Source organism: Patella vulgata, chromosome 7 (assembly GCF_932274485.2).
Source record: "Patella vulgata chromosome 7, xgPatVulg1.2, whole genome shotgun sequence".
In the NCBI taxonomy this organism is placed as follows: domain Eukaryota; kingdom Metazoa; phylum Mollusca; class Gastropoda; family Patellidae; genus Patella; species Patella vulgata.
Window position 1 is genome coordinate 62,176,713 of NC_065885.2, and position 72,089 is coordinate 62,248,801.

The 72,089-nt window shown below is 32.8% G+C and overlaps 1 protein-coding gene and 1 long non-coding RNA gene across 2 annotated transcripts; both read right to left on the reverse strand.

Moving 5' to 3' along the window:
- Positions 1–5,566: 5,566 nt before the first annotated feature.
- On the reverse strand, positions 5,567–15,788 carry LOC126827878 (zinc finger protein 239-like). Its single transcript, XM_056102338.1, has 5 exons — positions 15,700–15,788; positions 14,300–14,469; positions 13,210–13,216; positions 12,999–13,082; positions 5,567–5,592 (listed from the first exon to the last, which is right to left on the reverse strand). The coding sequence occupies exons 1-5, from the start codon at positions 15,713–15,715 to the stop codon at positions 5,567–5,569; spliced, it is 303 nt and encodes a 100-aa protein (XP_055958313.1). The 5' UTR covers positions 15,716–15,788.
- Positions 15,789–25,494: 9,706 nt separating this feature from the next.
- Positions 25,495–27,628, reverse strand: LOC130013518 (uncharacterized). Its single transcript, XR_008788685.1, has 3 exons — positions 27,579–27,628; positions 26,119–26,288; positions 25,495–25,631 (listed from the first exon to the last, which is right to left on the reverse strand). It is a non-coding gene; the product is annotated as an uncharacterized LOC130013518 (long non-coding RNA).
- Between the last annotated feature and the right edge of the window lie 44,461 nt (positions 27,629–72,089).

Genomic DNA, 72,089 nt, shown 5'->3' on the forward strand with positions numbered 1-72,089 from the left:
CGAATCTGGTGGAGGCGCGGGGGCTGCCCCGGCCCGTACGCCTATGACTGGAACCACTGGTGGTAAAAAAAAACCCCACTATAATAGTTGCAGTTTATCACTTCCTTTAGGAAGTAATAAGATTCCCGCGATTAAATACAGTAGCATGACGTCATACGATTATGTGATATCCTTGATTAAATACAATAAGCAAGGAAATATAAGAAGATGTAAGATATCCACAAAATATGATAAGAAACTAAGTATTGTCTAGTAGTAAAACCACAGATTAATAACCTGACGTCATCAAACCACGTGTGTTTCTAGATAACAACATGGCTGACATGAAGTTATTAGATTGAGGTGAAGGTGACATGGTAGAAAATGAAGTCTGACTGTTAACAGGGGTACTACAATACACAGGATAGGGTGCATGGCTGCCATTATAAAAATTATTACATTCCAATCTCTGTCTTTTAAAACTTCTCTCTGTTATTTTACTAATACTGAAATCTGATGGTGATCGAAGTGACGTAAAACCTGACGGAGACTGTGACGTTACATCTGATGAAAATTGTGATGACGTAAAACTTGATGGAGATTGTGACGTTTTGCTGCTGGTAAAATATGAACCTGTGTGACCGTGATCTGATGATAATCTGACGTCACTACGACATTTTAAACAGAATCCATCAGAGGTAGCGGCCATCTTGTTACATCTAGTACAGACTGGAGAGGAATCTTCTGAAATGAAATAAAACAAAAGATTTAAATTAGACAAATATAGAGAGATACGAAAAGATAAATTAAACGTCATTTCGCACACACGTTAATTATGTTTGAAACTATCGTATGGTATTTGCCATTTTTTATACTGGGCAGAGGGTGATACTAAAGGTAAAGAATCCAACAAATTCTTCTCGAACCCGGAAATTGTGGTTGAGAGTGTGTCCGTGCCGCTCGACTCAAGATGGTCATTCTCGGTCTATGCTCCCAAACAATGCGTTCAGAATTCAGACCGATGCCTTTTGTAAGAAATATACATACCTTCGTGAATTTTCATGTGGGTTTTGAGATTACATGCCAGAGAGAAACTCTTATTACAGGTCAAACATTGATGTGGTCTGTCACCTAAAAATAGATATATTTTAATATAGCGACAGGGAAACATGGATCAAATATTAAACAAATAATACAGTCTTTAGTAAAATCAATGAATAGAATTGGAAACGACATGGAATCTTGTCACCTCCCCCACCGCTGTTCTACAATAAATTCGCAATCTTGATTTTATATTTTAATAAATTCGGCAAGGGAAATGTAAAATATTTTCCAATCCTATAGGAATGAAAAACAAGCTAATCGGCTGGATCGGTCATATACTAACATACATTTATGATCACGTACATAATTGAAGACAGGCGGCTTTTTTCCAAGGCAGCATCATGGAAAGGCCGGTAGAAAAACAAAATTCTAGTCCTAAATACATTGGTTTGTATTGATATAAAGTACACATATTATAAATACACTAGGTTTGTATTGATATAAAGTACACATATTATAAATACACTAGGTTTGTATTGATATAAAGTACACATATTATACATTCGGTTTGTATTGATATAAAGTACACATATTATACATTCGGTTTGTTTGGATATTAAATATTATAAACACATTATAATCATACCTTAATGAAGAACGAGATAAACTAAATATATTATAAACATACCTGAATGAAGAACGAGGTGATTTTTCAAATTGGTTTGTTTACTGAAACCTCGATTACAAATCTGACATTTGAAAGGCCAGGATCCATTATGAACATACATGTGACTTTTTAAATCTCCAGGAGTAGGGAAGGATTTAGAACACTCCGTACATTTATGTGGCTTATCCTGGAAAAGGTGTAAAATTAAGCACATGTGTAAATGAGCTTAGAATAATCGACAGACTGATTTAAATTTTCAGTTTAAAAATCTAAAAAAAAAACCAACTAATCGACGAATTTCAAGATTTTTAAACATAACATATCTTGAACATTTTCTTTGTATAGAGAAAACACATAAAATTTGAATTACAAATTTACAAAAGCTTTGACTTTTCGAACAATATTATATTCGTAGAACTTTACGAAACACAATAAACTAGGTAGTTGTTAACATGTAGTTGGTATAGATAAAATACATATAAAATTTTAATTTCGAATTTCCAAAATTATGGAATGTAAGAAGCTTTAACATTCAAAATAATATTAATGTGGTAAAACTTTACGAAAAACCTAATTATTAATAAAAGAGAACATTATTGTATTTACCTTGTTGTGTGTCATACCTAATTATTAATAAAGTAATTATTAAAAAAACGAGAAGAGTATTTATTTACCTTGTTGTGTGTCATACGATGATAATACAGATTAGAACTAGCTGTAAACTTTTTACCACAAATATTACAAATATGTGGTTTTTCTCCAGAATGGATACGACGATGAGTGTTGAGTGAACTGGATGTCGAGAATGCTTTATTACATGTTTCACAAACATGTGGTTTTTCTCCTGGAAACAGAAAAAAATCACAAATGTCAATTAAAATATGGTAAATTACAAAATTCGCCTCGTTTTATAATTCTATCTGTATCTGAAGAAATAAATCAGAAACGTAAATTAATACCGCTGTAGTAAAAACTTCAAACAACCCAATCTGATTAAAACAGAGATCCTATTTCGTTTCGTTTTTTATAGTTTAAAATTTCGTTTTACTTGTCTTTACTACACTAGAATCTGGAAGAGTTGCTATATAACCGACGTTCTGGTTGCAGTGAGGGATTAGCCAATGAAACGGTCTTTTACGGTGAGTTCTTGGCGTGCGATGCACGGAACTGTGGGTAAACCACTAGAAACGTCAACGCTGATTGATTAACAAATGTCTGACGTCATAGGGTCAAAAGCCGCAGGTGCTACCCCTGACACGACCTTCCATTACAACCGATCAGATCTTCATGTAGGGTAGGCCGTCGAAATTATAAAAAACGAAAAGAAGCGAAATATAGATCTGTATTTTGGTCAGATTGCTCGCAAGCCTTCCTTTGTATACCTCACATGATGTAATTGGTGGTGTTTGTATCGCACAAATTATATCACAAAATGTCATTAAATAAAATGGAGGAATATTCATGGAAAAGAAACGATGCACTTTATGGAGGCAAGGCGTTAGTCAGAAAATAAAATAATCCGATAACGCTAGGGAAATAAACGACTACTCATAGAAAAGAATAGAAGTAGGAAGCCAGTCTAACAATAACTAAAGGCATGGATGAAGTCTGACAATAAAACTATGGACCGTATATAAATATACACGGTCCATGATAAAACTAAAGTGTAACCTGATCACACTGATTGTTACTAATCTGAGTTAATCTGGTTTAATTTATCACCTGTTGATTATAAAACAAGAGATGGATTGTTGAAGACCAGATTGCAATTAGCTTGAGGTAAAACTAATTAATTCTTTTACAAATTGATTCTGTTAATTTTAACACGACTTGCTATTATACAGATTAACGGAATTAATAACGACTACTGATTTGTTTTGATGAGAGAAGTCCAAGATGTAAAAATCAGAGATTTGATCAAAGACAGGTGAGATATTACACAGTTACAGTGGACAGGTAAAACTGCTGCTTTAGGGGGAAGACTATTATATCAGACGAAAGTATATATATGAATTTAAAGAAACGGTGTACAGAGCTTCTAAGTAATTTTTAATCTTTAAAACATTAGGATACGTCACGAAAGCTAGATGACAAAGCTTTCAAACGTTGTTTAGAACTTATTGGGAATTTGTAATCTCCCCAAAGTTTTTAAACATTTGTGACTCTGTGAAATTGTTATCATCTAGATGCCTAGTATTTTTTCATCGTTACCCGTTACGACTATTTATAGTATATTTTATTACCTGTATGAGTTCTCATATGACGTTTTAATAAAGATGGACGATCAAACTTCTTCTTACATACGTCACATGGCAACCATGTTCTCTCTCGTGATCTTTTGGCGGGAATAGTTTTATATTCTGTTATTGGAGAAGGTTCCCTGGTTGATGGAGAATCCTGAATTTAAATCAAATATTAAATTACAACAATTGTATTTAGTGGCGAATATCATGTAGGCCTACCATCATATAGGACGATCAAATACGAAATCTCTCAATACAAATACGTAATACGTTGTCTTCAATTTTCTTCATATTCAACATATGTTTTGTGTGAACATTCTATGGTGATTTTTAACAAATCGAAGCTGGATTCGAATAATCCAAAATTCTTAATGCTCAATTGCACAATAAAATGAATCGGAAACCTAAAATATTATAGTTGCTAATCATACTCACAGAAAAATTCCCAGAATCATCAGAACCGGAAGTGATACCATTCCGAGATATACTGGTTGCTATGGGTAATATGGGAGATGGATAATCTGTGCTTGTAGAAACCAGTTCTGAAGGAGAAATCAAAAATACAAATAAACGTGCAAATAAATACAAAGAATTAGATATGAATATGGATAAGTGAATTTATTAAAGTATTAATTCTTGTTATTAGCTCTATACTGACTTCGTTAACCCGGTTGGTGTAGAGAAGTAGGACGTTAAACCCCAGTTCATTCATTTATAAGCTATAAAATCTTACCCGGTGTTTTTCTCTCCTTTTCTAAAACATGCTGATGAACTTTTTCCTCTTCAACCAGACGTTCATCTTTTAATGTTTGAAAATACACAACAATTTCTTCATTTGGTTGAACATCTTTTATCAACTGGAAAACTATCTGTCCCTTTAATTTGATACCAATAACATTAACCTCTTCCAGTTTACTCGATGATTTTATAAACCGGATCCAGTTACAATGACGTACTTCACGATTATCTACTGTCAATATTTCATCATAACAACCAAACTGATGACGTATCTGTAATTGATGGAAAGAAAGTGAACATTACTATTTATGCTTAGTAGTAGGTTTTATTACATGAGCGCGGGAATTTATCAGGACAGCCAGACTCAAGGATTCATCATAAATACATCCTGTCATGCAGACATTTTAATATTAATATATAAATCAAGTCAGCACGTGGGAGGAGTTGTTACATAATTGATTGTGATCATGATCGACACGTGCACGTAATGAAATTGATCGTTATATATTGATTATCATAGGCACGTGCCATCACTTAGGTGCACCATTCCATAAAAAAACGGCTGTAACAGAATTTAGTATATAAAGTTTATTTCCCATCGCTTATTTTGTCTACTAGGTCTACTCGGCCAGAATAGTTTACTTGTTGTAACTTATTTGATGTTTATATTGTGAACACATTTTCAAATATGTTTAACTAAAATATATTCTATGTTACCAAATTATTTGTGTTTTAATACTGTGAAGATTTTTAATTAATGTATACATAATTATCCAATATAAAATGATATAAGTCATTTGATGTGAATCAACCTTTTCATAGGAAAATTCATCTAGATTTGGTCTCAAAGGTTTTCCTAATACACTTTTATCGTTGGACGATTACCGACGTTTCCCTATTTAATCACAAGATCTACATTTTCTTGATTAAATCAAAAGATGTATTAGAATAATTGATTTGACTGTAGACATGTTCCCAGGATAGACGACTGTTTCTCCTGTTAAAGATGTGTTAAAATTATATAAACAGATTAAAGATTAAGATTAAGGTGAAGAAGATGTCTTCAGGCTAATCTTAGTATCAAGTGATGGTGTCATATAATTTCTATACAAGTGTTAAAGAGATTTTGTTTTTGATTTTGTAAGCTCGTAATGACAAGAGGTTTCAGGGTCATGCTGTGTGCCAATTGTAAAAGAGATATCATGATTTAAAAGGGAATTGTCTCTTGGTCTATATCCGGTATTATACTTGGTAATCCCATGATTAACAGGGATTATAACTGAGAAACCCCCATCTGAATCAGGATAATCCGCTCCTTTACTGTAACAGATATTGACATGTCACTATCTAGACTTTTGTACCGAATGTGTACAGAATTTGTATCACTTAGTAAGTTTAATTTTATGAGTTTAGTAGGTGTAATTGCATATGTATATGCATGTATCAAATATAACAAGTTTAATTGCATGAGTATATATTAAATATAACACGTTTAACTGCATGGGTATATATATCAAATATAACACGTTTAATTGCCTGGGTATATTATATCAAATATAACACGTTTAACTGCATGGGTATATATCAAATATAACACGTTTAATTGCATGGGTATATTATATCAAATATAACACGTTTAATTACATGGGTATATTATATCAAATATAATTGTCCAGTTTTATTACTTTTAAACTGTAAACAATGTTTTCCATTCAATTGTCTTTATATATTATGTATATTTTAAAACGAAATGTCAAATTCGAATCTAAAATTAGATGTTGACAGCATCAACAAATAAAATGACCTGTAACAAAATTTGAAATCTTACTCTGGCGTAACGCAAGGTTGTACATTGAAGCCAATTCTCTTTTAAATTTTTCAAAACAATATTGCAGAATTATGTATCCGATGATTTAGAGTCTATTCCAGTATGAATTTTCATGTTTATATTTCTAATATATAACATATTTTGTTGTGTTTTTAATAGTCTCCTTTTTGTCTATAAATAATTAATACTTTCCCAAGATATATTTTCATTTTCGATATGCATCTTCGATGTTATAATTTTTATTTAACTTTGTAAATAATGTTGGATACTTACATTGTCAGATTTTAACATGGAGAATATTTCTAATTTTTCATATTTAATTTCACCTTCATCAGGATGTAAAGTTGTTCCAGTTGGTAAATTACAATTACTCCAAACAGCTACACACATTTCTAGAAGATTAGTTGGATCAGGATGAAGAGTTAAAACAAGACTCAACTGTTTTGGTATTAAAATACAGCTATCCATAATATTGATATAAAGATATAGGTTATTATAATAATCATAAAGTCGATCAGTTGACAGAAACAACAACTACAGATCTTCTTGCTAGACAGTGAAATCATACAACACTGGTTTTTATTGACCTTCATTCCATATTTTATATCATTCTACACAATTTGTCATCTGTGTGTGAAATCTGTGATCTATGTTACGTAACCATCTATATCTAAATACGACAGTTTGATTGGTTTGGAGAGCAACATAATCCCGCCCACAGCACGTGTATATTTGTAACAAGGGGTTTTATTGGTCAGTGTAATAAACTGACAAGTTAAAAAAGCTTGTTGTCTGCGATATCACCTCGGTGGAAGCGGACGTAAAATACAACTAACACTAACTAACTAACTCTGATTTACGATTGTCTGCGATATCACCTCGGTGGAAGCGGACGTAAAATACAACTAACCCATCATCTGATTTACGAGATGTTTTATGATGTCTATATTGTTTTATCTTTTATCAATTGAAGAACTCTGGGAACAGTTTGAAATGAATACCAAGATGCATTATGTAAGACCTAAGTCTGTCTATTGTAGATCTTTCTTTTGGCATCAAATGTTATATAAATTATTTATTTAAACACGATGGCCATCTAAATAATTCCGTTTAAAATGCATAATCGAGACTTTGTTTATTTTCGTAATAAAATTATCGTAGCTATGATAATCGAGACTACGCTATTCTTCAAACAGTTACAACTTCGCTCAGAATAAAATATTTTGACTTAGAATGTCACTAAATCCATTTTTTATCATTTATTTCTTAGCTATTATAGCTAAGGATAAAGTAATTTGACTGAAACTTTCAATACACCAATTTTTCATCATTTATTTCTTAGCTATTATAGCTGAATATAAAGTAATTTGACTGAAAATTTCAATACACCAATTTTTCATTATATATTTTATTGTCATCTCGTTATCTAAATCTTTCATAATGCATCTTTAACTATATATGATACGATATTTACCTGTTATTAATCGTGTTAATTAGTACAGGTATGATAATTATCACTGATATAATTACTACCTGATTTAAAGAAAGGAACTATTGTTACCTGTAAAGACAGGTAAATATTCCCACCTGATTACATTATACCTGTAAGTGAACTATAGAATACAATATTTTACCACCAACACCGCATAATCAGTGTCACTTGATGTCCCATAGCGCACGATAATATTAATCAAATACATTCACCTTTTCAGAATTCAACAAGCAATACACCGCCTCCCACTGACAGACACATATAGTTTCCTATAGAGCTTGATAAGATTAAATATATGAACTCACCCAACAGCATTCAACAAGCAGTACCCCACCTCACACCCATATTTAAATATTCCAGCTAAGTGACATGGTTTCCCTTCCTGAATAATGATGTCAATTAAATTAAATAAACCACCACACCCATCTCAGTAGGCATTATATCAATTAATGTAAACCCCATACTGTGTTCTGTTATGTAGAAAGACAATAATGACCCCTTGTGAAGGACATATATTAGTGGGATATACTATTGATATTTGTACTGTTGGACCCACCTTAGGATCCAAATATGAAAAAACTTAAGGACACAACGAATCACAACCAATTTCTAGTTTAGTGAAATGATTATATAAAATAATAAGGAACGACCGTATTATTAAACAGAAGCGCACCTCCTGTTTATTTCAGCAGAATGTTTTATTGGACAATTGCCTTAAAGGGCTGTGATATATCTGGAATTAGTTAAAACACTATGATTTATCTTTGCAGGGACAGAGACATGAAATGGAGTTTAACGTTCTACTGTTCTGCTCCGACTGGGCTAATGAAGACGGGAGGGATAGAGACACAATGTCATTCATATAAATAACGATGTTTCAGATGAGAAATCGTCAATTGTAATTTGTAAGAATTTAAGCAATTACAATTTGGAAAAAAAAACCCACAACATTTTCAAACAAAAACTCCCGAAAAGTATAGCCACGTCAACTTTTAAAATTTGAGACTGGTATATCATAATATCTCCTTGATCTAAGTCTGGTCGTCATTTTACCAGATTGGGTTACGTAGAAACACAGATAACATGGTAGCCATATTGTTAACCTGTGTTCAAACTGTTATCAAAACGAAACATTAAAAATGAGATAATTATAAATAAAAAGTCCCGAGGGTAATATGGTGCCTTTCGATCGCCATTTTAGTCCAGATTGAGTTATTTGTAAAGATATAATTATTATCACTTTGTAAGACAGATAGTGATAACAAGGTAGCCATATTGTTAACCTGTGTTCAAACTGTTAAAAACTCGTAACATCAAAGATTTTATGATAATACATATAGGTATATACTTTAAAATGTGTTAGACGCGAAACATCAAAGATTTTATAATTATTGGTAAAAAGTCCCGAGAGTGCTGTGGTGCCTTTTGATATAATTGGACACGTGTATTATACAATGTGTTACACCGTGTTCACACAATATATCACACATATAGAGTTAACTAGGTAGCCATTTTATACCACGTGTTTTCTATTATATCTTGTATTGTCTCGTCTACAATATTATATACAATATTACACACCCTGTATTATACCACGTGTTTTATATACAATATTATACCCCATGTAGTAGTGTTTTATATACAATATTATACACCATGTAATAGTGTTTTTATACAATATTATACCCCATGTAGTAGTGTTTTATATACAATATTATACACCATGTAATAGTGTTTTTATACAATATTATACCCCATGTAGTAGTGTTTATATACAATATTATTCCTCGTGTAGCAGTGTATTATATACAATATTATACCCCATGTAGTAGTATATTATATACAATATTATACCCCATGTAGTAGTGTTTTATATACAATATTATACACCATGTAATAGTGTTTTATACAATATTATACCCCATGTAGTAGTGTTTATATACAATATTATACCCCATGTAGTAGTGTTTATATACAATATTATACCTCATGTAGTAGTGTTTATATACAATATTATACCTCATGTAGTAGTCTTTATATACAATATTATTCCTCATGTAGTAGTGTATTATATACAATATTATACCCCATGTAGTAGCGTTTATATACAATATTATACACAATGTAGTAGCGTTTATATACAATAGTATACACCATGTAATGATATACAATATTATACCTCATGTACTATAGCTATACAATATTACACACCATGTTGTATTATTTTATATATTGTTTTATATGGAAAATTGTGTTCTGTAGAACAGGTTTGTCTATAGTCCAGTTTTTCCAGACATGCTTAGTTACAATATAACTACCATTATGCTGATTTTTCTAACATTATGGGGATCACGGTGGCTAAGTGGGTAAGACGCTGGCTCGCTAGTCTGAAGGTCATGTGTTCGATCGCTGCATTGGCCGAGAAAGTTCATCCAGATTATCCGGCGTGCTACCCCCTTGTCAGAGATGCAGGATGGAGGGCCTGGCAAGAACAGCGGTCTAGTCGTTCGAATGGGACGAAAGACAGAGTTCCCGTGTACACATTGGTGTGCACGTAAAAGATCCCTTGACAGTTGGAATCCGATATAAGAGTAGGCCGTATTGCCGCTGTCCGGGCAAAATTTCCCTCATAGCACACTGTATGGCGTATGCCCGTCTTCATTAGCCCAGTTCGGAGCAGAACAATAGGACGTTAAACCCCATTTCATTTCATTTCATTTTCTAACATTATGTTGATACATGTATTTCTAACCTTTTAACGGAATCTTTAATATTTATTTTTGTAATATTTGAAGGTTCATGTAATGTTAATATTTTACATGTATCTAGGTAATAATGGCACAGTTGCAATTGGAAAATATTTTACAATTTTCAAATGATACATTTTAGTATAAATTTAGATGCTGAAGTTCAATACGAGATTTTATGGTACAAAAATAAAATATTGTCCACAGGAAGATTGCGATATTTCTATATTTCTATAATATAAATCTGACTGCTGTTTACCAGATATAACACATGGTAACACAGATAGTGTTAATACGATAGTTGTATTGAAAACTTGTGATAAAAACGTTAAAAAACCCCGCAACATCAAGATTTCATAATTATAGCTAAAAATTCCCAAAAGGGTTGTTGTGCCTTTCGGTCGCCTTTTTTCAGATTGAGCTATTTGTAAAGATTTGATAATTAGCACAATGTAAAACAGTTCGTGTTAGCAAGGTAGCCATGTTGTAAACTTGTGGGCATGCTGTTATAAACGCAAAACATCAAAGATAATTATAGGTAAATTGTGGGTTGTTTTCATGCATTGCCACAGATAGTGCTAATTAGCCATATTGTTTTTATATGGTCTGGCTGTAACGACGGATTCACGGGGGTTTAGAATTTTTTGTTCACAGGTTCGTTCCCGGTATTGGGTGAGGAAGTTTCTTAGGATTTCTAAGAGTAGCCCCCATTTTCAGTTGTGCAGGACGGGGTGGGAGTGGGGTAAAGAAAGTTTCTAATCGAATATTTAGGTCCCACTTTTGCATTTGCTGTCCAGGAAACATTAGTGGACTAATAGTTTTAAAGGTCTCTAAATACGTATAAACCCTATGTTGAAGAAGCCTGACGTAATCTGGTGTCTGGATACAAAGACGAAAATACAACAATTATTATAAAAGTTTATTATAAAATATATTCTCTTATATGTAACAATATAATTTAAAAACCACACAAATTCCACACAATCAAATATATATATAGTTACGCTATCATATTAAAGCCTGAAGAGGTTCCGATGGAACTGAAAGCGCTAGCTTGAAATATGTAGATGTAGTTTGTTTTCTTTTCCAACATCTTATTTATTTATATATCACCTGAGAGCTGTTTCCAGCTATTTTCTTGTTAAGATTTGATTTCTTTGATAATATTATGGTCTCACTCTCTGATGTCTGTGCCCGAAAAACGGAAATACATTGGCCGAAAAAATGGACGGTTCACCGAATCTGGTGGAGGCGCGGGGGCTGCCCCGGTCCGTACGCCTATGACTGGAACCACTGGTGGCAAAAAAAACCCCACTATAATAGTTGCAGTTTATCACTTCCTTTAGGAAGTAATAAGATTCCCGCGATTAAACACAGTAGGATGACGTCATACGATTATGTGATATCCTTGATTAAATACAATAAGCAAGGAAATATAAGAAGATGTAAGATGTCCACAAAATATGATAAGAAACTAAGTATTGTCTAGTAGTAAAACCACAGATTAATAACCTGACGTCATCAAACCACGTGTGTTTCTAGATAACAACATGGCTGACATGAAGTTATTAGATTGAGGTGAAGGTGACATGGTAGAAAATGTAGTCTGACTGTTAACAGGCGTACTACAATACACAGGATAGGGTGAATGGCTGCCATTATAAAAATTATTACATTCCAATCTCTGTCTTTTAAAACTTCTCTCTGTTATTTTACTAATACTGAAATCTGATGGTGATCGAAGTGACGTAAAACCTGACGGAGACTGTGACGTTACATCTGATGAAAATTGTGATGACGTAAAACTTGATGGAGATTGTGACGTTTTGCTGCTGGTAAAATATGAACCTGTGTGACCGTGATCTGATGATAATCTGACGTCACTACGACATTTTAAACAGAATCCATCAGAGGTAGCGGCCATCTTGTTACATCTAGTACAGACTTGAGAGGAATCTTCTGAAATGAAATAAAACAAAAGATTTAAATTAGACAAATATAGAGAGATACGAAAAGATAAATTAAACGTCATTTCGCACACACGTTAATTATGTTTGAAACTATCGTATGGTATTTGCCATTTTTATACTGGGCAGAGGGTGATACTAAAGGTAAAGAATCCAACAAATTCTTCTCGAACCCGGAAATTGTGGTTGAGAGTGTGTCCGTGCCGCTCGACTCAAGATGGTCATTCTCGGTCTATGCTCCCAAACAATGCGTTCAGAATTCAGACCGAAGCTTTTGTAAGAAATATACATACCTTCGTGAATTTTCATGTGAGTTTTGAGATTACATGCCAGAGAGAAACTCTTATTACAGGTCAAACATTGATGTGGTCTGTCACCTTAAAATAGATATATTTTAATATAGCGACAGGGAAACATGGATCAAATATTAAACAAATAATACAGTCATTAGTAAAATCAATGAATAGAATTGGAAACGACATAGAATCTTATCACCTCCCTCACCGCTGTTCTACAATAAATTCGCAATCTTTATTTTATATTTTAATAAATTCGGCAAGGGAAATGTAAAATATTTTCCAATCCTATAGGAATGAAAAACAAGCTAATCGGCTGGATCGGTCATATACTAACATACATTTATGATCACGTACATAATTGAAGACAGGCGGCTTTTTCCAAGGCAGCATCATGGAAAGGCCGGTAGTATTGATATAAAGTACACATATTATAAATACACTAGGTTTGTATTGATATAAAGTACACATATTATAAATACACTAGGTTTGTATTGATATAAAGTACACATATTATACATTCGGTTTGTATTGATATATATACACATATTATACATTCGGTTTGTTTGGATATTAAATATTATAAACACATTATAATCATACCTTAATGAAGAACGAGATAAACTAAATATATTATAAACATACCTGAATGAAGAACGAGGTGATTTTTCAAATTGGTTTGTTTACTGAAACCTCGATTACAAATCTGACATTTGAAAGGCCAGGATCCATTATGAACATACATGTGACTTTTTAAATCTCCAGGAGTAGGGAAAGATTTAGAACACTCCGTACATTTATGTGGCTTATCCTGGAAAAGGTGTAAAATTAAGCACATGTGTAAATGAGCTTAGAATAATCGACAGACTGATTTAAATTTTCATTTTAAAAATCTAAAAAAAACCCCAACTAATCGACGAATTTCAAGATTTTTAAACATAACATATCTTGAACATTTTCTTTGTATAGAGAAAACACATAAAATTTGAATTACAAATTTACAAAAGCTTTGACTTTTCGAACAATATTATATTCGTAGAACTTTACGAAACACAATAAACTAGGTAGTTGTTAACATGTACTTGGTATAGATAAAATACATATAAAATTTTAATTTCGAATTTCCAAAATGATGGAATGTAAGAAGCTTTAACATTCCAAACAATATTAATGTGGTAAAACTTTACGAAAAACCTAATTATTAATAAAAGAGAACATTATTGTATTTACCTTGTTGTGTGTCATACCTAATTATTAATAAAGTAATTATTAAAAAAACGAGAAGAGTATTCATTTACCTTGTTGTGTGTCATACGATGATAATACAGATTAGAACTAGCTGTAAACTTTTTACCACAAATATTACAAATATGTGGTTTTTCTCCAGAATGGATACGACGATGAGTGTTGAGTGAACTGGATGTCGAGAATGCTTTATTACATGTTTCACAAACATGTGGTTTTTCTCCTGGAAACAGAAACAAAATCACAAATGTCAATTAAAATATGGTAAATTACAAAATTCGCCGCGTTTTATAATTCTATCTGTATCTGAAGAAATAAATCAGAAACGTAAATTAATACCGCTGTAGTAAAAACTTCAAACAACCCAATCTAATTAAAACAGAGATCCTATTTCGTTTCGTTTTTTATAGTTTAAAATTTCGTTTTACTTGTCTTTACTACACTAGAATCTGGAAGAGTTGCTATATAACCGACGTTCTGGTTGCAGTGAGGGATTAGCCAATGAAACGGTCTTTTACGGTGAGTTCTTGGCGTGCGATGCACGGAACTGTGGGTAAACCACTAGAAACGTCAACGCTGATTGATTAACCAATGTCTGACGTCATAGGGTCAAAAGCCGCAGGTGCTACCCCTGACACGACCTTCCATTACAACCGATCAGATCTTCATGTAGGGTAGGCCATCGAAATTATAAAAAACGAAAAGAAGCGAAATATAGATCTGTATTTTGGTCAGATAGCTCACAAGCCTTCCTTTGTATACCTCCAACATGATGTAATTGGTGGTGTTTGTATCGCACGAATTATATCACAAAATGTCATTAATTAAAATGGAGGAATATTCATGGAAAAGAAAAGATGCACTTTATGGAGGCAAGGCGTTAGTCAGAAAATAAAATAATCCGATAACGCTAGGGAAATAAACGACTACTCATAGAAAAGAATAGAAGTAGGAAACCAGTCTAACAATATAACTAAAGGCATGGATGAAGTCTGACAATAAAACTATGGACCGTATATAAATATACACGGTCCATGATAAAACTAATGTGTAACCTGATCACACTGATTGTTACTAATCTGAGTTAATCTGGTTTAATTTATCACCCGTTGATTATAAAACAATTGATTCTGTTAATTTTAGCACGACTTGGTGTTATACAGATTGACGGAATTGATTATGACTACTGATTTTATTTGATGAGAGAAGTCCAAGAATTGATCAAAGACAGGTGAGATATTACACCTTTACAATCGACAGGTAAAACTACTGCTTTAGGGTAGAAGATTATATTAGAATAGGTGACGAAACCTTTAAGCAATCGTGTTCTGGGTGTGTATGGTATTTGTAATCTGCTGTATATCTTTAAAACATCCACGTCTCTGTGAAATCGTTATTCATCAGCAACTATTCATCGTTACCTGTTAAAACTATTTATAGTATATTTTATTACCTGTATGAGTTCTCATGTGACGTTTTAATAAAGATGGACGATCAAACTTCTTCTTACATACGTCACATGGTAACCATGTTCTCTCACGTGATCTTTTGGCGGGAATAGTTTTATATTCTGTTATTGGAGAAGGTTCCCTGTTTGATGGAGAATCCTGAATTTAAATCAAATATCAAATTACAACAATTGTATTTAGTGGCGAATATCATGTAGGCCTACCATCATATAGGACGATCAAATACGAAATCTCTCTATACAAATGTAATACGTTGTCTTCAATTTTCTTCATGTTCCACATATGTTTTGTGTGAACATTCTATGGTGATTTTTAACAAATTGAAGCTGGATTCGAATAATCCAAAATTCTTAATGCTCAATTGCACAATAAAATGAATCGGAAACCTAAAATATTATAGTTGCTAATCATACTCACAGAAAAATTCCCAGAATCATCAGAACCGGAAGTGATACCATTCCGAGATATACTGGTTGCTATGGGTAATATGGGAGATGGATAATCTGTGCTTGTAGAAACCAGTTCTGAAGGAGAAATCAAAAATACAAATAAACGTGAAAATAAATACAAAGAATTAGATATGAATATGGATAAGTGAATTTATTAAAGTATTAATTCTTGTTATTAGCTCTATACTGACTTCGTTTATAACCCGGTTGGTGTAGAGAAGTAGGACGTTAAACCCCAGTTCATTCATTTATAAGCTATAAAATCTTACCCGGTGTTTTTCTCTCCTTTTCTAAAACATGCTGATGAACTTTTTCCTCTTCAACCAGACGTTCATCTTTTAATGTTTGAAAATACACAACAATTTCTTCATTTGGTTGAACATCTTTTATCAACTGGAAAACTATTTCTCCCTTTAATTTGATACCAATAACATTAACCTCTTCCAGTTTACTCGATGATTTTATAAACCGGATCCAGTTACAATGACGTACTTCACGATTATCTACTGTCAATATTTCATCATAACAACCAAACTGATGACGTATCTGTAATTGATGGAAAGAAAGTGAACATTACTATTTATGCTTAGTAGTAGGTTTTATTACATGAGCGCGGGAATTTATCAGGACAGCCAGACTCAAGGATTCATCATAAATACATCCTGTCATGCAGACATTTTAATATTAATATATAAATCAAGTCAGCACGTGGGAGGAGTTGTTACATAATTGATTGTGATCATGATCGACACGTGCACGTAATGAAATTGATCGTTATATATTGATTATCATAGGCACGTGCCATCACTTAGGTGCACCATTCCATAAAAAAACGGCTGTAACAGAATTTAGTATATAAAGTTTATTTCCCATCGCTTATTTTGTCTACTAGGTCTACTCGGCCAGAATAGTTTACTTGTTGTAACTTATTTGATGTTTATATTGTGAACACATTTTCAAATATGTTTAACTAAAATATATTCTATGTTACCAAATTATTTGTGTTTTAATACTGTGAAGATTTTTAATTAATGTATACATAATTATCCAATATAAAATGATATAAGTCATTTGATGTGAATCAACCTTTTCATAGGAAAATTCATCTAGATTTGGTCTCAAAGGTTTTCCTAATACACTTTTATCGTTGGACGATTACCGACGTTTCCCTATTTAATCACAAGATCTACATTTTCTTGATTAAATCAAAAGATGTATTAGAATAATTGATTTGACTGTAGACATGTTCCCAGGATAGACGACTGTTTCTCCTGTTAAAGATGTGTTAAAATTATATAAACAGATTAAAGATTAAGATTAAGGTGAAGAAGATGTCTTCAGGCTAATCTTAGTATCAAGTGATGGTGTCATATAATTTCTATACAAGTGTTAAAGAGATTTTGTTTTTGATTTTGTAAGCTCGTAATGACAAGAGGTTTCAGGGTCATGCTGTGTGCCAATTGTAAAAGAGATATCATGATTTAAAAGGGAATTGTCTCTTGGTCTATATCCGGTATTATACTTGGTAATCCAATGATTAACAGGGATTATAACTGAGAAACCCCCATCTGAATCAGGATAATCCGCTCCTTTACTGTAACAGATATTGACATGTCACTATCTAGACTTTTGTACCGAATGTGTACAGAATTTGTATCACTTAGTAAGTTTAATTTTATGAGTTTAGTAGGTGTAATTGCATATGTATATGCATGTATCAAATATAACAAGTTTAATTGCATGAGTATATATTAAATATAACACGTTTAACTGCATGGGTATATATATCAAATATAACACGTTTAATTGCCTGGGTATATTATATCAAATATAACACGTTTAACTGCATGGGTATATATCAAATATAACACGTTTAATTGCATGGGTATATTATATCAAATATAACACGTTTAATTACATGGGTATATTATATCAAATATAATTGTCCAGTTTTATTACTTTTAAACTGTAAACAATGTTTTCCATTCAATTGTCTTTATATATTATGTATATTTTAAAACGAAATGTCAAATTCGAATCTAAAATTAGATGTTGACAGCATCAACAAATAAAATGACCTGTAACAAAATTTGAAATCTTACTCTGGCGTAACGCAAGGTTGTACATTGAAGCCAATTCTCTTTTAAATTTTTCAAAACAATATTGCAGAATTATGTATCCGATGATTTAGAGTCTATTCCAGTATGAATTTTCATGTTTATATTTCTAATATATAACATATTTTGTTGTGTTTCTAATAGTCTCCTTTTTGTCTATAAATAATTAATACTTTCCCAAGATATATTTTCATTTTCGATATGCATCTTCGATGTTATAATTTTTATTTAACTTTGTAAATAATGTTGGATACTTACATTGTCAGATTTTAACATGGAGAATATTTCTAATTTTTCATATTTAATTTCACCTTCATCAGGATGTAAAGTTGTTCCAGTTGGTAAATTACAATTACTCCAAACAGCTACACACATTTCTAGAAGATTAGTTGGATCAGGATGAAGAGTTAAAACAAGACTCAACTGTTTTGGTATTAAAATACAGCTATCCATAATATTGATATAAAGATATAGGTTATTATAATAATCATAAAGTCGATCAGTTGACAGAAACAACAACTACAGATCTTCTTGCTAGACAGTGAAATCATACAACACTGGTTTTTATTGACCTTCATTCCATATTTTATATCATTCTACACAATTTGTCATCTGTGTGTGAAATCTGTGATCTATGTTACGTAACCATCTATATCTAAATACGACAGTTTGATTGGTTTGGAGAGCAACATAATCCCGCCCACAGCACGTGTATATTTGTAACAAGGGGTTTTATTGGTCAGTGTAATAAACTGACAAGTTAAAAAAGCTTGTTGTCTGCGATATCACCTCGGTGGAAGCGGACGTAAAATACAACTAACACTAACTAACTAACTCTGATTTACGATTGTCTGCGATATCACCTCGGTGGAAGCGGACGTAAAATACAACTAACCCATCATCTGATTTACGAGATGTTTTATGATGTCTATATTGTTTTATCTTTTATCAATTGAAGAACTCTGGGAACAGTTTGAAATGAATACCAAGATACATTATGTAAGACCTAAGTCTGTCTATTGTAGATCTTTCTTTTGGCATCAAATGTTATATAAATTATTTATTTAAACACGATGGCCATCTAAATAATTCCGTTTAAAATGCATAATCGAGACTTTGTTTATTATCGTAATAAAATTATCGTAGCTATGATAATCGAGACTACGCTATTCTTCAAACAGTTACAACTTCGCTCAGAATAAAATATTTTGACTTAGAATTTCACTAAATCCATTTTTCATCATTTATTTCTTAGCTATTATAGCTCAGTATAAAGTAATTTGACTGAAACTTTCAATACACCAATTTTTCATCATTTATTTCTTAGCTATTATAGCTGAATATAAAGTAATTTGACTGAAAATTTCAATACACCAATTTTTCATTATATATTTTATTGTCATCTCGTTATCTAAATCTTTCATAATGCATCTTTAACTATATATGATACGATATTTACCTGTTATTAATCGTGTTAATTAGTACAGGTATGATAATTAATTATCACTGATATAATTACTACCCGATTTAAAGAAAGAAACTATTGTTACCTGTAAAGACAGGTAAATATTCCCACCTGATTACATTATACCTGTAAGTGAACTATAGAATACAATATTTTACCACCAACACCGCATAATCAGTGTCACTTGATGTCCCATAGCGCACGATAATATTAATCAAATACATTCACACTTTCAGAATTCAACAAGCAATACACCGCCTCCCACTGACAGACACATATAGTTTCCTATAGAGCTTGATAAGATTAAATATATGAACTCACCTAACAGCATTCAACAAGCAATACCCCATCTCACACCCATATTTAAATATTCCGATTAAGTGACATGGTTTCCCTTCCTGAATAATCATGTCAATTAAATTAAATAAACCACACCACCCGTCTCAGTAGACATTATATCAATTAATGTAAACCCATACTGTGTTCTGTTATGTAGAAAGACAATAATGATCCCTTGTGAAGGACATATATTAGTGGTATATACTATTGTTATTTGTCGTATTTTCGATTGTACGCAGCAGGACCCACCTTAGGATCCAAATATGAAAAAACCTGAGGGCACAACGAATCACAACCAATTTCTAGTTTAGTGAAATGATAATATAAAATAATAAGGAACGACCGTATTATTAAACAGAAGCGCACCTCCTGTTTACTTCTGCAGGATGTTTTATTGGACAATTGCCTTAAAGGCTGTGATATATCCGGAATTAGTTAAAACACTAGCTTATTATATTGATATCATTACTTATAGAATTTGTTAATTGAATCTAGGAACAATATTATAACTGAACCTTGTACTATTATGAATTTCAGAACCTTTCAATTGTAACATGCTTAATTTTAGAATATATTGTTCATATAAAAATGAATAGGAATATTTTAGTTTTATAAATTTCTCAAATTAGGATACAGAATATATAATGTATACACTATGATTTATCTTTGCAAGGACAGAGACATGAAATGGAGTTTAACGTCCTACTGTTCTGCTTCGACTGGGCTAATGAAGACGGGAGGGGTAGAGACACAATGTCATTCCTATAAATAACGGTGTTTCAGATGAGAAATCGTCAATTGTAATTTGTAAGAATTTAAGCAATTACAATTTGGAAAAAAAAAACCACAACATTTTCAAACAAAAACTCCCGAAAAGTATAGCCACGTCAACTTTTAAAATTTGAGACTGGTATATCATAATACCTCCTTGATCTAAGTCTGGTCGTCATTTTACCAGAATGGGTTACGTAGAAACACAGATAACATGGTAGCCATATTGTTAACCTGTGTTCAAACTGTTATCAAAACGAAACATTAAAAATGAGATAATTATAAATAAAAAGTCCCGAGGGTAATATGGTGCCTTTCGATCGCCATTTTAGTCCAGATTGAGTTATTTGTAAAGATATAATTATTATCACTTTGTAAGACAGATAGTGATAACAAGGTAGCCATATTGTTAACCTGTGTTCAAACTGTTAAAAACTCGTAACATCAAAGATTTTATGATAATACATATAGGTATATACTTTAAAATGTGTTAGACGCGAAACATCAAAGAATTTATAATTATTGGTAAAAAGTCCCGAGAGTGCTGTGGTGCCTTTTGATATAATTGGACACGTGTATTATACAATGTGTTACACCGTGTTCACACAATATATCACACATATAGAGTTAACTAGGTAGCCATTTTATACCACGTGTTTTCTATTATATCTTGTATTGTCTCGTCTACAATATTATATACAATATTACACACCCTGTATTATACCACGTGTTTTTATATACAATATTATACCCCATGTAGTAGTGTTTTATATACAATATTATACACCATGTAATAGTGTTTTTATACAATATTATACCCCATGTAGTAGTGTTTATATACAATATTATTCCTCGTGTAGTAGTGTATTATATACAATATTATACCCCATGTAGTAGTATATTATATACAATATTATACCCCATGTAGTAGTGTTTTATATACAATATTATACACCATGTAATAGTGTTTTTATACAATATTATACCCCATGTAGTAGTGTTTATATACAATATTATACCCCATGTAGTAGTGTTTATATACAATATTATACCTCATGTAGTAGTGTTTATATACAATATTATACCTCATGTAGTAGTCTTTATATACAATATTATTCCTCATGTAGTAGTGTATTATATACAATATTATACCCCATGTAGTAGCGTTTATATACAATATTATACACAATGTAGTAGCGTTTATATACAATAGTATACACCATGTAATGATATACAATATTATACCTCATGTACTATAGTTATACAATATTACACACCATGTTGTATTATTTTATATATTGTTTTATATGGAAAATTGTGTTCTGTAGAACAGGTTTGTCTATAGTCCAGTTTTTCCAGACATGCTTAGTTACAATATAACTACCATTATGCTGATTTTTCTAACATTATGGGGATCACGGTGGCTAAGTGGGTAAGACGCTGGCTCGCTAGCCTGGAGGTCATGTGTTCGATCCCTGCATTGGCCGAGAAAGTTCATCCAGATTATCCGGCGTGCTACCCCCTTGTCAGAGATGCAGGACGGAGGGCCTGGCAAGAACAGCGGTCTAGTCGTTCGAATGGGACGAAAGACAGAGTTCCCGTGTACACATTGGTGTGCACGTAAAAGATCCCTTGACAGTTGGAATCCGATATAAGAGTAGGCCGTATTGCCGCTGTCCGGGCAAAATTTCCCTCATAGCACACTGTATGGCGTATGCCCGTCTTCATTAGCCCAGTTCGGAGCAGAACAATAGGACGTTAAACCCCATTTCATTTCATTTCATTTTCTAACATTATGTTGATACATGTATTTCTAACCTTTTAACGGAATCTTTAATATTTATTTTTGTAATATTTGAAGGTTCATGTAATGTTAATATTTTACATGTATCTAGGTAATAATGGCACAGTTGCAATTGGAAAATATTTTACAATTTTCAAATGATACATTTTAGTATAAATTTAGATGCTGAAGTTCAATACGAGATTTTATGGTACAAAAATAAAATATTGTCCACAGGAAGATTGCGATATTTCTATATTTCTATAATATAAATCTGACTGCTGTTTACCAGATATAACACATGGTAACACAGATAGTGTTATACGATAGTTGTATTGAAAACCTGTGATAAAAACGTTAAAAAACCCCGCAACATCAAGATTTCATAATTATAGCTAAAAATTCCCAATAGTGTTGTTGTGCCTTTCGATCGCCGTTTTCCAGATTGAGCTATTTGTAAAGATTTGATAATTAGCACGATGTAAAACAGTAAGTGTTAGCAAGGTAGCCATGTTGTAAACTTGTGGGCATGCTGTTATAAACGCAAAACATCAAAGATAATTATAGGTAAATTGTGGGTTGTTTTCATGCATTGCCACAGATAGTGCTAATTAGCCATATTGTTTTTATATGGTCTGGCTGTAACGACGGATTCACGGGGGTTTAGAATTTTTTGTTCACAGGTTCGTTCCCGGTATTGGGTGAGGAAGTTTCTTAGGATTTCTAAGAGTAGCCCCCATTTTCAGTTGTGCAGGACGGGGTGGGAGTGGGGTAAAGAAAGTTTCTAATCGAATATTTAGGTCCCACTTTTGCATTTGCTGTCCAGGAAACATTAGTGGACTAATAGTTTTAAAGGTCTCTAAATACGTATAAACCCTATGTTGAAGAAGCCTGACGTAATCTGGTGTCTGGATACAAAGACGAAAATACAACAATTATTATAAAAGTTTATTATAAAATATATTCTCTTATATGTAACAATATAATTTAAAAACCACACAAATTCCACACAATCAAATATATATATAGTTACGCTATCATATTAAAGCCTGAAGAGGTTCCGATGGAACTGAAAGCGCTAGCTTGAAATATGTAGATGTAGTTTGTTTTCTTTTCCAACATCTTATTTATTTATATATCACCTGAGAGCTGTTTCCAGCTATTTTCTTGTTAAGATGTGATTTCTTTGATAATATTATGGTCTCACTCTCTGATGTCTGTGCCCGAAAAACGGAAATACATTGGCCGAAAAAATGGACGGTTCACCGAATCTGGTGGAGGCGCGGGGGCTGCCCCGGCCCGTACGCCTATGACTGGAACCACAGGTGGTAAAAAAAAAACCCACTATAATAGTTGCAGTTTATCACTTCCTTTAGGAAGTAATAAGATTCCCGCGATTAAACACAGTAGGATGACGTCATACGATTATGTGATATCCTTGATTAAATACAATAAGCAAGGAAATATAAGAAGATGTAAGATGTCCACAAAATATGATAAGAAACTAAGTATTGTCTAGTAGTAAAACCACAGATTAATAACCTGACGTCATCAAACCACGTGTGTTTCTAGATAACAACATGGCTGACATGAAGTTATTAGATTGAGGTGAAGGTGACATGGTAGAAAATGAAGTCTGACTGTTAACAGGCGTACTACAATACACAGGATAGGGTGAATGGCTGCCATTATAAAAATTATTACATTCCAATCTCTGTCTTTTAAAACTTCTCTCTGTTATTTTACTAATACTGAAATCTGATGGTGATCGAAGTGACGTAAAACCTGACGGAGACTGTGACGTTACATCTGATGAAAATTGTGATGACGTAAAACTTGATGGAGATTGTGACGTTTTGCTGCTGGTAAAATATGAACCTGTGTGACCGTGATCTGATGATAATCTGACGTCACTACGACATTTTAAACAGAATCCATCAGAGGTAGCGGCCATCTTGTTACATCTAGTACAGACTGGAGAGGAATCTTCTGAAATGAAATAAAACAAAAGATTTAAATTAGACAAATATAGAGAGATACGAAAAGATAAATTAAACGTCATTTCGCACACACGTTAATTATGTTTGAAACTATCGTATGGTATTTGTGGTTGAGAGTGTGTCCGTGCCGCTCTACTCAAGATGGTCATTCTCGGTCTATGCTCCCAAACAATGCGTTCAGAATTCAGACCGATGCCTTTTGTAACAAATATACATACCATCGTGTATTTTCATATGAGTTTTGAGATTACATGCCAGAGAGAAACTCTTATTACAGGTCAAACATTGATGTGGTCTGTCACCTAAAAATAGATTTATTTTAATATAGCGACAGGGAAACATGGATCAAATATTAAACAAATAATACAGTCATTAGTAAAATCAATGAATAGAATTGGAAACGACATGGAACCTTGTCACCTCCCCCACCGCTGTTCTACAATAAATTCGCAATCTTGATTTTATATTTTAATAAATTCGGCAAGGGAAATGTAAAATATTTTCCAATCCTATAGGAATGAAAAACAAGCTAATCGGCTGGATCGGTCATATACTAACATACATTTATGATCACGTACATAATTGAAGACAGGCGGCTTTTTCCAAGGCAGCATCATGGAAAGGCCGGTAGTATTGATATAAAGTACACATATTATAAATACACTAGGTTTGTATTGATATAAAGTACACATATTATACATTCGGTTTGTATTGATATAAAGTACACATATTATACATTCGGTTTGTTTGGATATTAAATATTATAAACACATTATAATCATACCTTAATGAAGAACGAGATAAACTAAATATATTATAAACATACCTGAATGAAGAACGAGGTGATTTTTCAAATTGGTTTGTTTACTGAAACCTCGATTACAAATCTGACATTTGAAAGGCCAGGATCCATTATGAACATACATGTGACTTTTTAAATCTCCAGGAGTAGGGAAGGATTTAGAACACTCCGTACATTTATGTGGCTTATCCTGGAAAAGGTGTAAAATTAAGCACAGGTGTAAATGAGCTTAGAATAATCGACAGACTGATTTAAATTTTCATTTTAAAAATCTAAAAAAAACCCCAACTAATCGACGAATTTCAAGATTTTTAAACATAACATATCTTGAACATTTTCTTTGTATAGAGAAAACACATAAAATTTGAATTACAAATTTACAAAAGCTTTGACTTTTCGAACAATATTATATTCGTAGAACTTTACTAAACACAATAAACTAGGTAGTTGTTAACATGTACTTGGTATAGATAAAATACATATAAAATTTTAATTTCGAATTTCCAAAATGATGGAATGTAAGAAGCTTTAACATTCCAAACAATATTAATGTGGTAAAACTTTACGAAAAACCTAATTATTAATAAAAGAGAACATTATTGTATTTACCTTGTTGTGTGTCATACCTAATTATTAATAAAGTAATTATTAAAAAAACGAGAAGAGTATTCATTTACCTTGTTGTGTGTCATACGATGATAATACAGATTAGAACTAGCTGTAAACTTTTTACCACAAATATTACAAATATGTGGTTTTTCTCCAGAATGGATACGACGATGAGTGTTGAGTGAACTGGATGTCGAGAATGCTTTATTACATGTTTCACAAACATGTGGTTTTTCTCCTGGAAACAGAAACAAAATCACAAATGTCAATTAAAATATGGTAAATTACAAAATTCGCCTCGTTTTATAATTGTATCTGTATGTGAATTATAACGTAAACTTTATTGATCAATGTAGTACCCTGACAAAATTCTACCTTTTCCTAATTCTATCATAACGATCCTGCATAGTCCCGACAACAGATCATTTGCTTGATAAAGACGAGCGTATCCTCGTCGAAACGTCGCTTAGTATTAAACTCAGTAATTGTGTATCCATAAAAGAGTTCCCTGTGTTCATATGAAATATACTTTTTATTCAAATTAGATATAGCAGTCTGTACAAAAAGGTTATTGGCGATAATTTCACATTTCTTTGATTGGTGCTCCACACCCTTTCCCTCTAAAATGGCACTGTTTGTATTAAACAAATTATATCATAAATGTTTAGAGTTTTTAAATAAATTAGTTAAAATGTTGTAGTGGAATAAAATTAAACATTACTAATACTACTCCTGGAACAGAAAAGAAGCAGTAGAATGTCTTGCATGGTGGAATGGCACAAGTCAGAAAATAAAATGAAAGACTACCGATGGTGTAAGTTTGACAATAAATCTAAAGGCATGGAAGAAGTCTGACAATAAAACTGAAATCATGGATCAATTCTGACAATAAATCTAAAGGCATGGATGAAGTCTGACAATAAAACTAAAGTGTAAAACCTGATCACACTGATTGTTACTAATCTGAGTTAATCTGGTTTAATTTATCACCTGTTGATTATAAAACAAGAGATGGATTGTTGAAGACCAGATTGTAATTAGCTTCAGGTAAACTATTTAATTCTTTTACAAATTAATTCTGTTAATTATAACACGACTTGGTGTTATACAGATTGACGGAATTAATTATGACTACTGATTTTATTTGATGAGAGAAGTCCAAGATGTAAAGATCATAGATTTGATCAAAGACAGGTGAGATATTACACCTTTACAATCGACAGGTAAAATTACTGCTTTAGGGTAGACTACATATCAGACGAGAGTATATATGAATGTAAAGAAACGGTGTACAGAGCTTTTTAGGAATTTGTAATCTTTAAAACATTAGGACAGGCCTACGTCACGAAAGCTAGATGACAAAACTTTCAAACGAAAGTGACGTTGTTTAGAACTTATTGGGAACTTGTAATCTCCCCAAATTTTTTAAACATTTGTGACTCTCTGAAATTGTTATTCATCTGGAAGGCTTGTAACTATTCATCGTTACCCGTTACCTGTTAAAACTATTTATAGTATCATGTATTACCTGTATGAGTTCTCATGTGACGTTTTAATAAAGATGGACGATCAAACTTCTTCTTACATACGTCACATGGTAACCATGTTCTCTCACGTGATCTTTTGGCGGGAATAGTTTTATATTCTGTTATTGGAGAAGGTTCCCTGGTTGATGGAGAATCCTGAATTCAAATCAAATATCAAATTACAACAATTGTATTTAGTTGAGAGTATCATATACACCATTATATAGGACAATCAAAATACGAAATGTCTAAACCACAAAAAAATGGTCATTTAATAATAATAAGATGTCTTCAATTTACTTTTTGCTCCACATTTGTTTTTTCTGTGAAATGATACGACCCAATTAAATAGACCAAATCTAGATTCGAATAATTTAATATTCTTAACGCTAAATTGATAAATAAAAAACAATCGGATCATGAAAGAATAAAATCCTAGTTGCGGATCATACTTACAGAAAAATTCCCAGAATCATCAGAACAGAAAGTGATACCATTCCGAGATATACTGGTTGCTATGGGTAATATTGGAGATGGGTAATCTATGCTTGTAGAAACCAGTTCTAAAAGGAAAATCAAAAATACAAATAAACGTAAAAATAAATACAAAGAATTAAATATGGATATGGTTAAGAGAATTCATCAACATATTCATTCTTTTACAGGGCTGCGTAATTGGCTCTCTATATACTGACTTAGTGATTCTGGTTTGTGCTAACATGTAAGACTTTAAAGCCCATCTCTCTCTCTCTCTCTCTCTCTCTCTCTCTCTCTCTCAGGTTTGTGCTAAACATGTAAGACGTTAAACTCCATTTCATTCATTCATTAACTACAAAATGTTACCTGGTGTTTTTCTTTTTTTTTCTAAAACATGTTGATGAACTTTTTCCTCTTCAACCAGACGTTCATCTTTTAATGTTTGAAAATACACAACAATTTCTTCATTTGGTTGAACATCTTTTATCAACTCAAAAACTATTTCTCCCTTTAATTTGATACCAATAACATTAACCTCTTCCAGTTTACTCGATGATTTTATAAACCGGATCCAGTTACAATGACGTACTTCACGATTATCTATTGTCAATATTTCATCATAACAACCAAACTGATGACGTATCTGTAATTGATGGAAAGAAAGTGAATATTACTATGTGCAGTGTATTAATATTGTAAGTTTTATTACAGGAACGCGGGAATTTATCAGGACAGCATGTAGCCATTTTAATATTAATATATAAATCAAGTCAGCACGTGGGAGGAGTTGTTACATAATTGATATTGTGATCATGATCGACACGTGGACGTAATAAATCGATCGGGTATTGATTATCAAAGGCACGTGCCATCCCTGAAGAATGTCTATAACTGTATTTAAATTTCTTAGACCACTTTACTAATGTATTATTTTTTTCATGAATTGTTTCGGTTATTTCCTAATGATAAAATAGTTTTTTGACTTTTGGACAACATAGCAAAAACATATTTCGTATTTGTAATTTTTTTTTATTTTATACATTTCTATTTAATTATCCTATTTAATATTAATTTATTTCATATAAATTTTAAGGCAAAACTTGTAGAATTAAATCAAAAGATGAGTTAGAGTAATTGATTTGACTGTAGACATGTTCCCAGGATAGACGACTGTTTCTCCTGTTAAACATGTGTTAAAATTATATAAACAGATTAAAGATTAAGATTAAGGTGAAGAAGATGTCTTCAGGCTAATCTTAGTATCAAGTGATGGTGTCATATAATTTCTATACAAGTGTTAAAGAGATTTTGTTTTTGATCTTGTAAGCTCGTAATGGCAAGAGGTTTTAAGCATCATGCTGTGTGCCGATTGTAAAAACGTTTTCTAGATTTAAAGGTGAATTGTGTTTTGGTCTATAGATGATGTTTTTCGGTATTTTACTTGGTAATCCCATGATTAACAGAGATTATAAATTAAAGTGCTAAACCCCCACCAGAATCAGGATAATCATTTCTTCACTGTAACTGATATTGACATATAATTCGTGCAGAACATTTATCATCTAATGTTTAATTGCATGTGTATTCATCAAATATAAATTTTAAGTCCAGTTATAATTAATTTTAAACTGTAGTCTGTGTGTTCCATTCGTTTTTTTTTTTTTTAAAATGGTATGCATATTTTAACAATGTTTGTACATATTGGTGTTGAAAACTCACATTTTTAAAATCTTTCTATAGGGTAACGCAGGGTTGTATATTGAAACCAATTTTCTTTTAAATGTTTCAAAATAACATTGCATATTAAATAATGTCGACTGATCGTCAATGTGTTATTTTTTAATTTTCATTAATTTAGGGCTGATTCCAGTTTGAAGTTCCATGTATATATTTTATTCAATAGCCCACCAATGCCTTCATATAGTGATTTTTGAACTTTAGTATAGTCTCTTTTAGATTAATCAAAGGCGGTTCCACAACTTTGCTGTCCATAAATAATTTTCGATTCCCCAGTTGTACTTGACAAGGAGTAGGCACGCCTGTTCAACCTCGTGAGTTTTCTCCAGGTCCTCCTGTTTGTGTCCACTGTTAAAGATCCCTACACACAAGCGAATTATTGAAATAAAATTAAACCATATGTTAGTCCCGGTTTGTGTCTAGTGGACGTTAAACCCCATTTCTCTCTCTCTCTCTCCCATAAATAATGTGTACTTTCAACAGATATATTTACATTATCGATATCCATCATCGAAGTTATAATGTTTTGTTTTTAATCTTGTATTTTGTAGTGGTTTAAGAATCACCCAAGGTCTTCGTATAGTTTCTTTTTGTCCATAAATAATTGGTACTTTCCCAAGATATATGTTCATTTTCGATATTTATCTTGAATGTTATAATGTTTATCTAATGCTAGATTCCCACTATCCCGATTCGTGTTACTGTGAAGTAATCGTGGCGATCCTATCAGGTCTTATATATTGAGGTCAGTCGTGGCAATCGTGTTGATCGTATCGAAACGTATCCGAACGTATCTGCACGTACCAGATCGTGGGTTCAATAGGGACAATTGTATCGTAACGCATCCCACGACAGTAGGAACAAAATATAACTTTGAAAATCATGTTGCATACTTACATTGTCAGATTTTAACATGGAGAAAGTTTCTAATTTCTCATATTTAATTTCACCTTCATCAGGATGTAAAGTTGTTCCAGTTGGTAAATTACAATTACTCCAAACAGCTACACACATTTCTAGATTTGTTGGATCAGGATGAAGAGTTAAAACAAGACTCAACTGTTTTGGTATTAAAATACAGCTATCCATAATATTGATATAAAGATATAGGTTATTATGATAATCATAAAGTCGATCAGATGACAGAAACAATAACTACAGATCTTCTTGCTAGACAGTGAAATCATACAACACTGATTTTTATTGACCTTCATTCCATTTTTTATATCATTCTACACAATTTGTCATATTTGTGTGAAATCTGTGATCTATGTTACGTAACCATCTACATGTATATCTAAATACGACAGTTTGATTGGTTTAGAGAGCAACATAATCCCGCCCACAGCACGTGTATATTTGTAACAAGGATTTTTATTGGTCAGTGTAATAAACTGACAAGTTAAAAAAGTTTGTCATCCACTGATTTACGAGATGTTTTATGATGTCGGTATTGTTTTATCTTTTATCTATTGAAGTGTTGTTCAGAACTAAGAACTAAGAAAGAAATAGAATCATCAATTTTTGACAACCTGAACGATTCTGTGAAATTATTATTAAATCAAATTGTAGTTATCCATATATTGCTGTTGTGTAATGAAGAATTGATACGCATTTTTTTTTGTAAACAAAATATCCTCATTCAGTAAACATGTTGGGTAAAATCGTTTATCTATCCATGTATATCTATTGACACAACAGAGAGAGAGAGAGAGAAATGGGGTTTAACGTCCACTCGACACAAACTAGGTCATTTCGGGACTAACATATGGTTTAATTTTATTTCAATAATTCGCTTGCGCGTAGGGGTCTTTAGCAGTCGGAGGAAACCGGAGGACCCGGAGAAAACCCACGAGGTAGGACAGGCGACCCTACTCCTTGCCACGTACAACCGGGGATTCGAAACCACGCCAGTCGACTCAATGACAGACTTTATGATACAGCGCGGGCACGCTAACCATTCAGCCATCCAACCCCCCGACACAACAAAGGTAAAGGAGAAACATATGAACCTTTACAAGACCAAAACTCAGCAAATAACCCCGCAAACTATTTGATAGACAAACCTGCAATTTGAGCACCCACATAACACAAATCAATTATTCTAACTCATCTTATGATTTAATGTTAAGAGAGAGAGAGAGAGAGAGAGAGAGAGAGAGAAAGAGAGAGAGAGAGAGTTTAACGTCCACTCGGTACAAACTAGATCATTTCGAGACTAACATATCGTTCAATTTTATTTCAATAATTCATTTGCCTGTGGAGGTCTTTTACACTGGGGGAAGGGGTGGAAAACCGGGGGGAACCCACGAGGTTAGACAGGCGACCCTATTTCTAGCCAGGCACAAGATGGGAATCAAATTTGAGAAGGGTGACACGTTTAATGAGAGTTGTTATACAACAAATAGGCAAATAAACGACCCCGAGTCATTTTTTAATCGTTTTTTTTTCCATTTTACTTTCGTTTTCTTCGTTTCTGTCAAAAGTTACAAAAAGAAAGTATCGTTGCCAATTGGTACGATCCTATTTGGTACCGTATCCCAATTCAGTTTAGAAGATTTAAGGGTATGTATTAGACCTAAATCCACAACCAAAATCAAATAGGGTTTAACATCCTACTTTTCTGCAACAACCACCTTCCAGGGAATTGTTCTGTAACAACCATCATTCAGTGAGGTTATATGGGAATTGTTCTGTAACAACCATCATTCATTAAGGTTATAAGAGAATTGTTCTGTAACATCCATCATTCAGTGTACTTTAATGGAAATGTTCTGCAACAACCATCATTCAGTGGGGCTATAATGGAATTGTTCTGTAACAACCATCATTCAGTGTACTATAATGGAAATGTTCTGCATCAACCACCATTCAATGGGGCTATAAGAGAATTGTTCTGCAACAACCACCATTCGGTGGCCTATAATGGAATTGTTCTGCAACACCCACCATTCAGTGGGCTATAATGAAATCGTTCTGTAATAACCAGCATTAAATGGGGCTATAAGGGGATTGTTGGGCCTGATAATGGGAAAGCAGACAGAAACATTCTAAGAAACTTTCTCGTCGAATATCGGGATCGACCCTGGTTTGTGCGCCATACTTTCCAAGTCAGTGTTGTGTCACATTCTACAACGGAATTCGCGACATCATCTTTGTAAGACTTAAAGATCTACTGGAAAATCTGTATCAAATGCAATTTGAATTTTGTTCGTAGCAAATTACCATTACAAAATATACATATATTTTAATAATTTAAAAGTTAATCTTATTGTAATGGTCGTTCTGTGTTTGTACCGCTTAAAGCACACGTTAACAATATGGCTACCTAGTTAACACTATCCGTGTTATATTGTGTAAATGAAGTCTAACACATTTTACAAAATATCAGAAACGATGCATAAAAAGATTCCAGAATACCTTTGAGACATTTTTTAGCAATACATATAAAATCTTTGATGTTCCGATTTTTCACAGTTTGGGCACAGGTTTACAATATGGCTACCTTGTTAACACTATTTGTCTTCACAAAGTGTTAATCATTGTATCTTTACCCCAATCTGGGAAACAAGATTTAGCCCGTAGAAATATTATAACCCTTTCTGTTTGCTTTTTTTTTTTTGGGGGGGGGGGGGTATTTAGGTATTCGGGGGTTCGCCTAAATATAAAGTTACGAATATTGGAACATTCTTATTGTTTTAAACTAAATCCAGTTCTATGGAACAAACCAGTGCATTCACAATTTAAGTGGACTATCAAGAAAGCAACAGAAAGCAATATTGTGCAGAAAACAAACAATAAAGAACAATCTTCTAAAAGGAATAAAATGAAATGAAATGGGGGTTTAACGCCCTACTATTCTGCTCCGACTGGGCTAATGAAAACGGGTATACGCCATACAGTATCCAGTGAGAGAAATTGTTCTCGTAGAGCGTCGCTAAGACCTACTCTTATATCGAATTCCAACAGCCAATGAGTCTTTTACGTGCACGTAGATGTGTACACGGGAACTCGGTGTTTCGTCCACCCAAACAAATATACTGTGCCCTCTGTCCTACACCACTGACAAGAAAGAACCACGTCGGAAAATCACGATGAACGTTCCTTTCCAACGCAGGGATCTTGGCCAGCGTTGCTTCTATATATTCTAATACTGTGATAAAATTGTAATAAAATATTGGACTGTGTGTTATGTATTTGGGTAATAATGGTTGAGGTGAAGACGACACAAACAAAAATAAAATACATCTATATATATTAATATCACGTTTTGTATTACTGTATTAGTTTGAAAACGTTGAGAGAATACTCTTCGAAACGTCGCCCAAATAAATTAGTAACTGTATAGAGTTTATTACAATAAAATAAATCAGTAAATGTTGACAAGAAGTTTATTACAATAAAATAAATTAGTAACTGTGGAAAATAAAATAAATAAGGAACTGTTTTCCATCAGTACGTTTACGGTTTATTAAAATAAAATAAATTGTTTATATAAAATAACAAATTGAAACCATGTATTACATTGTTTATACATAATCTTATCACAGCAATACTATTCGTTATAAATAAGAGCACATAATTCAGTAATAATAATAACTATATTATTATAATAACACAAGTAACATAACTAATTAAAACAATTGAAGTAGAAACGGAAAAATGTATATACATCAAATACTGAAATAAAATAATACAAATGATAAAATAAAAGCCAACTACGCTAAATACTAAAATTTATTAATCAATAAAATGTAATGTTCTGACAAAGTTCACTTAACATTTTCTTATACAAAAATTAATTCATTAATATGTGCATTTCAGCATTGTGTTATTTTCGCCTAATTTTCCACGTATGCGCCTTTTTTCTTTTCCCGTGTACCATTTCGTTTTACCATGTACTGTATCCTATTAGGAGAATACAGGTATAATGTAATCAGGTGTAAATATTTACCTGTCTTTAAAGGTAACAATAGTTTCTTTCTTTAAATCAGGTAGTAATTATATCAGTGATAATTAATTATCATACCTGTACTAATTAACACGATTGATAACAGGTAAATTTATGTATTTTTTATTTATTTTCTTTCTAATTACAGAATAATGATGATTTTTTTAAATCAAAATTTAAATACTGGTGTATTTACCAGTTAAATACGCGAAAAACATCTTTGTAAGCATATAAAAACTATTTATGAATAAACATTACACTGCGACGTTTCAATAATATTTTCCTCAGTTGTTATCAAGTATATAGACACAAATACATAAAATGAAATGCCATTCAAAGAATTAAATCTTTGTAAGACTTGGCGATTCATCTCGTAGACTGAATATCTCTGACTCATATGGAAGCGTATACTGCATTAGTTTGATAACGTTGAGAGAATACTCTTCGAAACGTCGCCCAAAACAAATAGTAGCTGTTTTCCATAATATAACTATGTGTTATAGTGTATTGATATTAATAAGGTAATATGTCTACATGTTTTGCGATGATTACCCCCGTGCGCTTTCATAGTTTTTCAGGGTATAAGGATAGGATGGTTAAGGTTTATGAGACAAATTACTCTTTGATGTTTTGTATTTGTAACGGTTAGAGTACAGGTTTATAATATGGCTACCAAATTAACACTATCAGTGTTATATCGTTGGCGGTTAAAGCACACGTTTACAATATGGCTACCTTGTGAACACTATCTGTTACGGAAAGTGTTAATTATTATATCTTTGGCGGTTAAATCATTTCGATAATATGGCTATTCTGTAAACAATATCTGTGAAATAAAATGTTAATATTATATATTTACAAATAACTCAATCTGATAATCATGCGATCCGAGTTTGCCCAAAACATTGCATATAATATGCCATTTAAAAACTTGGAAAGTAAAATGTTTCTGGAAAAATATATATACAAAACTAAAACAACGCGAAATTATCAATGTTAAAAGATAGCTTCAGCGGACGGGGAAATTGAACTATCAAGCTCATAACTGTATACACTGATTCATAATTAAATGCCTTGATAGAACAAGAAGCTGTTGTGGGAGGATTGATTGGCTTTAATATCGTGCACTATGGGAAGTCACATGACATTGATTACATTATATATTAATACAATAAACTGGCGTGGTGTGTCGACGGGAATAAATACTGTTTTATTGAATTGCTTTTTTGTATTGTAATCATTTGTTTATTTGGTTAATAGTGTCGTGCGCCATGGGGAACCTATGTGGGTGGAAATATTGCATGTTGAATGCTGTAAAGGGTGAATGTATTTGATTAATATTATGGTGCACTATGGGACATCATATGACACTGATTATGTCGGGTACAATAACGGGATGCGGTGTTGGTGGTAAGATATCATATTGTATTCTATAATACAGGTATAATGTATGTAATCAGGTGTTAATAATTACCTGTCTTTACAGGTAACAATAGTTTCTTTCTTTAATCAGGTAGTAATTATATCTGTACTAATTAACAAGAAATTTTCATATCATTTGTTTCATCTTTTGCGTTTCCGATGATTCTTACGGTTAGGGATAATCGTGTTTGCTTTTTATCAACGCAGTGTCTATTTACCTTTTTTTTGTTTTTCTAATTTATTCAATTTTTTTTAAACAAAAAGTAAAATAAAAAGTTTGGTAGCTATTTTTTCAGTAGCGTTAAAATGATTTGATTTATTTTTCAAACATTTCATTTCGACAAGAAATCAAACAATACCAACTGATTCAAAAAACGAAATTTTCCTCTCTAAAATTGATTTCAAGTATTTCCAATTGATCGGAGATGAAAAGATAGCGATTGACCATAAAACATCTCATAAATCAGTGGATAACAAACTTTTTTAACTTGTCAGTTTATTTCACTGACCAATAAAAAACCCTTGTTACAAATATACACGTGCTGTGGGCGGGATTATGTTGCTCTCCAAACCAATCAAACTGTCGTATTTTGATATAGAAGGTTACGTAACATAGATCACAGATTTCACACAAAGATGACAAATTGTGTAGAATGATATAAAATATGGAATGAAGGTCAATAAAAATCAGTGTTGTATGGTTTCACTGTCTAGCAAGAAGATCTTTAGTTATTGTTTCTGTCATCTGATCGACTTTATGATTATTATAATAACTTATATCTTTATATCAATATTATGGATAGCTGTATTTTAATACCAAAACAGTTGAGTCTTGTTTTAACTCTTCATCCTGATCCAACTAATCTTCTAGAAATGTGTGTAGCTGTTTGGAGTAATTGTAATTTACCAACTGGAACAACTTTACATCCTGATGAAGGTGAAATTAAATATGAAAAATTAGAAATATTCTCCATGTTAAAATCTGACAATGTAAGTATGCAACATAATTTTCAAAGATAAATAAACATTATCACATCGAAGATGCATATCGAAAATGAAAATATATCTTGGGGAAAGTATCAATTATTTATGGACAAAAAGGAACTATACGAAGACCTTAGGAGGCTATTAAAAACACAACAAAATATGTTATATATTAGAAATGTAAACCTGAAAATTCAAACTGGAATAGACCCTAATTTCAAAGAGAATTGGTTTCAATGTACAACCTTGCGTTACGCCAGAGTAACATTTCCATTTTTGTTAGAGGTCAATTTATTTGTTGATGCTGTTAACATCTAATTTTAGATTCGTATTTGACATATCTTTTTAAAATATACATAATATATAAAGACAATTGAATGGAAAACATTGTTTATAGTTTAAACGTAATAAAACTGGACAATTATATTAGATATAATATACCCATGCAATTAAACGTGTTATATTTGATATATACATATTCTGTACACATGCAATTCAACGTATTTAAGTGGCGAACATTCGGTACATATGTCTAGATAGTGACATGTCAATATCTGTTACAGTAAAGGCGCGGATTAGCCTGATTCAGATGGGGGTTTCTCAGTTTAATTTGTAATCGTAGCTAATCAAGGGATTACCAGGTAAAATACCGGAAAAAGATATATTTTCTCAATTGGGCAAAACACAATTCACCTTTAAATCTAGAAAACGTTTTTACAATCGGCACACAGCATGATCCTTAAACCCCTTATCATTACGAGCTTACAAAATCAAAAACAAAATCTCTTTAACACTTGTATAGAAATTATATGACACCATCACTTGCTACTAAGATTAGCCTGAAGACATCTTCTTCACCTTAATCTTAATCTTTAATCTGTTTATATAATTTTAACACATGTTTAACAGGAGAAATAGTCGTCTATCCTGGGAACATGTCTACAGTCAAATCAATTATTCTAGCATATCTTTTGATTTAATCAAGGAAATGTAAATCTTTGATTTAATCAAGGAAATGTAAATCTTTGATTTAAGCTACAATTATCAACTAAAGATAATTCTAAAAGTTTTGAGAAATATTTTAGAGTAGATCTAAATGAATCGTCTCAAGATTTACATGAAATATATTAATATTAAATTGGATAATTAAGTACAATATAATATAAAGTCAAAATGATTTACAAATAATCGAAATAATTCATGAAAACTATAATATATTAATAAAGCGGTCCGAGAAAGCCAAATACAGTTCTAGATATTACTTTCAAATATCTCTACAACATAAAATCAAAATAATGTATGAATACGGTATATATGCTTAGCTGTTTTGTCACATAACCCAAACAATTTAAGAAAACTATACTATGTTAACCCAGCGATCCAAGACAACTAAATACAGCTATAGACATTCTCCAGGGATAGCACGTGCCTTTGATAATCAATAAGTAACGATCGATTTATTACGTCCACGTGTCGATCATGATCACATCAATTGTGTAACAACTCCTCCCACGTGCTGACTTGATTTATATATCAATATCAACATGTCTACATGACAGGGTGTATTTATGATGAACCCTTAATACACGGCACATAGTAATAATATTCACTTTTTTTCCATCAATTACAGATGCGTCATCAGTTTGGTTGTTATGATGAAATATTGACAGTAGATAATCGTGAAGTACGTCATTGTAACTGGATCCGGTTTATAAAATCATCGAGTAAACTGGAAGAGGTTAATGTTATTGGTATCAAATTAAAGGGAGAAATAGTTTTTGAGTTGATAAAAGATGTTCAACCAAATGAAGAAATTGTTGTGTATTTTCAAACTTTACAAGATGAACGTCTGGTCGAAGAGAAAAGGGTACATCAACATGTTTTAGAAAAAGAAAGAAAAACACCGGGTAAGATTTTGAAGCTTATGAATGAATGAATGAAATGGGGTTTAACGTCCTACTTTTCTGCACCAATCGGGATAACGAGGTCAGAATATAAGAGCCAATAAAAAGAATTAATACTTTAAACATACATTATGTAAGAGGTAAATCTGCCTTTTGCAGGTCTTTCTATAGGCCTGAAATGTTATCTAAATTATTAATTGGACATTAATTAACTTATCCAGACCATAATCAACTCTCGATGCCATCGCTAGCCTGCGATATTTATTTGATTATGTTCCGATTTGCTGTTCGACTTCCATTCATAATTAAATCATGGCATGTATCGGATCGAAACTTCATGGATTATGGCCCTTGTTTGTAAGAATAATCACGTTTTTAGCTTGTGGACCCTATAGAGGTCACAATTTTTATCCGATTTTGTTGAAACTTGAAATGTAGGTTTATAACCTAAAGATCTCGGTTCCTTTCGATATTCGCGCATATCGGACCGTAACTTCCTGAATTATGACCCCTGATTGTACGAAAAATCACGTTTTTAGCTTGTGGACCCTGTAGAGGTCATAATTTTTATCCGATTTAAAAAACCGTATTAGTATATTACCGCTACATCCTAAGGACGACTGAGTTCGAATTTCGTGAAAATCGGATCAAAATTGATTTTGAATAGCGTAAAAATAGCGTAAAAATATGGTATATATATATGAAGGTTGTGGACCCTATAGAGGTCACAATTTTTTTCCGATTTTGTTGAAACTTCAAATGTAAGTTTATAACCCAAAGATCTCGGTTCCTTTCGATATTCGCGCATATCGGACAGTGACTTCCTGAATTATGGAATCTGATTGTACGAAAAATCGCGTTTTTAGCTTGTGGACCCTATAGAGGTCATAATTTTTATCCGATTTAAAAAAAAACCGTTTTAGTATATCACCGTTACACCCTAAGGACAGCTGCGTTAGAATTTCGTGAAAATCGTCCCAAAACTGACAGACAAAATGGCCGCCCCTCGTTCTCAAATAGCGAAAAAATATGGTATATCAAGGTTGTGGACCCTATAGAGGTCACAATTTTTATCAGATTTTCTTGAAACTTGAAATGTAAGTTTATAACCCAAAGATCTCGGTTCCTGTCGATATTTGCGCATATCGATGTGTAATTTCCTCAATTATGGCCCTTGATTGCAGGAAAAATCATTTTCTTTTTAGCTTGTTCTCTATCCATCTCTCGAAAATGTGGGCGTATCCTGCCTGGCAGCCGTTGGTAAACTATTATAATGAAAACTTCCAGCTCTTTATCTAATCTCCCATAATGTATCTTTAATAAATTCAGTTATCCATATTCATATCTGATTCTTTAATTCTTTGTATTTATTTCTTTTCAAGTTTATTTATATTTATGATTTCTCTTTTAGAACTGGTTTCTACAAGCATAGATTACCCATCTCCAATATTACCCATAGCAACCAGTATATCTCGCAATGGTATCACTTCCGGTTCTGATGATTCTGGGAATTTTTCTGTAAGTATGACACGTTACTAAGTTTTTATTCTTTCATGATCCGATTTGTTTTATTTTTAAATTACTCGAATCTAGATTTGGTCTGTTTAATTCGCACGTATCATTTCATATAAAAAGCGAAGTGGAGCATAAAGAAAATTGAAGACATCTTATTACAATCTGAACGACAGACTCGCCCTACCTGCAGAGAAGTGACTCTGACACAGTGAATAGCCATGATATCCATATGACGTTATCTAAACGTCACAGGTCATGAGGTCACATCAACAAACAAATGTAAACACCATCATTATGATCATTATCAACATTACATGACACAATGTTACATTGTAAACAATAGCCTTCTTGCAGCCTTTAGGGCTGTGTAATCCGTACAGAACGTCTTATCGCTTCTTCCAATGATTTTTCACAAAAATAACATCATCTACAACTCTAGATTTGACGTCGGCATATTGGCACTATTTTGTGCTTCGGTCGTGTCTATTTCAGATATACACAATCAATACTGTTAATGATTTTAGCGTGGGTATTGACTAAAAGTTAATTCATTTCGGTTCTAAACAAAAATTTAAAACTTTAACGCAATTTTAAAAAAAATAGCCAAATTCTGGCTGGGATTCATGAGCAAAATGGCCATTCACTGTATACGTGCGAAAAAAAAAAGCCAGCTACCATTTAATTTTCGTACGTTAGTTACGTACGATCTTATTACACTAAATTTTTCGAATCTAGAGTTGGTTTGATTATATCATTTTATTTGGAGATTTCGTATTTTCATTGTCCTGTGTAATTGTCCTTGTTATTCGTCACTAAATACAATTGTTGTAATTTAATATTTTATATGAATTCAGGATTCTCCATCAAACAGGGAACCTTCTCCAATAACAGAATACAAACATATTCCCGCTAAAAGATCACGTGAGAGAACATGGTTACCATGTGACGTATGTAAGAAGAAGTTTGATCGTCCATCTTTATTAAAACGTCACATGAGAACTCATACAGGTAATAAATGATACTATAAATAGTTTTAACAGGTAACGATGAAAAAATACTAGGCATCTAGATGATAACAATTTCACAGAGTCCTGAATGTTTCAAAAATAAAAAGCAGATTACAAATACCATACACGCTCAGAACACGATTGCTTAATGGTTTCATCACCTATTCTAATATAATCTTCTACCCTAAAGCAGTAGTTTTACCTGTCGATTGTAAAGGTGTAATATCTCACCTGTCGTAGATCAATTCTTGGATTTCTCTCATCAAATAAAATCAGTAGTCGTTATTAATTCCGTCAATCTGTATAACACCAAGTCGTGTTAAAATTAACAGAATCAGTTTGTAAAAGAATTAATTAGTTTTACCTGAAGCTAATTACAATCTGGTCTTCAACAATCCACCTCTTGTTTTATAATCAACAGGTGATAAATTAAACCAGATTAACTCAGATTAGTAACAATCAGTGTAGTCAGGTTACACTTTAGTTGTATTGTCAGACTTCATCCATGCATTTATCTTTATTGTTAGACTTGATGCATGCCTTTAGTTGTATTGTCAAGACGTGATGCATACCTTTAGTTTTATTGCCAGACTTCATCCATGTCTTTAGTTTTATTGTCAGACTTGCTCCATGCTTTTAGCTTTATTATCAGATTTGATCCATCGGTAGTCTTTCATTTTATTTTCTGATTTATGCCATTCCACCATGCAAGACACTCTACTGCCTCTTTAATTTTATTCCACTACCACATTTTAACTACTTTATTTAAAAACTCAAAACATTTATGATATAATTTATTTAAAAGCTCTAAAAATTTATGATATAATTTGTTTAATACAAACAGTGCCATTTCAAGGGGGGGGGGGTGTGCACCAATCAAAGAGGGAAATTTTAAATTATCGCCAGTAACCTTGTTGCACACCTCACCTGCTATATTTAATTTGAATAAAAAGTATATTTCATATGGTTTACCACTCTCACATGTCTCATGTATCATTACCAGGTCATGCTTAAAATCTTGGGGGAATGAAATTAAGGAATCGGACCCGGTCATGCCGATGCAATGAATGATCTGTTGTCGGACTATGCAAGATCATTATGATAGATTTAGGAAAAGGTCGAATTTTGTCAAGGTTCTACATTCATCAATAAAATTTACGTTTGAATCCAGATACAGATACAATTATAAAACGGAGGGGTGGGGGTGTATAACGTATATTATTTAATTGACATTTGTGATTTTGTTTCTGTTTCCAGGAGAAAAACCACATGTTTGTGAAACATGTAATAAAGCATTCTCGACATCCAGTTCACTCAACACTCATCGTCGTATCCATTCTGGAGAAAAACCACATATTTGTAATATTTGTGGTAAAAAGTTTACAGCTAGTTCTAATCTGTATTATCATCGTATGACACACAACAAGGTAAATAAATACTCTTCTCTTTTATTAACAATTAGTTTTTTCGTAAGTTCTACGACATTGATATTGTTTGAAATGTTAAAGATATTTGCATTCCCATTCTTTTCTAAATTCGTGATTCAATTTTTGTGTATAGACATGTACCTATTTTATCTATAACTCATGCATCGATTATTTTTTTCTAGTCTGATTTTAAATATTTTATTTCCCAGGATAAGCCACATAAATGTACGGAGTGTTCTAAATCCTTCCCTACTCCTGGAGATTTAAAAAGTCACATGTATGTTCATAATGGATCCTGGCCTTTCAAATGTCAGATTTGTAATCGAGGTTTCAGTAAACAAACCAATTTGAAAAATCACCTCGTTCTTCATTCAGGTATGTTTATAATATATTTAGTTTATCTCGCTCTTCATTAAGGTATGATTATAATGTGTTTATAATATTTAATATCCAAACAAACCGAATGTATAATATGTGTACTTTATATCAATACAAACCGAATGTATAATATGTGTACTTTATATCAATACAAACCTAGTGTATTTATAATATGTGTACTTTATATCAATACTACCGGCCTTTCCATGATGCTGCCTTGGAAAAAGCCGCCTGTCTTCAATTATGTACGTGATCATAAATGTATGTTAGTATATGACCGATCCAGCCGATTAGCTTGTTTTTCATTCCTATAGGATTGGAAAATATTTTACATTTCCCTTGCCGAATTTATTAAAATATAAAATAAAGATTGTGAATTTATTGTAGAACAGTGATGGGGGAGGTGACAAGATTCCATGTCGTTTCCAATACTATTCATTGATTTTACTAATGACTGTATTATTTGTTTAATATTTAATCTATGTTTCCCTGTCGCTATATTAAAATATATCTATTTTTAGGTGACAGACCTCATCAATGTTTGACCTGTAATAAGAGATTCTCTCTGGCATGTAATCTCAAAACTCACATGAAAATACATGAAGGTATGTATATTTCTTACAAATCGCATCGGTCTGAACTCCGAACGTATTGTTTGGTAGCGTAGACCGAGAATGACCATCTTGAGTCGAGCAGCATGGACAAACTATCAACCACAATTTCCGGGTTCGAGAAGAATTTTTGATATTCTTTACTTTTAGTATCACCCACTGTCCAGTATAAAGAAATGACAAATACCATACGATATTTTCAAACAGAATTAACGTGTATGTTAAATGACGTTTAATTTTTCTTTTTTTTATATCTCTGTATTTGTCAAAATCAAATCTTGTTTTATTTTATTTCAGAAGATTCCTCTCCAGTCTGTACTAGATGTAACAAGATGGCCGCTACCTCTGATGGATTCTGTTTAAAATGTCGTGGTGACGTCAGATTATCACCAGATCACGGTCACACAGGTTCATACAGCAAAACGTCTCAATCTTCGTCAAGTTTTACGTCATCACAATTGTCATCCGATGTGACTTCACAGTCTCCGTCAGGTTTTACGTCATCTCGATCACCATCAGATTTCAGTATTAGTAAAATAACAGAGACAAGTTTTAAAAGACAGAGATTGGAATGTAATAATTTTTATAATGGCAGCCATTCACCCTATCCTGTGTATTGTAGTACTCCTGTTAACAGTCAGGCTTCATTTTCTACCATGTCGTCATCACCTCAATCTAATCACTTCCTGTCAGCCATGTTGTTATCTAGAAACACACGTGGTTTGATGACGTCAGGTTATTAATCTGTAGTTTTACTTCTGGACAATACTTTGTTTTTTATCGTATTTATGGACATCTTCCATCTATCTATATTTTCCTACTTATTGTATTTGATCAAGGATATCGTATAATTGTATGACGTCATCCTACTGTATTTAATCACGGGAATATTTTTTACAATCAGTGATTCCAGTCGGGGTGTGTGTGTGTGGGGGGGGGGGGGGGCTTCCCCTCCCCCAAGATTTGGTGAACCGTCTATTTGTCGGGCAATGTATTTCCGTTTTTCGGACACAAACATCATAGCACGAGACCATATATCTAAGAAATGAAATCATATCATAGTCTATATCAAGAAAATTTTCGGGGAAATAGCCTTAGCCCCCAACTGTGATTGGATCCCTAGTCCTATGGTTCCAGTGGATATTATGATAATATAATAATTCGCTATACAAAATTGAGACAGAAAGTTTTGAAATAAAGCATGACGAATGTAATTGTAATGTCTAAAATGCCATCATTTCAAAATAAACTTCTGTTGTTAAGAGATTATATTAAGGGGTTGATGTTTTTACCTGGACGCATTTTTTTATTTGTTTATGTATTTATCTACCGTAAACCTAGAAGTACTTGTACTTTACCTGCTTTAATACGAATATATTTGATTGGGTGGAAATTGTGTGGTTTTTAAATTATATTATTACATATAAGAGAATATATTTTATAATAAACTTTTATAATAATTGTTGTATTTTCGTCTTTGTATCCAGACACTAGATTACGTCAGTCTTCTTCAGCATTGGGGTTATCCGTATTTAGAGACCTTTAAAACTTTTGGACCAAAAATGTTTCCTGAATAGCAAATGCAAAAGTGGGACCTGGATATTCGATTAGAGACTTGCTGTACCCCACTCCCACCCCGCCCCGCACAACCGAAAATGGGGGCTTCGCTTAGAAATCCCTAAGGAACTTCCTCGGCCAATACCTGGAACGAACCTGTGAAAAAAATATTCTAAACCTCCGTGAATCCCTTGTTACAGCCAGACCATATAAAAACAATATGGCTAATTAGAACTATCTGTGGCAATGTATGAAAACAAACCACATATTACCTATAATTATCTTTGATGTTTTCCGTGTATAACAGCATGCCCACAAGTTTACAACATGGCTACCTTTCTAACACTAACTGTTTTACATTGTGCTAATTATCAAATCTTTACAAATAGCTCAATCTGGAAAACGGCGATCGAAAGGCACGACAACACTATTGGGAATTTTTAGCTATAACTATGAAATGTTTGATGTTGCGAGTTTTTATAATTGTTTTATCACAAGCTTTCAATACGACTATAGTAAAAACACTATCTGTGTTACAAAGTGTTATATCTGGTAAAGATCAGTCATATTTACATTATAGAAATATCACAAACTTCCTGTGGACAATGTTTTATTTTTATACTTTAAAATCTCGTTTTAAACTTCAGCATCTAAAATTTATACTTCATGTATCATCTGAAGATTCAACACATTCAAAGTGTTAGTTCATTTCTGTTTCGTAAAATATCCAATTGCAACTGTGCCATTATTACCTGAAATGAAATGGGGTTTAACTTCCTACTGTTCAGTTCCCACCGAACTAATGAAGACGGACATACGCCATACAGTGTGCTATGAGGGCAATTTAGCCCGGGTAGCGGCACTATGACCTGTTATTTATCGAATTCCAACTGTCAAGGGATCTTTTACATGCATGTATACACGGGACCTCGGTTTTTCGTCCCATCCGAATGACTAGACAGCTGTCCTTGTCAGGCCCTCCGTCCTGCACAAATGACAAGGGGAAACCACGTCGGAAAATCCAGATGAACTTTCTCGGCCAATGCAGGGATCGAACATGCGATCTCCAGGCTAGTGAGACAGCGCCTTACCCGTCTACCCACCGTGGCTCCCCATTATTACCTAAATACATGTAAAAGATTAACATTACCCCAACCCTTACATAGTAAAAAACCCATAAATATTAAAGATTCAGTTAAAAAGTTAGAAATATCAACATGATGTTATTGTAATGGTAGTTATATTGTAACTAAGCATGTCTGGAAACACTATATTATAGAAAATACTGTTCTACAGAATACAATTTTGTATATAAAACAATATTTAATGCGAATGATAACGTATATAAAACACTACTACATACAAACATTACTATATGGAATATAATATTATATAAAAACAATACTACCTGGTATGATATTGTATATAAACAATACTACATGGAAAATAATATTGTATATAAACAATACTACATGGAGTGTAATAATGTATATAAACAATACTACATGAGATATAATATTGTATATAATATTATATATGCAACTATACTACATGGGGTATAATATTGTATAAAATATTGTAGACGAGACAATACAAGAAATAATAGAAAACACGTGGTATAAAATGGCTACCTAGTTAACACTATATGTGTGATATATTGTGTGGACACCGTGTAACACATTGTATGATACACGTGTTCAATTATATCAAAAGGCACCACCGCACTCTCGGGACTTTTTACCAATAATTATAAAATCTTTGATGTTTCGTGTCTAACACATTTTAAAATATATACCTATATGTATTATCATAAAATCTTTGATGTTACGAGTTTTTAACAGTTTGAGCACAAGTTTACAATATGGCTACCTTGTTATCACTATCTGTCGTACAAAGTGTTAATAATTATATCTTTACAAATAACCCAATCTGGACTAAAATGGCGATCGAAAGGCACCATATTACCCTCGGGACTATTTATTTATAATTATCTCATTTTTAATGTTTCGTTTTGATAACAGTTTGAACACAGGTTAACAATATGGCTACCATGTTATCTGTGTTTCAAAGTAACTTAATCTGGTAAAAAGACGACCAGACATAGATCAAGGAGATATTGTGATCTACCAGTCTGAAATTTTAAAAATTGACGTGGCTATATTTTTTCGGGAGTTTTTGTTTGAAAATGTTTAGGTTTATTTTTCAAATTTGTAATTTTCAAATTACAATTGACAATTTCTCAACTGAAACATCGTTATTTATATGAATGACATTGTGTCTCTACCCCTCCCGTCTTCATTAGCCCAGTCGGAGCAGAACAGTAGGACGTTAAACTCCATTTCATGTCTCTGTCCCTGCAAAGATAAATCCTAGTGTACACATTATATATTCTATATCCTAATTTGAGAAATTTAAAAACTAAAATATTCCTATCCATTTTTATATGAACAATATATTTTAACATATAGCATGTTAAAATTATAATATTGTTCCTGGTTTCAATTTAAGTAATGATATCAATATAATAAGCTAGTGTTTTAACTAATTCCGGATATATCACAGCCCTTTAAGACAATTGTCCAATAAAACAGCCTGCTGAAGTAAACAGGAAAGTGCGTTTCTATTTAATAATACGGTCGTTCCTCATTATTTTATATTATCATTTCACTAAACCACTGGGTCCTGCTGCGTACAATCCAAAATACGACAAATAACAATAGTATATACCACTAATATATGTCCTTCACAAGGGGTCATTATTGTCTTTCTACATAACAGAACACAGTATGGGGTTTAGATTAATTGATATAACGTCTACTGAGATGGGTGGGGTGGTTTATTTAATTTAATTGACATGATTATTCAGGAAGGGAAACCATGTCACTTAATCGGAATATTTAAATATGGGTGTGAGATGGGGTATTGCTTGTTGAATGCTGTTAGGTGAGTTCATATATTTAATCTTATCAAGCTCTATAGGAAACTATATGTGTCTGTCAGTGGGAGGCGGTGTATTTCTTGTTGAATTCTGAAAGTGTGAATGTATTTGATTAATATTATCGTGCACTATGGGGCATCACGTGACACTGATTATGTCAGGTACTTTAAACAATAACAAGATGCAGTGTTGGTGGTAAAATATTATATTGTATTCTATAGTTCACTTACAGGTATAATGTAATCAGGTGTTAATATTTACCTGCCTTTACAGGTAACAACGGTTTCTTTCTTTAATCAGGTAGTAATTATATCAGTGATAATTATCATACCTGTACTAATTAACACGATTGATCGTATCATGTTTCGATTTATGTATTTTTTATTAATTATTTTATTTCTAATTACAGAATATAAAGATAAAAATATAAAGATGAAAACAAGTCAGGCGTTACAATTCATCTTCCGCAAGAAATTATTGATCAAAATATAATCATATATATATAGTTAAATATGCACTATGTAAGATTTAGAACAAAAACTGACAATAAAATACATAATGAAAACTGGATATATTCAAATTTTCTGTCAAATTACTTTATCCTGGGCTGTAATAGCTAAACAATAAAGATTGAAAACTGGATATATTGAAATTGTCAGTCAAATGACTTTCACCTGAGCTATAATAACTAAGAAATGAATAATGAAAAATGGATATCATGAAGTTCTCAGTCAAAATATTTTATTCTGAGTGAAGTTATGATTGTTTGAAGAATAGCGTAGTCTCGATTTTCATTGCTACGATAATTTCATTACGATAATAAACAAAGTCTCGGTTATGCATTTTAAATGGAATTATTCAGATGGCGATCGTGTTTAAATAAATAATTTATATAACATTTGAGGCCAAAAGAAAGATCTGCAATGCATGTTCGTATTCACTTCAAACTGTTCCCAGAGTTCTTCAATTGATAAAAGATAAAACAATACCGACATCATAAAACATGTCGTAAATCAGTGGAAAACAAACTTTTTTTAACTTGTCAGTTTATTTCACTGACCAATAAAACCCCTTGTTACAAATATACACGTGCTGTGGGCGGGATCATGTTGCTCTCCAAACCAATCAAACTGTCGTATTTAGATATAGGTGGTTACGTAACATAGATCACAGATTTCACACAAAGATGACAATTTGTGTAGAATGATATAAAACATGAAATGAAGGTCAATACAAATCAATGTTGTATGATTTCACTGTCTAGCAAGAAGATCTGTAGTTATTGTTTCTGTCATCTGATCGACTTTATGATTATTATAATAACCTATATCTTTATATCAATATTATGGATAGCTGTATTTTAATACCAAAACAGTTGAGTCTTGTTTTAACTCTTCATCCTGACCCAACTAATTTTCTAGAAATGTGTGTAGCTGTTTGGAGTAATTGTAATTTACCAACTGGAACAACTTTACATCCTGATGAAGGTGAAATTAAATATGAAAAATTAGAAATATACTCCATGTCAAAATCTGACAATGTAAGTATACAACATTATTTCTAAAGTTAGATAAACATGATAAGATCGAAGATAAATATCGAAAATGAAAATATATCTTTGGAAAGTAACAATTATTTATGGACAAAAAGAAATTATACGAAGACCTAGGGAGACTATTAAAAACAAAACAAAATGTGTTATATCCTCAGCCAAATTAAAAACTTGACACTAGTCTAGGGAGACTATTAAAAACAAAACAAAATGTGTTATATCCTCAGCCAAATTAAAAACTTGACACTGATGAATTTCAACAATTTTTTTTTCTGGTAAGTCAAATAAATTTTAAAGTGTTTCTAACGATAGTAAGTAGTAAGAAGCCTTTAATTTCATAAAATTGAAAAGTCACGTGGATCACGTGACTTTTGAGCATATAAAGATGACAAACCTGAAAAACACGTGCAAACACAAACTCGTGAGGTCAATCGATGCAAGTTTGCTTAAACTGAACACGCACACGTAACTTGAACTAGAAAAACAAATTAAAATTGTTATTTTCATCTTTGTTAGAAAATGCCGCGCCTTTCAAATGTAGAACGTCTACGTGCTATAGGTAGGCTCTATGCTGGTCAGTCTGTGGTCACTGTTGCAAGAGCCTTTAATTGTTCACGCTAGACAATAATTAATATAAGAATAAGAGTGCTTCAAACTGGAACTATTGCCGACCGCCCAAGGGCGGGAGCGCCACGTGTGACGTCACTCCTGGAAGATCAAGCAATACGATTACGTCATCTTAGAAACAGATTTGTCACTGCAACCTCCACAAGTAGAGAGATGTTTGGTGGAAGGGTAACTGCACAAACTGTTCGAAATCTCTTGCAGGCTGCTGGTCTTCGAGCTCGGAGGCCCTATAATGGACCAATATTGACACCTCTTCATCGCCGTAACCGACTTGTGTGGGCCCACAAGACACATAAGATTTACTCAAAGACAGTGGAATGCGGTTGTCTTTAGTGACGAATCTCGATTCACTTTGAGATTTGCCGATGGCAGGGTCCGAGTGTACCGCAGACGAGGTGAACGTTACGCTCAAGTATGCGTCAGAGAAGTTGACCGATTTGGTGGCGGCAGCGTAATGGTTTGGGGTTCTTTTTGTGCACATGGACGTTCTCCTCTTGTTGTTGTCCAAGGGAACTTAAATGCTGTCCTGTAGGCCTACAGGGATCAGATTTTGCAACCTGTTCTTCTTCCGTTTATGCAGAGACATGGGCCTGGACTAACGTTTCAACAAGACAATGCTCGACCCCATACAGCAATTGCTACCCAGAATTTTTTTAAGAAATACCGGTGTCCAAGTCCTGGATTGGCCGTTGCTTAGCCCCGACTTTAATCCTATTGAACACATCTGGGACGAACTGGGTCGACGTGTTCGTCAGCAAGTGAATCCACCACTGACGTTGCAGGACCTTCAGCGTGCTCTTGCTGAGCAGTGGCGAAGTCTTCCTCGGGTAGTGTTTACTAATGTTCTGAGATCCATGAGAAGACGTTGTGTGGCAGTACGAGACGCTAGAGGAGGCCACAACCGTTACTAAACACTTTATTCCGATTGTTCTCCAAGTCTGTAAATTTCATTTTGGGGGGTACTGTGACATCACGAACATTATCAATGTCAAGGACTTTCGGCGAGACGTATTCTTGCTTTCTGTTGATGTCAAGGTCGTCTGTGCACAACATAACACTAAAATAGTTGCCTTAAGCCAAATATTAAAAATCTAGTCCCAAAAATCCCGAGTGTCAAGTTTTTAATTTGGCTGAGTATATATTAGAAATGTAAACCTGGAAATTCAAACTGGAATAGTCCTTAGGAAACTATTAAAACACAACAAAATATGTTCTATATTAGAAATGTAAACTGGAATAGACTCTAAATCATGGGATACATAAATCTGCAATATTGTTTTGAAAAATTTAAAAGAGAATTGGTTTCAATATACAACCTTGCTTTACGCCAGAGTAAGGTTTCCAATTTTGTTAGAGGTTATTTTATTTGTTGATGCTGTCAACATCTAATTTTAGATTCATCTTTGACACATCTTTTTAAAATATACTTAATATAGAAAGACAATTGAATGGAAAACATTGTTTACAGTTTAAACGTAATAAAACTGGACAATTATATTTGATATAATATACCCATCCAATTAAACGTGTTATATTTGATATCTACCCATGCAATTCATCTTGTTATATTTGATATAATATACCATGCAATTCAACGTGTTATATTTGATATATACCCATGTAATTAAACTTATTAAGTGATAAATATTCTGTACACATGCCATTATTCAGTACAAAAATCTAGATAGTGACATGTCAATATCTGTTACAGTAAAGGAGCGGATTAGCCTGATTCAGATGGGGATTTCTCAGTTTAATTTGTAATCGTAGCTTATCATGGGATTACCAGGTAAAATACCGGAACAAGATCTATTTTCTCAATTGACCAAACGCAATTTACCTTTAAATCTAGAAAACGTTTTTACAATCAGCACACAGCATGATCCTTAAAAGCTCTTGTCATTACGAGCTTACAAAATCAAAAACAAAATCTCTTTAACACTTGTATAGAAATTATATGACACCATCACTTGATAGTAAGATTAGCCCGAAGACATCTTCTTCACCTTAATCTTAATCTTTAATCTGTTTATATAATTTTAACACATCTTTAACAGGAGAAATAGTCGTCTATCCTGGGAACATGTCTACAGTCAAATCAATTATTCTAACACATCTTTTGATTAAATCAGGGAAATGTAATTCGTTGACTTTAGCTACAATAAATAGATATAAGAATTGGAAAACATTTGAGAATTGTCTCAAGATTCAGGTGAAACATAAAATCAAAATAATTTACAAATACGGAATATTTCTTAGCTATTTTGTCCAAAAGTCAAAAAACTATTTTATCATTGGGAAATAATCGAAACAATTCATGAAATCTATAATCCATTAACCCATGGATAGTTGATCCAAGACAACTAAATACAGTTTTAGACATTCTTCATGGATAGCACGTGCCTATGATAATCAATATATACCGATCGCTTTATTACGTCCACGTGGCGATCATGATCATAATCAATTATGTAACAACTCCCCCACGTGCTGATTTGATTTATATATTAATGTCAAAATGTCTACATGATGAAACCTAGAGTCTTGCTGTCCTGATAAATTCCCACGCTTATGTAATAAAACTTACAATATTAATACTGAACACATAGTAAAGTTCACATTATTTCCATCAATTACAGATACGTCATCAGTTTGGTTGTTATGATGAAATATTGACAGTAGATAATTGTGAAGTACGTCATTGTAACTGGATCCGGTTTATAAAATCATCGAGTAAACTGGAAGAGGTTAATGTTATTGGTATCAAATTAAAGGGAGAAATAGTTTTCCAGTTGATAAAAGATGTTCAGCCAAATGAAGAAATTGTTGTGTATTTTCAAACATTACAAGATGAGCGTTTGGTTGAAGAGGAAAAGGTTCATCAACATGTTTTAGAAAAAGAAAGAAAAACGCCTGGTAAGATTTTGTAGCTAATGAATGAATGAAATAGGGTTTAACTCGACGATACAAACTAGGTCATTTCGGGACTCATATGTGGTTCAATTTTATTTCAATAATTCGCTTGCGCGTAGGTAGGGATCGTTAGCAGTGGGAGGAAACCTGAGGACCCGGAGAAAACCCACGAGATTGGACAGGACACTCTACTCCTTGTCACGTACAACCGAGTAATCGCAAGCCAGTTAACTCAATGATAGACTTCATGATACAGCGCGCCCCCTCACCGCACAAACCAGAATCACGAAGTCAGTATATAAAGAGCCAATAGAAGAATGAATATTTTGATGAATTCTCTTAACCATATCCATATTCAATTCTTTAATTCTTTGTATTTATTTTCACGTTTATTTGTATTTTTGATTCCTCTTTCAGAACTGATTTCTACAAGCATAGATTACCCATCTCCCATATTACCCATAACAACCAGTATATCTCGCAATGGTATTACTTCCGGTTCTGATGATTCTGGGAATTTTTCTGTAAGTATGATCCGCTACTAGGATTTTATTCTTTCATGATCCGATTGTTTTTTACTTTTCAATTTAGCGTTAAGAATATTAAATTATTCGAATCTAGATTTGGTCTATTTAATTGGGTCGTATCATTTCACAGAAAAAAACAAATGTGGAGCAAAAAGTAAATTGAAGACATCTTATTATTATTAAATGACCGTATTTTTGTGGTTTAGAGATTTTGTATTTTGATTGTCCTATATAATGGTGTATATGATATTCTCAACTAAATACAATTGTTGTAATTTAATATGATGGTAGGCCTACATGATACTCTCAACTAAATACAATTGTTGTAATTTAATATGATGGTAGGCCTACATGATACTCTCAACTAAATACAATTGTTGTAATTTAATATTTGATTTGAATTCAGGATTCTCCATCAACCAGGGAACCTTCTCCAATAACAGAATATAAAACTATTCCCGCCAAAAGATCACGTGAGAGAACATGGTTGCCATGTGACGTATGTAAGAAGAAGTTTGATCGTCCATCTTTATTAAAACGTCACATGAGAACTCATACAGGTAATAAATGATACTATAAATAGTCGTAACGGGTAACGATGAAAAAATACTAGGCATCTAGATGATAACAATTTCAGAGAGTCACAAATGTTTAAAAACTTTGGGCAGATTACAAATTCCCAATAAGTTCTAAACAACGTTTGAAAGCTTTGTCATCTAGCTTTCGTGACGTATCCTAATGTTTTAAAGATTAAAAATTACTTAGAAGCTCTGTACACCGTTTCTTTAAATTCATATATATACTTTCGTCTGATATAATAGTCTTCCCCCTCAAGCAGTAGTTTTACCTGTCCACTGTAACTGTGTAATATCTCACCTGTCTTTGATCAAATCTCTGATTTTTACATCTTGGACTTCTCTCATCAAAACAAATCAGTAATCGTTATTAATTCCGTTAATCTGTATAATACCAAGTCGTGTTAAAATTAACAGAATCAATTTGTAAAAGAATTAATTAGTTTTACCTGAAGCTAATTGCAATCTGGTCTTCAACAATCCATCTCTTGTTTTATAATCAACAGGTGATAAATTAAACCAGATTAACTCAGATTAGTAACAATCAGTGTGATCAGGTTCTACACTTTAGTTGTATTGTCAGACTGCATCCATGCCTTTATCTTTATTGTTCGACTTGATGCATGCCTTTAGCTGTATTGTCAAGACGTGATGCATACCTTTAGTTTTATTGTCAAGACTTGATGCATACCTTTAGCTGTATTGTCAAGACATGATGCATACCTTTAGTTTTATTGTTGATCCATGCCTTTAGTTCAATTGCCAGATTTGCAACGTGTATTTTTTCTTTTCCATGGATATTCTCCATTTTATTCGATAAGAATAGTTTATTTATAAACACACCTAACATTTTGTGATACAGCGACTACCAATTCTAATGTCCCGACTACGCAGGATCCTTATGATAGAATTTTTCAATTTTTTTTGTACTAAAGTGTGGTTTTTTTTTTAGGAGACTTTTATAATTTACACGTACATGTGCGATTATAAAATAAAGGCAATTTTATAACTTCACCATACATTAATTGATATTTTGTGATTTTGTTTCTGTTTCCAGGAGAAAAACCACATGTTTGTGAAACATGTAATAAAGCATTCTCGACATCCAGTTCACTCAACACTCATCGTCGTATCCATTCTGGAGAAAAACCACATATTTGTAATATTTGTGGTAAAAAGTTTACAGCTAGTTCTAATCTGTATTATCATCGTATGACACACAACAAGGTAAATAAATACTCTTCTCTTTTATTAACAATTCGTTTTTTCGTAAGTTCTCTTTTATTAACAATTCGTTTTTTCGTAAGTTCTCTTTTATTAACAATTACCTGGTTTTCGTAAAGTTGTACGACATTAATATTATTTCAAATGTTAAAGCTTCTAACGTTCCATCATTTTGGACATTTGAAATTAAAATTTTATATGTATTTTATCTACACCAAGTACATTTTAAGAATTACCTAGTTGATTGTGTTTCGTAAAGTTCTACGACAATAATATTGTTCGAAACGTCAAATCTTTTTATGTTCCCTGATTTTGTAAATTCGTCATTCAAATTTTAAGTATTTTATCTATACACCAAAATTTTCAAGATATTTTATGTTTAATAATAGTTGAAAATCGTTATTCAGTTTTTCTTTTAGATTTTTTAAATGAAAATGTAAATCAATCCATGGATTATCATACTCTCATTTTACATCTGTGTCTCCTTTTATACCTTTTTTCCAGGACAAGCCACATAAATGTACGGAGTGTTCTAAATCCTTCCCTACTCCTGGAGATTTAAAAAGTCACATGTATGTTCATAATGGATCCTGGCCTTTCAAATGTCAGATTTGTAATCGAGGTTTTAGTAAACAAACCAATTTGAAAAATCATCTCGTTCTTCATTCAGGTATGTTTATAATGTGTTTTACTTTATATGTAATATCAATACAAGCCGAATGTATAATATGTGTACTTTATATCCATACAAACCGAATGTATAAAATGTGTACTTTATATCAATACAAACTTAATGTATAATATGTGTACTTTATATCATTACAAACCGAATGTATTTAGAAGTAGGATTTGGATTTTGTACCGGCCTTTCCATGTACATATTAACAGGCATGAAAAAGAATCCCTAAAATTCGGAATTTGATGTCGCCTTGGAAACATTGTCCTTGCCGAATTTATTAAAATATAAAATCAAGATTGCGAATTTATAGTGGAACAGTGATGGGGGAGGTGACAAGGTTCCATTTCGTTTCCAATTCTATTCATTGATTTTACTAATGACTGTATAATTTGTTTAATATTTAATCTATGTTTCCCTGTCGCTATATTAAAATATATCTATTTTTAGGTGACAGACCACATCAATGTTTGACCTGTAATAAGAGTTTCTCTCTGGCATGTAATCTCAAAACTCACATGAAAATACATGACGGTATGTATATTTCTTTACAAATCGCATCGGTCTGAACTCTGAACGTATTGTTTGGGAGCGTAGACCGAAAATGACCATCTTGAGTCGAGCAGCATGGACACACTCTCAGCCACAATTTCCGGGTTCGAGAAGAATTTGTGAAATTCTTTACTTTTAGTATCACCCACACTGCCCAGTATTAAAAAATGGCAAATACCATACGATAGTTTCAAACAGAATTAACGTGTGTGCGAAATGACGTTTAATTTATCTTTTCGTATCTCTCTATGTTTGCCAAAATCAAATCTTGTTTTATTTTATTTCAGAAGATTCCTCTCCAGTCTGTACTAGATGTAACAAGATGGCCGCTACTTCTGATGGATTATGTTTGAAATGTCGTGGTGACGTCAGAATATCGCCAGATCAGGGTCACACAGGTTCATACAGCAAAACGTCACAATCTTCGTCAAGATTTATGTCCTCACAATTATCATACGATGTGACGTCACAATCTCCGTCAGGTTTTACGTCATCTCGATCACCATCAGATTTCAGTATCAGTAAAATAACAGAGAGAAGTTTTAAAAGACAGAGATTGGAATCTAATAATTTTTATAATGGCGGCCATTCACCCTATCCTGTGTATTGTAGTACTCCTATTAACAGTCAGACTTCATTTTCTACCATGTCGTCATCACCTCAATCCAATCACTTCCTGTCAGCCATGTTGTTATCTAGAAACACACGTGGTTTGGTGACGTCAGGATATTAATCTGTGGTTTTAATACTAGGCAATACTTAGTTTCTTATCATATTTTATGGAAATCTTACATCTTCTTATACTTCCTTACTTATTGTATTTAATCAAGGATATCGTATAATCGTATGACATCATCCTACTGTATTTAATCACGGGAATATTATTACTTCCTAAAGGACGTGATAAACTGCAACTTTTACAGTGTTTTTTTTTTATCATCAGTGGTTCCAGTCATAGGCGTTGGTGCCGGGGCAGCCCCCCCCCCCCTCCTCCAGATTCTGTGAGCCGTCCATTTTTCATTTTTTCGGCAAATGTTTTTCCGTTTTTCGGGCACAAACATCAGAGAGTGAGACCATAATATTATCAAAGAAATCAAATCTTAACAAGAAAATAGCCTCAGTCCCTCAACTCAGATTGGCCGTCTAGGTCTATGGTACCAGTGGATATTATGATATTATACTATACAAAATTGAGACAGAAAGTTTTGAAATGAAGCATGATGAATGTAATTGTAATGTCTAAGATGGCATCATTTTAAAATAAACTTCTGTTATTAAGAGATTATGTTTTGATTGCGTGGAAATTATGTTTCATGATAAAGTAAAATGGTTGATGTTTTTACCTGGACGTATTTTTATTTATTTATGTATCTATCTACCGTAAACATACAAGTACTTGTACTTTATTTACTCTAATATATATAAAGAAATATATTTGACTGTGTAGAATTTGTGTGGTTTTTAAATTGTATTGTTATATATAAGAGAATATATTTTATAATAAACTTTTATAATAATTGTTGTATTTTCGTATTTGTAACCAGGCACCAGATTACGTCAGTCTTCTTCGACATAGGGGTTATCCATATTTAGAGACCTTTAAAACTATTGGTCCACTAATGTTTCCTGGACAGCAAATGCAAAAGTGGGACCTAAATATTCGATTCAAGACTTTCTTTGCCCCACTTCCACCCCGTCCTGTACAACCGACAATGGAGGCCACTCTTAGAAATCCTAAGGAACTTCCTCGGCCAATAACGGGAACGAACCCGTAAACTAAAAATTCTGAACTCCCGTGAATCCGTTTAACCCAGCAGGGGCGCCGGAACCCGAGCCATGGTATACCAGGGTATACAAATGGTACCCTGCCCTTTTCTGGGGTATACATCTATACCCATGCCCCATGTTGAATGTTTTCAACCTTTTTACTAGTTTATTCATTATCTGAATTTATTGTGAAATCTGATCAGTGAATCAATTATTTTGGTCCATTATAGACTCATTATAGTGTCTCGTCAACACTTGCTCCTGAATATGAGCTCTTGCAAGAATCGTGTCTCTAAATCTACTGTCTCGTTCAAAAAGCTTATTCTATATTTTTGATGAAGGTTGGTGTATTGAATGTCAAATTAAAAAGAATTTTTTATGATATGAATTGCTCATGATACGAAAATTGTGAATAATCAGGCTTTTGTCTCTTTCATTATCATATAATTTAAAGGGTTTTATGTTGGAATTTGGAATGCTAGAGGCGCTCTAAACAGCGTTCTCGGAATTGACAAATTTCAAAATTTTGGTCCCCTGGCCCTCGCGCGTGAATCCGTCGTTACAGCCAGACCATACAAAAACAATATGGCTAATTAGCACTATCTGTGGTAATGCATGAAAACAACCCACAATTTACCTATAATTATCTTTGATGTTTTCCGTGTATAACAGCATGCCCACAAGTTTCCAACATGGCTACCTTTCTAACACTAACTGTTTTACATCGTGCTAATTATCAAATCTTTACAAATAGCTCAATCTGAAAAAAGGCGACCGAAAGGCACAACAACATTATTGGGAATTTTAAGCTATAATTATGAAATGTTCGATGTTGCGAGTTTTTATAACTGTTTTATCACAAGTTTACAATATAACTATCGTATTAACACTATCTGTGTTACCATGTGTTGTATCTGGTAAAGAGCAGTCAGATTTACATTATAGAAATATCACAAACTTCCTGTGGACAATGTTTTATTTTTATACTTTAAAATCTCGTTTTAAACTTCAGCATCTAAAATTTATTCTTCATGTATCATCTGAAGATTCAACACATTCAAAGTGTTAGTTCATTTCTGTTTTGTAAAATATCCAATTGCAACTGTGCCATTATTACCTGAAATGAACTGGGGTTTAACTTCCTACTGTTCAGTTCCCACCGAACTAATGAAGACGGACATACGCCATACAGTGTGCTATGAGGGCAATTTAGCCCGGGTAGCGGCACTATGACCTGTTATTTATCGAATTCTAACTGTCAAGGGATCTTTTACATGCATGTATACACGGGACCTCGGTTTTTCGTCCCATCCGAATGACTAGACAGCTGTCCTTGTCAGGCCCTCCGTCCTGCACAAATGACAAGGGGAAACCACGTCGGAAAATCCAGATGAACTTTCTCGGCCAATGCAGGGATCGAACATGCGATCTCCAGGCTAGTGAGACAGCGCCTTACCCGTCTACCCACCGTGGCTCCCCATTATTACCTAAATACATGTAAAAGATTAACATTACCCCAACCCTTACATAGTAAAAAACCCATAAATATTAAAGATTCAGTTAAAAAGTTAGAAATATCAACATGATGTTATTGTAATGGTAGTTATATTGTAACTAAGCATGTCTGGAAACACTATATTATAGAAAATACTGTTCTACAGAATACAATTTTGTATATAAAACAATATTTAATGCGAATGATAACGTATATAAAACACTACTACATACAAACATTACTATATGGAATATAATATTATATAAAAACAATACTACCTGGTATGATATTGTATATAAACAATACTACATGGAAAATAATATTGTATATAAACAATACTACATGGAGTGTAATAATGTATATAAACAATACTACATGAGATATAATATTGTATATAATATTATATATGCAACTATACTACATGGGGTATAATATTGTATATAATATTGTAGACGAGACAATACAAGAAATAATAGAAAACACGTGGTATAAAATGGCTACCTAGTTAACACTATATGTGTGATATATTGTGTGGACACCGTGTAACACATTGTATGATACACGTGTTCAATTATATCAAAAGGCACCACCGCACTCTCGGGACTTTTTACCAATAATTATAAAATCTTTGATGTTTCGTGTCTAACACATTTTAAAATATATACCTATATGTATTATCATAAAATCTTTGATGTTACGAGTTTTTAACAGTTTGAGCACAAGTTTACAATATGGCTACCTTGTTATCACTATCTGTCGTACAAAGTGTTAATAATTATATCTTTACAAATAACCCAATCTGGACTAAAATGGCGATCGAAAGGCACCATATTACCCTCGGGACTTTTTATTTATAATTATCTCATTTTTAATGTTTCGTTTTGATAACAGTTTGAACACAGGTTAACAATATGGCTACCATGTTATCTGTGTTTCAAAGTAACTTAATCTGGTAAAAAGACGACCAGACATAGATCAAGGAGATATTGTGATCTACCAGTCTGAAATTTTAAAAATTGACGTGGCTATATTTTTTCGGGAGTTTTTGTTTGAAAATGTTTAGGTTTATTTTTCAAATTTGTAATTTTCAAATTACAATTGACAATTTCTCAACTGAAAGATCGTTATTTATATGAATGACATTGTGTCTCTACCCCTCCCGTCTTCATTAGCCCAGTCGAAGCAGAACAGTAGAACGTTAAACTCCATTTCATGTCTCTGTCCCTGCAAAGATAAATCCTAGTGTACACATTATATATTCTATATCCTAATTTGAGAAATTTAAAAACTAAAATATTCCTATCCATTTTTATATGAACAATATATTTTAACATATAGCATGTTAAAATTATAATATTGTTCCTGGTTTCAATTTAAGTAATGATATCAATATAATAAGCTAGTGTTTTAACTAATTCCGGATATATCACAGCCCTTTAAGACAATTGTCCAATAAAACAGCCTGCTGAAGTAAACAGGAAAGTGCGTTTCTATTTAATAATACGGTCGTTCCTCATTATTTTATATTATCATTTCACTAAACCACTGGGTCCTGCTGCGTACAATCCAAAATACGACAAATAACAATAGTATATACCACTAATATATGTCCTTCACAAGGGGTCATTATTGTCTTTCTACATAACAGAACACAGTATGGGGTTTAGATTAATTGATATAACGTCTACTGAGATGGGTGGGGTGGTTTATTTAATTTAATTGACATGATTATTCAGGAAGGGAAACCATGTCACTTAATCGGAATATTTAAATATGGGTGTGAGATGGGGTATTGCTTGTTGAATGCTGTTAGGTGAGTTCATATATTTAATCTTATCAAGCTCTATAGGAAACTATATGTGTCTGTCAGTGGGAGGCGGTGTATTGCTTGTTAAATTCTGAAAAGGTGAATGTATTTGATTAATATTATCGTGCACTATGGGGCATCACGTGACACTGATTATGTCAGGTACTTTAAACAATAACAAGATGCAGTGTTGGTGGTAAAATATTATATTGTATTCTATAGTTCACTTACAGGTATAATGTAATCAGGTGTTAATATTTACCTGCCTTTACAGGTAACAATGGTTTCTTTCTTTAATCGGGTAGTTATTATATCAGTGATAATTATCATACCTGCACTAATTAACACGATTAATCGTATCATGTTTCGATTTATGTATTTTTTATTAATTATTTTATTTCTAATTACAGAATATAAAGATAAAAATATAAAGATGAAAACAAGTCAGGCGTTACAATTCATCTTCCGCAAGAAATTATTGATCAAAATATAATCATATATATATAGTTAAATATGCACTATGTAAGATTTAGAACAAAAACTGACAATAAAATACATAATGAAAACTGGATATATTGAAATTTTCTGTCAAATTACTTTATCCTGGGCTGTAATAGCTAAACAATAAAGATTGAAAACTGGATATATTGAAATTGTCAGTCAAATGACTTTCACCTGAGCTATAATAACTAAGAAATGAATAATGAAAAATGGATATCATGAAATTCTCAGTCAAAATATTTTATTCTGAGTGAAGTTATGATTGTTTGAAGAATAGCGTAGTCTCGATTTTCATTGCTACGATAATTTCATTACGATAATAAACAAAGTCTCGGTTATGCATTTTAAATGGAATTATTCAGATGGCGATCGTGTTTAAATAAATAATTTATATAACATTTGAGGCCAAAAGAAAGATCTGCAATGCATGTTCGTATTCACTTCAAACTGTTCCCAGAGTTCTTCAATTGATAAAAGATAAAACAATACCGACATCATAAAACATGTCGTAAATCAGTGGAAAACAAACTTTTTTTTAACTTGTCAGTTTATTTCACTGACCAATAAAACCCCTAATCTTCTAGAAATGTGTGTAGCTGTTTGGAGTAATTGTAATTTACCAACTGGGACAACTTTACGTCCTGATGAAGGTGAAATTAAATATGAAAAATTAGAAATATACTCCATGTTAAAATCTGACAATGTAAGTATACAACATTATTTCTAAAGTTAGATAAACATGATAAGATCGAAGATAAATATCGAAAATGAAAATATATCTTGGGAAATTAACAATTATTTATGGACAAAAAGAAATTACACGAAGACCTAGGGAGACTATTAAAAACAAAACAAAATGTGTTATATCCTCAGCCAAATTAAAAACTTGACACTGATGAATTTCAACAATTTTTTTTTTCTGGTAAGTCAAATAAATTTTAAAGTGTTTCTAACGATAGTAAGTAGTAAGAAGCCTTTAATTTCATAAAATTGAAAAGTCACGTGGATCACGTGACTTTTGAGCATATAAAGATGACAAACCTGAAAAACACGTGCAAACACAAACTCGTGAGGTCAATCGATGCAAGTTTGCTTAAACTGAACACGCACACGTAACTTGAACTAGAAAAACAAATTAAAATTGTTATTTTCATCTTTGTTAGAAAATGCCGCGCCTTTCAAATGTAGAACGTCTACGTGCTATAGGTAGGCTCTATGCTGGTCAGTCTGTGGTCACTGTTGCAAGAGCCTTTAATTGTTCACGCCAGACAATAATTAATATTAGAATGAGAGTGCTTCAAACTGGAACTATTGCCGACCGCCCAACGGCGGGAGCGCCACGTGTGACGTCACTCCAGGAAGATCAAGCAATACGATTACGTCATCTTAGAAACAAATTTGTCACTGCACAAACTGTTCGAAATCTCTTGCAGGCTGCTGGTCTTCGAGCTCGGAGGCCCTATAATGGACCAATATTGACACCTCTTCATCGCCGTAACCGACTTGTGTGGGCCCACAAGACACATAAGATTTACTCAAAGACAGTGGAATTCGGTTGTCTTTAGTGACGAATCTCGATTCACTTTGAAATTTGCCGATGGCAGGGTCCGAGTGTGCCGCAGACGAGGTGAACGTTACGCTCAAGTATGCGTCAGAGAAGTTGACCGATTTGGTGGCGGCAGCGTCATGGTTTGGGGTTCTTTTTGTGCACATGGACGTTCTCCTCTTGTTGTTGTCCAAGGGAACTTAAATGCTGTCCTGTAGGCCTACAGGGATCAGATTTTGCAACCTGTTCTTCTTCCGTTTATGCAGAGACATGGGCCTGGACTAACGTTTCAACAAGACAATGCTCGACCCCATACAGCAATTGCAATTGGTTTCAATATACAACCTTGCTTTACGCCAGAGTAAGATTTCCAATTTTGTTAGAGGTTATTTTATTTGTTGATGCTGTCAACTTCTAATTTTAGATTCGTCTTTGACACACCTTTTTAAAATATACTTAATATAGAAAGACAATTGAATGGAAAACATTGTTTACAGTTTAAACGTAATAAAACTGGACAATTATATTTGATATAATATATCCATCCAATTAAACGTGTTATATTTGATATCTACCCATGCAATTCATCTTGTTATATTTGATATAATATACCATGCAATTCAACGTGTTATATTTGATATATACCCATGTAATTAAACTTATTAAGTGATAAATATTCTGTACACATGCCATTATTCGGTACAAAAATCTAGATAGTGACATGTCAATATCTGTTACAGTAAAGGAGCGGATTATCCTGATTCAGATGGGGGTTTCTCAGTTTAATTTGTAATCGTAGCTTATCATGGGATTACCAGGTAAAATACCGGAACAAGATCTATTTTCTCAATTGACCAAACGCAATTTACCTTTAAATCTAGAAAACGTTTTTAAAATCGACACACAGCATGAGCCTTAAACCCCTTGTCATTACGAGCTTACAAAATCAAAAACAAAATCTCTTTAACACTTGTATAGAAATTATATGACACCATCACTTGATAGTAAGATTAGCCTGAAGACATCTTCTTCACCTTAATCTTAATCTTTAATCTGTTTATATAATTTTAACACATCTTTAACAGGAGAAATAGTCGTCTATCCTGGGAACCTGTCTACAGTCAAATCAATTATTCTAACACATCTTTTGATTAAATCAGGGAAATGTAATTCGTTGACTTTAGCTACAATAAATAGATATAAGAATTGGAAAACATTTGAGAGTTGATCTAACAGAATAGTCTCAAGATTCAGGTGAAACATAAAATCAAAATAATTTACAAATACGGAATATTTCTTAGCTATTTTGTCCAAAAGTCAAAAAACTATTTTATCATTGGGAAATAATCGAAACAATTCATGAAATCTATAATCCATTAACCCATGGATAGTTGATCCAAGACAACTAAATACAGTTTTAGACATTCTTCATGGATAGCACGTGCCTTTGATAATCAATATATACCGATCGCTTTATTACGTCCACGTGGCGATCATGATCATAATCAATTATGTAACAACTCTCCCACGTGCTGACTTGATTTATATATTAATGACACAATGTCTACATGATGAAACCTAGAGTCTTGCTGTCCTGATAAATTCCCACGCTTATGTAATAAAACTTACAATATTAATACTGTACACATAGTAATGTTCACATTATTTCCATCAATTACAGATACGTCATCAGTTTGGTTGTTATGATGAAATATTGACAGTAGATAATCGTGAAGTACGTCATTGTAACTGGATCCGGTTTATAAAATCATCGAGTAAACTGGAAGAGGTTAATGTTATTGGTATCAAATTAAAGGGAGAAATAGTTTTCCAGTTGATAAAAGATGTTCAGCCAAATGAAGAAATTGTTGTATATTTTCAAACATTACAAGATGAGCGTTTGGTTGAAGAGGAAAAGGTTCATCAACATGTTTTAGAAAAAGAAAGAAAAACGCCTGGTAAGATTTTGTAGCTAATGAATGAATGAAATAGGGTTTAACTCGACGATACAAACTAGGTCATTTCGGGACTCATATGTGGTTCAATTTTATTTCAATAATTCGCTTGCGCGTAGGTAGGGATCGTTAGCAGTGGGAGGAAACCGGAGGACCCGGAGAAAACCCACGAGATTGGACAGGACACCCTACTGCTTGTCACGTACAACCGAGTAATCGCACGCCAGTTAACTCAATGATAGACTTCATGATACAGCGCGCCCCCTCACCGCACAAACCAGAATCACGAAGTCAGTATATAAAGAGCCAATAGAAGAATGAATATTTTGATGAATTCTCTTAACCATATCCATATTCAATTCTTTAATTCTTTGTATTTATTTTCACGTTTATTTGTATTTTTGATTCCTCTTTCAGAACTGATTTCTACAAGCATAGATTACCCATCTCCCATATTACCCATAGCAACCAGTATATCTCGCAATGGTATTACTTCCGGTTCTGATGATTCTGGGAATTTTTCTGTAAGTATGATCGCCAACTAGGATTTTATCATTTTACGATCCGATTTATTTTTATCTTTAATTTACCGTTAAGAATATTAAATTATTCGAATCTAGATTTGGTCTATTTAATTGGGTCGTATCATTTCACAGAAAAAACAAATGTGGAGCAAAAAGTAAATTGAAGACATCTTATTATTATTAAATGACCGTATTTTTGTGGTTTAGAGATTTTGTATTTTGATTATCCTATATAATGGTGTATATGATACTCTCAACTAAATACAATTGTTGTAATTTGATATTTGATTTAAATTCAGGATTCTCCATCAACCAGGGAACCTTCTCCAATAACAGAATATAAAACTATTCCCGCCAAAAGATCACGTGAGAGAACATGGTTGCCATGTGACGTATGTAAGAAGAAGTTTGATCGTCCATCTTTATTAAAACGTCATATGAGAACTCATACAGGTAATAAAATAAACTATAAATAGTTTTAACGGGTAACGATGGAAAAATACTAGGCATCTAGATGATAACAATTTCAGAGAGTCACAAATGTTTAAAAACTTTGGGGAGATTACAAATTCCCAATAAGTTCTAAACAACGTTTGAAAGCTTTGTCATCTAGCTTTCGTGACGTATCCTAATGTTTTAAAGATTAAAAATTACTTAGAAGCTCTGTACACCGTTTCTTTAAATTCATATATATACTTTCGTCTGATATAATAGTCTTCCCCCTCAAGCAGCAGTTTTACCTGTCCACTGTAACTGTGTAATATCTCACCTGTCTTTGATCAAATCTCTGATTTTTACATCTTGGACTTCTCTCATCAAAACAAATCAGTAGTCGTTATTAATTCCGTTAATCTGTATAATACCAAGTCGTGTTAAAATTAACAGAATCAATTTGTAAAAGAATTAATTAGTTTTACCTGAAGCTAATTGCAATCTGGTCTTCAACAATCCATCTCTTGTTTTATAATCAACAGGTGATAAATTAAACCAGATTAACTCAGATTAGTAACAATCAGTGTGATCAGGTTCTACACTTTAGTTGTATTGTCAGACTGCATCCATGCCTTTATCTTTATTGTTAGACTTGATGCATGCCTTTAGCTGTATTGTCAAGACGTGATGCATACCTTTAGTTTTATTGTTGATCCATGCCTTTAGTTTAATTGCCGGATTTGCTTCGTATCTCTTTTCTTTTCCATGGATATTCTCCATTTTATTCGATAAGAATAGTTTATTTATAAACACACCTAACATTTTGTGATACAGCGACTACCAATTCTAATGTCCCGACTACGCAGGATCCTTATGATAGAATTTTTCAATTTTTTTTTTACTAAAGTGTGTTTTTTTTTTAGGAGACTTTTATAATTTACACGTTCATGTGCGATTATAAAATAAAGGCAATTTTATAACTTCACCATACATTAATTGATATTTTGAGATGTTTTTCTGTTTCCAGGAGAAAAACCACATGTTTGTGAAACATGTAATAAAGCATTCTCGACATCCAGTTCACTCAACACTCATCGTCGTATCCATTCTGGAGAAAAACCACATATTTGTAACATTTGTGGTAAAAAGTTTACAGCTAGTTCTAATCTGTATTATCATCGTATGACACACAACAAGGTAAATAAATACTCTTCTCTTTTATTAACAATTCGTTTTTTCGTAAGTTCTCTTTTATTAACAATTCGTTTTTTCGTAAGTTCTCTTTTATTAACAATTCGTTTTTTCGTAAGTTCTCTTTTATTAACAATTACCTGGTTTTCGTAAAGTTGTACGACATTAAAATTATTGGAAATGTTAAAGCTTCTTACGTTCCATCATTTTGGAAATTCGAAATTAAAATTTTATATGTAATTTATCTATATCAAGTACATGTTAACAACTACCTAGTTGATTGTGTTTCGTAAAGTTCTACGAATATAATATTGTTCGAAACGTCAAATCTTTTTATGTTCCCTTATTTTGTAAATTCGTTTTTAAAATTTTAAGTATTTTATCTATACAAAAAAAAATACATTTTTTTTTTTAGATTTTCAAAATGAAAATTTAAATCAATCCATGGATTATCCTAATCCCATTTTACACCTGTGTCTCCTTTTATACCCCTTTTCCAGGATAAACCACATAAATGTACGGAGTGTTCTAAATCCTTCCCTACTCCTGGAGATTTAAAAAGTCACATGTATGTTCATAATGGATCCTGGCCTTTCAAATGTCAGATTTGTAATCGAGGTTTCAGTAAACAAACCAACTTAAAAAATCATCTCGTTCTTCATTCAGGTATGTTTATAATATATTTAGTTTATCTCGCTCTTCATTCAGGTATGATTATAATGTGTTTTACTTTATATTTAATATCCATATCAATACAAACCGAATGTATTTAAGACAAGGATTTTGTTTTTCTGCCGGCCTTTCCATGGTGCTGCCTTGGAAATATCCACCTGTCTTCAATCAATTACGTAATGATAAATGTATGTTAGATTAGTTTGTTTTTCATTCCAGTACGATTTGAAAAGTTTTAGATTTTGATTGCTTGGGCTAAGTTATTAGAATTTAAAATTGAGATTGCGTATTTGTATTGGAACGGGGTAGGGGTGGGGGCTGACAAGGTTCCATTTCGTTTCCAATTCTATTCACTGATTTTACTAATCACTTTGTGATTTGCTTTAAATTCTGTATGACAAAATGATCTTAAGTTTGTCTGACGCTTAGTGTCTCTGTAGCTATATTAAAATATATCTATTTTTAGGTGACAGACCACATCAATGTTTGACCTGTAATAAGAGTTTCTCTCTAGCATGTAATCTCAAAACTCATATGAAAATCCACGAAGGTATGTTCATGTTCTTTTTTTTACAAATGGCATCGGTAAAGCGTAACATTTCAACGTCTTGTAGGCCTCAGTCAGGGCTCACACTGGCTTTCAAATATTTTTTTTCCCACCAAAATGGATAATATTTTTTTATAAATTGTTCATATTTTTTTCCGACAACTGGAATATCTTATCTGCAAAATTTCTGTGATAAAAAAGACAACATCTAACGATTTTTTGTCTTATCTAGGCTTATTATAATTCAATTACCGATTTATACAATACAATATGCAACAACATAAAAAAAAACCTCGCAATTATAGACCGAGAATGACCATCTTGAGTCGAGCGGCCCGGAAACTGGACTCTCAACTTCAATTCCCGGGTACAAACGACCCGGGGCAGCGGGTATCATATTTACCAAACATAACTAGGCCTAGTGTTTGTGCGAAATGGCGTTTTTAAATTGATCCTTGTTGTTCTATATTTGTCTAATTCAAACACTTTGTTTTATTTTATTTCAGAAGATTCCTCTTCAGCCTGTACTAGATGTAACAAGGTGGCCCCTACTTCTCATGGATTATGTTTAAAATGTCGTGGTGACCTCAGATTATCATCAGATCACAGTCATACAGGTTCATCTTTAACCAGCAGCAATACGTCACAATGTTCGTCAAGTTTTACGTCATCACAATGTTCATCCGATGTGACGTCACAGTCTCCGTCAGGTTTTACGTCATCTCGATCACCATCAGATTTCAGTATCAGTAAAATAACAGAGAGAAGTTTTAAAAGACAGAGATTGGAATGTAATAATTTTTATAATGGCAGCCATTCGCCCTATCCTGTGTATTGTAGTACCCCTGTTAACAATCAGACTTCATTTTCTACCATGTCACCTTCACCTCAATCTAATCACTTCCTGTCGGCCATGTTGTTATCTAGAAACACATCTCATCATTTGGGATATGGTTTGATGACGTCAGGGTATTAAACTGATTTGATGATGTCAGGTTATTAAGCTGTGGTTTAATGACATCAGGGTGTCAAGGTGTGGTTTGATGACGTCAGGATATTAAACTGTGGTTCTACGGGACATTACTTTGTTTCTTATCGTATTTATGAGAATCTTGTAACTTTCGGTTAGACCCGGGATGAACTACAATTATTTAAGTGTTCGTTTCGATCAGTAGTTCAAATGGAAATTAAAGATGCATTATGTAAGATTTATATAGAGAGCTGGCCGTTATTGCTATAATAGTTCAAAAACAATCTGATTAAAACACAGATCTATATTTTGTTTCGTTTTTTTATATTTTCGATGGCCTACACTACACGAAGATCTGACGAGTTATAGCCATAGGTCATGTCAGGGGTGAAACGACCGACTTATGACCCTATGACGTCAGACATTTATTTAACCAATCAGCATTGATGTTACTAATGGATTACCCACAGTTCCGTGCAAAACACGCCTAAAGCTCGCCGTAACAGACCGTTTCATTGGCTTATCCCTGACACCATTCAGAACACGAGTTAAATAATAACTCTTCCAGATCCAAGTGTAGTAAAGACAAGTAAAACGAAATTTTGAACTATAAAAACGAAACGAAATAGGATCTGTGTTTTAACCAGATTGGTTCAAAAATAGATATTGAAAAATGAATGGGCTTGCCTTGTGAATAAATGTCTAAATAATAATAATAATAATATAACATTTGAAACCAGAAAAAAAGACTTACATAATGTTGTGTTAATAATAAAATAATCCGCTGTAGATTCTAAAATACAAATCAAATATGATAATTCGATATACAAAAGTGAGACAAAAAGTTTTGAAATAAGGATGACGAATGTAATTGCAATTTCTAAGATACCATAATGTCTAAGATTGTATCTTTTTGAAAAAATTATTTTACTACGTGGAAACTGTGTTTATTTTTTTAATTATATTGTTACATTTAAGAGAATATATTTTATAATAAACTTTTATAATATTATTGTTGTATTTTCGTCTTTGTAACTAGGCACCAAGGTTACACCAGCTTTCTCCAACACTGTGTTTATCGGCATTTTGGTCTGTAAAAAACATTGGTCCACTAGTCGGCTTCTTTTTAAAGTACCCAACTGGTCAATTCTAAGAAAAAGATGAAGGGTGGCATCTGCATAATTAGAATTGAAATGGAGTTTAACCTCCAACGTCTATGCGCCAACTGTTCGCCCTGAGATCGGCTTCTCTCCAGCAAAATTAATTCCACCTGTCAAGTGTAAATGGTACCTAAATATTTTATCTCCCCGGGACGACAGACCAATTACAGTATGGCTACCTGTCACTATCTTTGTAATATACTTTGGTCCAATTTACGAAATGCATCATCCGTGAAAGCACCCAAAACACCGGACACACTGAGTAAAGGAGAGGGGGTGGGCGGATAGGATACAAGGCATACAGTTCAGGGCCATCTAACCACAGAGTCGAATCATGTTTTGACATTTTAAATTATCTGTTTTCTTGAAAGTGAAATGTCTTCCCTTCTCAG

Bases quoted from the DNA above. Each gene is read 5' to 3' on its own strand.
- LOC126827878 (XM_056102338.1), bottom strand. The intron at 5,593-12,998 runs GTATGTATATTT...GATTTAATCAAG, and splicing joins TCACATGAAAATTCACGAAG to AAAATGTAGATCTTGTGATT.